The 71,425-nt window shown below is 46.1% G+C and overlaps 2 protein-coding genes across 9 annotated transcripts in view; both read right to left on the reverse strand.

Annotated features, from left to right (window-relative positions):
- Positions 1 to 407: 407 nt before the first annotated feature.
- On the reverse strand, positions 408 to 41,840 carry RGS10 (regulator of G protein signaling 10). Of its 2 annotated transcripts, XM_042907861.1 has the most exons (6): positions 41,721 to 41,796; positions 35,719 to 35,909; positions 29,108 to 29,226; positions 27,785 to 27,871; positions 15,866 to 16,009; positions 408 to 755 (listed from the first exon to the last, which is right to left on the reverse strand). In XM_042907861.1, the coding sequence occupies exons 2-6, from the start codon at positions 35,723 to 35,725 to the stop codon at positions 609 to 611; spliced, it is 504 nt and encodes a 167-aa protein (XP_042763795.1). In that variant the 5' UTR covers positions 35,726 to 35,909; positions 41,721 to 41,796; the 3' UTR covers positions 408 to 608. The 2 variants fall into 2 exon arrangements, with proteins under 2 accessions (XP_042763795.1, XP_042763794.1); XM_042907860.1 differs by lacking the exon at positions 35,719 to 35,909 and having other exon boundaries at positions 41,721 to 41,840.
- Positions 41,841 to 61,504: 19,664 nt separating this feature from the next.
- The window catches only part of TIAL1 (TIA1 cytotoxic granule associated RNA binding protein like 1), a 21,884-nt gene continuing 11,963 nt past the window's right edge, over positions 61,505 to 71,425 (reverse strand). For 4 of the 7 annotated variants that reach the window (XM_042907874.1, XM_042907873.1, XM_042907877.1 and 1 more), the window contains 10 exons: positions 70,346 to 70,495; positions 70,061 to 70,115; positions 69,820 to 69,907; positions 67,850 to 67,925; positions 66,576 to 66,684; positions 66,167 to 66,262; positions 65,982 to 66,066; positions 65,626 to 65,749; positions 65,144 to 65,283; positions 61,505 to 64,314 (listed from right to left, as the gene is read on the reverse strand). In XM_042907874.1, the coding sequence (XP_042763808.1) occupies positions 64,188 to 64,314; positions 65,144 to 65,283; positions 65,626 to 65,749; positions 65,982 to 66,066; positions 66,167 to 66,262; positions 66,576 to 66,684; positions 67,850 to 67,925; positions 69,820 to 69,907; positions 70,061 to 70,115; positions 70,346 to 70,495 (1,050 nt within the window). In that variant the 3' untranslated portion in view covers positions 61,505 to 64,187. Of the gene's footprint in view, positions 64,315 to 65,143; positions 65,284 to 65,625; positions 65,750 to 65,981; positions 66,067 to 66,166; positions 66,263 to 66,575; positions 66,685 to 67,849; positions 67,926 to 68,386; positions 68,455 to 68,693; positions 68,763 to 69,819; positions 69,908 to 70,060; positions 70,116 to 70,345; positions 70,496 to 71,425 lie in introns of those variants that run through there. The other 3 variants (XM_042907875.1, XM_042907878.1, XM_042907879.1) reach the window with 3 other exon arrangements.

Below are 71,425 nucleotides of genomic sequence, written 5' to 3' on the forward strand. Positions count from 1 at the left end.
ACGGATTATAGGCAAAACCGGGACAAATCCCCACACAAGGAGCAAGAACCCTCTGAGGATGCTCACATACAGCTCCCCAAATCTGTACAGGCTGTCAGTGATGAATTTTCTTTTCCCAGCACTGAACTCATTCCCGAGAAGTATTTAACCACAAAGGTACTTGACCACCAGCACCCCCGGGGGCCTGAGTTTGTCAGATCAATTCTTTCTTGAGCTGATTTGCCCAAGTGAATCTGTGGACTTGCATGACCCTTCCCACAGAGGCCGGGCAATGACTTAAAATGTAAGAGGTGGCTCTAAGTTCACCTGGTGGCCTCGCAGGACATTTAATCAAGATGCTCAAGGTGTCCAGTGTTTAAGGATTCTTCTGCGCGTGTGTGTGTGTGTGTGTGTATGTGAACTAAAACTTCAAAGCTATTTGTTTTTTTATGTAAGATTAGCCATCATGCAAAACTTACTGGTCAAGCAGTTAATAAAATACACATATCCCACGGAGGGGTTTTGCACATTTCAGTCCTTACAGATAACAAAGCAATTATAAACCCTGCATGGTCCTGAGAGCAAGTTCCTTCGCTTCTGAAAGCCAGTCCTGCCAGCTCTTTGGGGACTCATGTGTTATAAATTCTCGAAGCCCTTTTAGCTGCAGTTTGGGCATCGGGCGGATCTTCTTCCTCTTCCTCGGTTCGCTTGTGTTTTAAAAACAAGTCAGACTTCAAGAAGCGGCTGTAGCTGTCATACTTCATGAGGTTGAAGATCTAAGGGGAAAATGAAAAAGAGTCTAAAGGAGGAGGCTAATCGGGCCGCGAATCATCCTATCAAGTGTTTATTTCGTACCTATCGGGTGCCAAAGAAGACACATTCGTACAAGACGCACAAAGCAAGTAAGTCGTGTCCTAGACCAGGAGGATTTCCAGGGTGGTTTCGGTCATTTTCAAATAGTCTCAATGGACATTTAAATAACCACACGAACAAATCTACCCTTATTTTCCACGGAAGTGTAAATGCACACAGCATTGACTCACACCCTTGTAGCAGGAGGTCCGTTAAGAACTTCCACTTTATTTGGATAGGTAACACAGGGATGCCTTTTTCCAGAAAACTGAGATGGCAGAGCACAAACCGTTTCTGTAGAGATGGTCATATTGTAAAGGCCGCTTTTGGTCATTGTCAGATGATGCCAATATGGCAAGACCCCCAGAAGTCTGGAATCCAGGATCTCAAACAAACCTATTATTGTGCCAAGAAGCAAAATGGGGCTTGTTTAATGCAAGCAGGGGAGTGAAACCACAGCCCTAGCAAGGAGAGGCTCTGGGAACAGGCTCTAATTTTAAAAAGCAACAGCTGTCTGCAGCCTGCGGCCACCTGCACACTCACATAGGCCCAGGAGCCTGTCTCTGGGAAAGAAACAACTCTCAGGACCCCTGATAGAGCCTAAGTCCTCGGATTAGAGTGCTGCCTCCTGCACCACAGGGCAGAAAGTTGCCCCCTCTTCTTAGCCACGGCCCCTACTCCTGGTATCCCCTCTCCTATCCTCCCACCTGATCTTTCCCCATCCTCCACTCTTGCCCTACAAAAAACGGTGGGGAAGAGAGAAGCAAACACAAAAGCATTTTCTGGCTGTCGAGGAGTACAGTCTCTTCAGAAATCTCCCTCATCATCTCTCTCTCAAACCTTTCAACCGAATTTTCAGGACACTCTGCCGATGAAAAATCCACACCACGTACCCTGGTGTCTTCACTGACTGCACTACCATGGGCTCAACAAGTGGAAAGTTCCAGAGGCATCTAGAATGTCGCTCACTGCCAGGCGGGGTTATAAAGTGGGTGGTAAAACCCTGACATCTTTTAAATTCAACCTCCCCCAACACACACACACACATGCACACACACACACACACACACACACACACACACACACACGAACTATTTTGAAAACTAAATGTCTAATGGAGTCTCAGGACTCAGAACATCTGCTTGGGGATGGGAGAACTGGACCCTTCCACCTTTACACGTTCATTTTCCCAAGATGGCTTCGCTCACAGGAGAAGCGCCTAAATCATTTTTGCTATCCTCAGAGGCCACGACTCGGGCAAGATTTAGGGCTTTGTGTTTTCCCGAAACTCTTACACTATTGCCTGCCCTTCCCTGGGTGTCCCCTCTGGTCTTGCCTCAGATCTGCAGCTGTTGAGGAAGAGCACGCCTCCCGTAGGTCCCCACGTGGTGCCTCTCCATAGCCGTCACCTATTTTAGAGCAATCTTGCAACCCTGGACTGATTTTGCCAAGGTTTGGAGAAATTACTCGTTCTAAAACAACAACGACAACAAAATAGCTCCCAGAAAACAACATAAAAATCATAGCCAAGGGCAAGGCAGGGGATGAGGAATGCCGCTATCTATTCGTGGCCTCTGCCAAGCAGGTGTTACCATCCCTCACCACCTGCATTATTCAGCTTTTCCAGGCACGGAGCTCCCAGAGGGAACCCTGTCATGCCCACCTTGCTGGAATTCTGGAATGAGGCTCAGAGTGACTAGCGAGAACCCCTTCGTGAGTACCCCTCCTGGCACCCAGCCCTGCACCCCCTCCCACACCAGGTCCGCGGCAGATGGGACCCACCACTGCCAGCAGGATGCGGTTCGACCCAAGTGTCTCGTCTGAAGTCTCTGCGTGTGGGAGGGGAGCATCCTGTTTGCCTGTCGTGCCTCTGAGGCTCACACTTCAAAGAAGAGAAGAAAAAAGGCCAAGGCTGGAGGCACCCAGGGATGGAGGAGGCGGGGGCAGAGGGCAGGAGGTCGCTGCAGCTGAGGGGAGTGCTCAGGGGCTGGCAGGACTCAGCCTCCAGGAGAGGCCTCGGGCTCCTGGCACTCCACCAGTGCCCACAAGCTCGAGGGGAGGGGAGGCCACAAACTATTTAACAGGAGCATAATGGCCACTCCCTGACATGGGCAGGTGTGAAATGCCCCTGAAGGCTTTCGGGTGAGGGCTTCCTCTGCCAAGAGCCTCCGCCTGCCTCCTGGTGCAGCTCCTGGTGCCATAAAGTCACCAGGTGGCGGCTGCAGCCATCAGACCCTGGACAGGTTTGAAAAAGGAAAGGGACGTCGCTCCCAATGACAACATTTTCCGGGCATGTGAGCTGCCTAATGGTTCATCACTGCCACCGGCAAATGGGTCCCCTGGGCACTGGCCTAGGAGCGCATGGCAACAGGCTGCTCCCATCACAGGGCCCCCCATGGGAGGTGCTCAGTGAAAATAGCTTGGAGGATAGAGCAAGCACCTAAAAATCCCTTCCAGGGGCACCTGGGTGGCTCAGTCAGTGGAGCGTCTCTTGGTTTCATCTCAGGTCATGATCTCAAGGTCTTTGAGATCGAGCCCCACGTCGGGCTCCGCGTGGCACACAGAGCCTGCTTGGGACTCTCTCTGTCTCTCCCTCTGCCCCTCCCCTGCTCACACTCTCTCTGTCTCTCTCAAAATAAATAAATAAACGTTAAAAAAAAAATCCTTCCCAAGAAAGTAGCCAAAAACAGTGTGCTCAGCTGCTGACCACAGGCCACAGCCTCATTTATCACAGGGCAAATGGCCACGACCGGGGTCCAGTAAATATTCGCCCCGTGCATGGACAGAAAGCACCCAACGTGCAACCACAGAGGGCGGGCAAATTCGACCAGGGCGGTACCAACTCTGCCTGGAGCACCTTCCAACAAGCCCCAGGGAGCACGCAGAGTATTCTCTCATTTACTCCTCACGAGCCCCTAAGAGGACCTGACTGTAGAGAGAAGGAAAGAGGCCTCAGAGGTTCGGGGCTTTGCCCCAGCGGTCAGGGTACCCATCTGCCGGGGCTGTGATGCAGACTGCGGGGCTGAAACAACAGAACTTTCTCTCCTCACGGTTCTGGAGGCCAGGAGTTTAGACGACTTCTCTAGATGGCCTCAACTTAATGATTTTTTGACTTCACACGCTGGGCAGTGGCCATCACAGCTTGCAGTCATGCCCGGGACCACGAGAGCCGACAGCTCCTATGCCGACAACCGTCCTACAGCCGTGCAGCTGTCCTGTTTTCACTTTCGGCACAGTCTTCGATGCACAACATGTGATAATCTAACACCGCATTGTAAAACAGGCTTTGTGTTCCATGATTTTGCCCAGCTGTCGGCTCCTGTAAGTGTTCAGAGCACGTTCAAGGGAGGCTGGGCCAAGCTACGAGGTTCGGCACGTTAGATGTGCTAAATGCCATCTTCAACTTGCAATATTTTCAACTTACTGTCAGAAGGTACCTCCATATCGAGTCGAGGAAGATCTGTACATGGCCGTCTCTCCCCTGTGTCCCCACACAGCCTTCTCTCTGTGTGTGGCTGTGTCCTCGTCACCTCTTCTTAGAAGGACACCGGTCATATTGGATTAGGGCCCACCCCAATGACCTCATTTCACATTAATTGCCTCCCCATCGTTAAACACAGTCACATTCTGAGGCACTGGGGCTTAGGACTCCAACGTCGGATTCTGGAGGGGGCCGTAGCCCTTCACAGCCCAAGACAGACGTGGGGGATGCAAACGCTGACCACCTCGATCTCCAGCCCGCACTCCTAACCACTAGACTGTCCCGCCACTCACCTGGCAGACCAATAGGACAGTCACTGAAAATGAAGTCTGTAAAGAGTTAAACATGAAAAAAATGTAACAATATGTGAATGTTATGTGACTGAACACTGAATTTTAAAAATTCAATAAAACAAAACACAATGACCCCAAATATGTTCTTCAAGAGTGAATTTGTGGGGGAGTGGGAGGCACATGGGTGGCTCTGTCAGTTAAGCATCCAACCTTGGCTCAGGTCACGGTCTCACGGCACGTGAGTTCAAACCCCACGTCAGGCTCTCCGTCCTCAGCACAAAGCCCACTTCAGATCCTCTGTCTCCCTCTCTCTCTGCCTATCCCCAGCTCGTGCTCTCTCTCTGTCTCTGTCAAAAAATAAATAAACATTTTTTAAAAAAGAGTATTTGTGGGGGCACCTGACTGGCTCAGTCAGAAGAGCATGTGACTCTTAATCTCAGGGTTATGAGCCCAAGCCCTATGCTGGGTGTAGAGATTACTTTTAAAAAATTAAAAATGTTTAAAAAAAGACATGTACTTGTGTATATAAATGGGAAACAAATATCCCTAAAAGTCAGTGCGGTGGGTTGAATGGTGTACCCCCAAAGTGTACCTCCACCTGGAACCTCAGAATGTGACCTTATTTGGAATAAGGTTAGTTGAGGATCTCGAGATGACATCATCATTCAAGGAGTGGTATCTTCATGAGAAGGAAGGACACCACGGAGGGACACAGAGGGAAGAGACCATAGGTCTGAAGACAGAAGCATAGATCTGAGTGATGCTGCTATAAGCCAGGAACACCAAGGAATGCTAGCCCCCGCCAGGAGGAGGCAGGAAAAGATTCCTCCGTAGAACCTTCCAGAGGGGCACAGCCTTGCCGACACCTTGATTTTGGATTTCTGTCCTCCTGAACTTAGAAAATAGATTTCTGTTGTTTTAAGTGACTCAGTTCGAGATAGCTTGTTAGGATGGCCCTTGGAAACTAACAGTTGGCTTACTGATTTCAGCTCACTCCTACTTGAGCACGGAAAAGGAGATGGCCCTAGGTGTTCCAGAAGGTTCTACAAAACAAGGACTCTCAGATGGAGAGAACCGGCCTCACCGGGCCTGAACTGACAGCACACCTCAACTTGTCTGCAGGGAAGAGAAAGGAAGAAGGTGGAGACAAATCGAGCAGGGGGGGTGAGGAGGGCTCCAGGTAGGCAGACGGCATCAGAGCAGAGCTGGACAGCAGACAGACGGTCCTTCTCAGAGACAGGCGGCCGATGAAGCAGAAAACTTGAGTTGGCAGCTAAACTGCATTCCGTACTTTTTTTTTTTTTGGCCAAGGCAGCTGTGGCTCAGCAGGTTTCAGGTTTTGGCTGCCCCACATCTGTAAGTGGCATGCCTGGACTGTAAACTATTTAGCGTCGTCGTCTTGGGATCCATTCCTGCAGGCGACTGGAGGTGGAACTCTAGGTGACAAAGGCAAGGGAGCCTTCCCACCCGTGGGCATCCTTGCACAAGGTCCCATTACACAGCCACGGCACCCCCCCCCCCCCCCCCCCAGATCCCAGGGCGATGATTGATTAGGATTTGCCTTTCTGCAAGGGAAAATATCCACGCGGTGCTCCAACTGGAGGTTGTGCCGAATCTGCGGCTCCAGGAAAGGACACGCTCCCCGAGGCACCCTCATCTGTGCAGAAAATGGGACGCTTAACTAGGCTTGAGGGCTTCTCGGTGAAGATTACGTCCCTGTGTCGATTAAGTGGGTTTCAAGCCTAATCTTTTAACGCTTCTCAGACGATAGGAACATTAAAAGACCAAAACAAGCATCCTCCCTCCTTTTCAAACCTCTCTGCTGTGTTATTTCAACTGGGTCCTTCAATGCAGCAGAGAGTTTTAGTAATGAGTTTTCATGTTTGCTTCAGGAGCTGGGTTCAAGAAGGTGGCCAGTGCTACGGTCTCTGAGCAGCACTTCTAGAATGTGCTGTCTCCCCCCACACCCAGACCCCAGACATGCCTTCATACCTACACGTACAAAGTGTGAAAAAAGCAAGCCCCCTCCCTCCAGCCCTCAAGCCACGAAACGATGCAGAATCAGCTGGGCGTTGCAGATGCTGTTGGGCAGGGCACACGCAGGGATGTCCCACCCCCCAAGTTCAAGACCATCTCCCCATCTTCTGAGTGGGAATGGGGTGAAATCAAGAGAAGGTCTGAGGGCAGCCTGCAGACAGCAGCTGAGGTCAGCCCTCGTCCCAACGTGCCCGGCTGGGCCATGGGAGTTTCTTGTCACCCTGGACAGTGCTTCCTGGACAGGCTGCCAAAGACGGATGCCATGCTGGGTGGGATCAGAACTCCAGAAAGAGGGTGGACATGGACGGAAAAGGAGGGAGGCCTGCCCTCACAGGCCCACGGGGCTGTGCTGTCTCACTGAGCAGGGGACAATTGGTCAAATGCTCAAATCCCAGGCCCAAATGACATGCTTTCCACATGAGGTGAAAGTATTTCACTTTTGCCTTTTGCCATAAAGAAGAGAGTTAAAAGCTATTCTAGCACCCACCCACCTTCTTCCCCTAAATACCTTTTTAGAGTTACTAAAAAAAAAATTTTTTTTAAATCTCAAAGTATTTAAATACTACCCTTCCTGCCCCTGCCCCGCCCCTCATAAGGCAAACGGCTGTGGTGGACGCAGGGAGCCAACTTTTCTTCCATTTGAATGAAAACCCACGACCTGCCCTCTCTGGCTTTGCACACTGGAAAATGCCGACTTCGGGAGTGGACAACTCTGAATCTTTGGGGGCAGAGGTCAGCTGGCACCCACAAGACGGAGGCGCCCAGAATCCCCGCTCCAGCCACCACCGCAGACTTGGGTGGGGGAGGGAGCGGACCCCCTATGACCCCGGAGGCATGGGTCCCCACCAGCCGGTCCACCCCTTCTTCTTGATGTCTAAAAAGGAAGTGTTTCTCTCTACTTGGGTTCTGGGGAAACTCAAAGAAACGACACTGCTAAAAAGGCGCCAGACGCACACGGTTCCTTTCTCTGTCAAGGATGTGGCTGGGAGCACTGACATCTCGATGAAGTCTTTTCTACATTGTTTTTAAACATCAGAGGCTGAGGGCTTCCTTTTCCGTGGAGGAGGCTGCCTCCACTGTGCCTTCCCCAGACAGACTTAGCACCAAGCCTGGGCGAGATTTAAGGAAGAAGAATGAGCAGCCTGGCTCCACCCCCCCTCCCCCCCAACCTCCTTCATGGTCCAAGAAAGCCATGGTCTCAAGTTGCCATGTGCAATGACCTTGGCCCTTCCATCGTCTCCAGTCATGCTCTTCTGTGGAATTCAAACAAGAGGCTTCAGAGCAAGACAGGTATATAAACAAGATGGTGCTGAGAAACTTACAGGAGCAGAGTTTTGTTTTAAATCACCGACATGGTCGGGGCGCCTGGGTGGCTCAGTCGGTTAAGCGGCCGACTTCGGCTCGGGTCATGATCTCACGGTCTGGGTGACCGTGGGGTTCGAGCCCCACGTCGGGCTCTGTGCTGACAGCTCAGAGCCTGGAGCCTGTTTCGGATTCTGTGTCTCCCTCTCTCTCTGCCCCTCCCCTGTTCATGCTCTGTCTCTCTCTGTCTCAAAAATAAATAAATGTTAAAAAAAAAATTAAAAAAAAAAATCACTGACATGGCACAATCTCAAGTCACTGAGCAGATTTCAAAGCGTTCCATTCTTACACGTTCGGGGAAGGGTCTGGAAGGATCCGAAACATACGAGAGTTCCCACCAGGGAGTGAGAGGGAAGGCACGCCCTGGGGGGTTTTAGCTTCTTACTTCAGACCCTCTGGGTTATGTGAATTTTCTTTTCTTCTCAGCAATGAACATGCAGTTATTTAACAGTTAAAAATAATTTTTAAAATTAACCTGCTCAGCATCGTGAGTGACACGGTAACAGGGTATGCTCACGGATAGTGCTGGCTCACTGGGCCCCTGGGCCGGCCTTGTTCCCTGGAGTTCCTAGCCCTGCAGGCGAGCAGGACACATGGGTCCAGCCCACTGAGCTGACAAGACCAGCACAGACGGACGTTGTCATTTCTTGTACAGAGATACGCTTGCCAGGCTGCTGTGACCGGTTTGATCCCTTCATGTTGTAACTGGCTCTCGGTACCTGAGTAACTGACAGGGAGGTTCTAGAATCAGCCAGGCTGGAGGTGCAAAAGAGCACAACTGAGCCAGGGAGACGAAGTGGGAATGGAGAAGGTGAGAGCCCTGGCAGGTCTTTCAATGCCAAAGGCAGTGTCGCTGTAAAGCAAGTGTGAAAGGAAAATGGCGGCCCAGACCAGGAGGAGCTAAGAACAAATACCACTGCTTTGCGCAAGGCGCGTTCCCGTGGGGTGATGGGGTGATGGGGAGGTGGGAAGAGTCCGGCTGTGCCAGAAGCCCTGAGCCCAAGCTGTTGCCCCCTCTCCCAGCACTGTGACCTCAGGCTAGTCAACATCACCTTCCCAGGGAGCAAACTCTCTCACTGGTAAACTGAGGTGCCGGGTGCCACCTTCCCCAAGACTCCTCCAGAGTCAAATGAGAGGTACCCACGAAAGCACTGTGTAAACTGTGTAAACTTAATGTTTTCCCAGAATTCCAGTGTGGAAACCAGACATATACATTCTTTGCTGCTTTTTAGTTGGGGACCCGAGGCACGTGAGGGGAAGGTTGCGTGAACTCTGCTATGGTTCTGGAAGTCCATTTATATCAGGATTTCTCCACCTCAGCACCACTGATACCTTGGGCCAGAGAACTCTGTGTCCCGTGTGGGGCTGTCCTGTCACCATATTCAGCAGCATCCTGGCCTCTACCCGCTAGGTGCCAATGGAGCCCCCACCCCAGCTGTGACAGCCAGAAAGGTCTCCACACACTCCCCAGTATCATCCCCAGTTAAGAACGACTGCACGAAATCAGAGGCGCCTGGGTGGCTCAGTCGGGTAAGTGTCCAGCTCTTGCTTTCGGCCCAGGTCACGATCTCACGGTTTGTGAGTTTGAGCCCCACGTCGGGCTCCGTGCTGTGTGGAGCCTGCTTGGGATTCTCCCTCCCTCTCTCTGTTGCTCCCATGCGCGCGCACTCTCTCTCTCTCTAAATAAATAAATAAACTTAAAAAAAAAGAAAAAGAACTACTGCCTGAAATTAAAGTTATCTTCACGTGACGTTCCGAAGGACACACGCAGTTAATACTTACGGAGTAAGTAAGCACTAAGTAAGCACTTCACGGATGCGACTGCGTTTCACCCTCACAACTGCCTTATCGTAACCTCTGTTTCAAAACAAATGAGGACACTGAGGCATACAGAGGGATTGCATCTTGCCCAGTGTTTCACAGCTACTAAATTCTAAAGTCGAAGAAAAGGCGGACAAAATCAGGTCTAAGGAAATCAGGTGGTGGCTAGCAGGCAGCCACTTTTTAACGTCAGGTTAAAAAGGTTTATGGACGTTGAAGGTTTGTAGACTGCTTCACTGTGCAGCTCCGAGAGGGAACAGAGCTTGCCAAAACCCCATGTTACAGATGAGGACACAGAGGCCACACTAAGAAACGGACTCACCGGGGGCCAGAGGGAGGCCAGACTGGAACATGAGCTCCCCCTTCCCCATCCTGGCTAACCCAACATACAGTGACAATGACAGTAAATCTGAGCTCAGCACCCAGGAAGCGATGGGCAGTGGGGGAGGGGAAGACGGCAGGTGTCAGGCCATCGGGGTACAGATGATGAGCCTCGGTGAGGAGGCTGCAGGTTCACAGCTGGTAGAGATGGCCCTGCACCGAGGTACCATCCCTCTCTTGCACGGGCTGGTGAGGGACGGGTACAGCTGGAGCCGGGGATCACAGCCAAGGTGCCCAGCTTTTAAGAGGCCCAAATCTTATTAGCCTAACTGGCACAGTCTATAAATAGTGACCGTTCAAGAGGCAGCTTGAATGGTTGGCTCGGTCGGTTAAGCCTTCAACTTCGGTTCAGTTCATGATCTCACGGTTTGTGGGTTCGAGCCCCATGTCAGGCTCTGTACTGATGGCTAAGAGCCTGGAGCCTGCTTCGGACTCTGTGTCTCCCTCTCCCTCTTCCCCTCCCTGGGCTCATGCTCTGTCTGTCTGTCTGTCTGCCTCTCTCTCTCAAAAATAAATAAACATAAAAATTTTTTTTTTTGAGGGGTGCCTGGGTGGCTCAGTCAGTTAAGCATCCGATCAGCTCAGGTCATGATCTCACAGTTTGTGGGTTCGAGTCCTGCATCGGGCTCTGTGCTAACAGCTCGGAGCCTGGAGCCTGCTTCACATTCTGTGTCTCCCTCTCCCTCTCTGCCCCTCCCCTGCTCATACTCTGTCTCTCTCTCTCTCTCCAAAAATGATTAAACTTAAAAAATTTTGTAAATAATTTTTTTAAATAAATAAATAAATAAATAAATAAATAAATAAATAGTTACCATTCAAAATCCTTGGGAGTAAACTGGTTACCGCAGCCTCGGGGCCTAACCCCTGCCAGTCGCTCCTGACTTACTTCCAGCCACACTGACCTCCTCCAACACACCTAGTGGATCCCCACCCCAGGGCCTTTGTACTTGCTGTTGCCTCTCCTTGGAAGGTCCTGCCGCCTTTGCACCTGTCTTCCCCTGACCACTCAGGTCTCAGTCACCTCTTCAGGGAGCCCTCCCTGACCACTAGCTCCAAAGTAGGCCCCTCCCAGTCTCTCTTAGCCCATCACCTGTAGTCTTTCCTTCATAGCACCTGTTCTCCTCCGTCTTCACGGTCAGACGGATGCCGATTTCCCTGCTGCGCACACAGTTCCTAACACGGTGCCCGGCACATAGCGGGGCTCTCCCTCAATATTGCAGCATAAGGGAGTGAAGGAAAGAACAAATAACCAGCAAACCAACCACAACTGAAATAGACCTGCTAGTAAGTGCATTTTTAAGAGAAAAAAAAAAAAAAGACACTGCAGGAAATAGCACTTCATTGAAAAAAACCAACTCTTTGTAAGGTCGCCTCCTCCTTCCTGCTTCCCACAACTTAAATTTGTCCAACAGCAGCCTTTGATTCTAGGCTGAGGTTCCAAGGAAACAGCCACAGAACTACCCCCATCTCTCCTGGCCTTACCAGCATGTGCTGAGTACACGACTGGGCCATGTTTGCAGAACCGAGTTAAATCAGAGAAGGAGGGGCACCTGGGTGGCTCAGGAGGTTTAATGTCCGACTCCTGGTTCCGGCTCAGGCCATGATCTCACAGTCTGTGAGTTCGAGCCCCATGTCAGGCTCCTCGCTGACGGCATGGAGTCTGCTTGGGATTTCTCTCTCCCTCTGCCCCTCCCTGGTTTGCTCTCTCTCTCAAAAACTAAATTAATAAACATTGAAAATAAATAAAATAAATCAGAGAAGGATCTCTCCACTTCCATAGGTTTTCAAAGTAATTGTTTAAAGTTTAATTATTTGAGAAAGAGAGAGAGAGCACATTCACGAGCAAGTGGGGGAGGGTAGAGAAAAAGACAGAGGGAGAGAATCCCAAGCAGGCTCTGCAGTGCCAGCGCGGAGCACGATGTGGGGCTCGAAACCACAAATCTCGAGATCATGACCTAAGCCGAAGCTGGACATTCAACTGCTTGAGCCACCCAGACGCCCCTCAGAGTAACAGAGTTTTATGCCCCAAACTTCTCTTAAGATCTCAAACTTAAGACATTAAAATGTCTAACCCGTTCTTCACAGAATACGCTGACCGCAATTTAAGTTTTGCCTGACGCTCTGGGGTATCAGGATCACTCATGGTGTCACCATCCCGCAGCACAGGGATGCCCCCGGGGCGGTGCGTGGGGCTGAGGGCCCCCGTGCTTGGTGGCTCCAGATATCGCTGTGCTGCGGTTTTATGCTGACTTTCGCTTTTCTGTCTCCTCCCTGCCCGTCAGCTGTCGCCTCTTGCTGTCCAATCCGCCGTGACCTGAGGACCAGAGCCCGCTAGAACTGTGTGTAAACCAAGAGTAAATAGGACTTGAATGAAGACCCGAGAAGATGCACGGATGTCAGGTCTGCTCAGGGAGGATTTGTCCCCCTTCCAGGTTCCAGCTGCACCCTAAAGCCCACGCTGCCCTATCAGCACCTCCAGGGCTGGAGTGCTGCTGCCATGACAAGGGGCTGAGGTTCCCTGGAGTCTTCCTGGTGAACGGGGTGTCCGGGAGCACGAGGCAGGCTGCTCAGACGGCATTGCAATGAAGCCAACAGCATGGAAGGAAGCCAGAGCCGCTGAGGGGAGGGGGGGCTTAAGTTAGGTGAAATCTTGTGGTTCCGAATGCGCTCCTCCCAGCTTCCAACTCCTTCACTCGGAAAAACAGGGCCTTCCTGGGGGCCTTCTAGGAGCAGAGAACCACAGGCCATGCTGAGCACACATGTTGATGGTTACCAGCAAGGCCCCTGAGAGGCAGTTTTCTGAAGCGAAACAGAACCCAAAGCCCTTCCCAGGGACTCACTGTGGAATCAGCTCAGAGTCCAAATACTTTGTTTTCACCCCGTTGTACCTTTGGAAGATAGTTAATGCCTCTTTCTCCCTCTCAAATAAATAAAATTTTTTAATGTTTATTTTTGAGAGAGAGAGAGAGAGAGAGAGAGAGCGCGCGAGTGAGCATGAGTGGGGGAGGGGCAGAGAGAGAGGGAGACACAGAATCCAAAGCAGGATTCAGGCTCTGAGCCGTCAGCACGGAGCCCGACGCGGGGCTCGAACTCACAGACTGAGAGATCATGACCTGAGCCGAAGTGGGACGCTTAACCAACTGAGCCATCCAGACGCCCCTCAAATAAATGAATTTTAACAACAGCGTACAAAAATACTTTCTTTACATTAAGAACTCTGAACTGCATTGTGGCACAACAGTTACATGCACGTGCATGTGTGTACTTATAGGAAAGAAAAGGAGGGGAAAATCTAGAGATCAGATGTTATTTGTGGGTTTTTTTCCAGGTATGGAATTATGAATTTTTTTCATCTTTATATTTTGATTTCCCAAGCTTCTTTGGTTAAGCATGTATGCCTTTTATAGTTAAGTAAATAAAAGTAACCTTAAAACATATTTTTGTCACTTAAAAACAAAAAAAATCTGCCTCTGTCCCTTGTGGTTCCTCCCAACATATGCCCGGTTCGCAGAGGCCCAGCCCCATTTCGAGACGTGCTGCAGACCTAACTGTAGCAGGTCTGGGTCCTTGGGAGCCCGAGGTCCCACCGTGTGGAGGGACGTCAGCCTGGTGCATTCCTCACTGCTACCTTGGCTCCTGCAGTCCCAGGAAATGGGACTGTCTATTCACACAGCCTCCAATCTGTCTGCATCAGTTGGTCTGTTGGGGCTTTGAGGAGCTGGGAGAGCCCTCCAGGCTGTGAGCCTGCCACAGAGAGTGCGGTCTTTGAAGGCAGGTGGACCAGAATGAATCTGGCCTCCAGCACTTCCTGCTACCTGCATGACTTTGGAATAACAAACCACTCAGTCTCCCTGAACCTCGCGTTTCGCATCATCAAAATGGGAATAATAATAATACTCACTGGAGATTAACGAGAGAATACATGCCAAGTGGGCATCAGGCACTGACAGGCACCCCTGAACAGCAGATACTGTTAGTACTGACAATACCTAGAACATGGGGCGTTCAGCACAGGTTCTCAACCCTGGCTGTGCTTTAAGGTTTATTTATTTATTTTGAGAGAGAGAGAAAGAAAGTGCGGGCAGGGGCAGGGCAGAGAGAGAGAGGGTGAGAGAGTGAATACCAAGCAGGCTCTGTAAGCACGGAGCCCAATTCGAGACTTGAACTCATCAACCGTGAGATCATGACCCGAGCCAAAAGCAAGAGTCGGGTGCTCAACTGACTGAGCCACCCAGGCGCCCCTTTAGCTGTACTTTAAAGTACCCTAGGGAGCTTTAAAAGACTCTGAGGTCCAGGTAGGATAGATATCCTTAGACGGCTACAGCCACAAATTGCCTTTTCACTATATACTCTGCTTCCTTTCCCTCCATAAATCCATGTCCGTGGCATCCTTCCCATTGGTTCCAAACCACCACCTCCAGGAAGCCCTCAGCACGGCTCCCACACTCACTGGACTTCCTTCAATGCCAAAATTTCATTCAGGATTCACGCGGAATTTGCACCTGCCACTGTGTCGGTTGGAAAACACTGCCAAACCACTTGTCATATTTGTATTTTCTACCTGTGTACTTGTTTCCTAATCTGATGCTGAGGAAAGATGGGGCGTCCTGGGTGCTGGGACATGCTCTGGGCTTGTGCACCCTCCAGGCGATCAAAAAAGGGCCAACCAATGCATTGCACGGTTCTTAGATTGCAGTCCCAGGACCTGGAGCATCAGAGACCTTGTTAGGAAGGCAAAGTCTCAGGCCACCTGGGAACCACGAAAGTTGAAGATTACCTCTGGGGGTGGGGCCCAGGTCTGTTTTAGCAAGCCCTCCAGATGGGCTTGCTCACCTTTGAGGGCTGCTGAATTAAGCTAAAAGCTAATTTCCAACTGTGTGCCAAGGAAGGCCTTCGCCCCCCTCAGTAAGGCTAGGGTCAGCAGAAGTTGGATGTTCGTCTGCGTTCCATCACCTACAAGTGTGCAGATAACATTTTATAAGAACGGAGCACCCTCTGAATAGTCACATCTGCAAATTCCCGTCTAAGAAATCTCTGGAGTGTATTTTCATCCCTTTTCCTATTACCACTGGCATATCTCATAAAAAAAGCTTGCCAGAAAACTAATTTAGCCCTCAGAGGTCCATTTTTTAAACTCAATTTTTCCTGCTTTAAATGGAATAACGTGCCAAACATTAACCTTTTCATTGTAACTCAGGAGCCTCATTATGAACTAGCTTATGGTCTTGGGCCACCAGAAATAGGCGGCAATGTGTAGATATTTGCATAAAAACAGCCTCAGGTCCCCTACCGCTTTGAGTGTTGCTTTCTAGATTTTTCCGTCTGTTCCTACCTTCAGCAGTTACATGCTGCTTCCTCAGTGTGGGCTCCTCAGATAGCTCCACCTCCCTTTTAATCTGGGTTGAGAAGGCAGATAACCCTGTTGGTTCAAACTGTGTGTAGACCAAAAGTAAGCAGGCCTGAGGGAGGTTCCTATGGATCAGATTCTGAGCCTGGCATTCTAGTCTCCTCTTGTTCACTGACCATGGCCCTTCAGCGTGCCTCAGTTTACCCAGCTGGAGGGGGCAGCTTCTGGGGTGTCTAACATTTAGTTTTAACTGAACTCTTCCAGCCTGGGAATAAATGTCAAATCAAGATGCAGGTAGGAAAGTTAGGTTACCTGGTCCTGGAGTTTCTGGAACATCAGTGGGTGTGGTTCTTCCAGTATCTTCTCATTGAGCCGGGACTGCCCCTCCACGTTGACTTGCGATGAGGCCTTACTGGACAGAAAGGTCATGTAGATCTCTTTTGCCTTTTCCTGCATCTGGAGGAGACACAGGGAGCCTGTTATCTGAGAGCCCAGCCCTTCCCACCCGAGCCGGGTTCTCTACTCTGGCCAGGCCCAGAACTTGCCGTTGCTGCAAGAGAAGCAGCTTCGTAGCCCCTGGGGGCTCTGGCTGCTGCCTCGGAGCTAAGCTCTACCTGGGAGGGCTCATGCTTGGCCTAGCCCCTTCCCTCCCTCCTTCCATGCATCTGTACCCACACCTCCAGTCTGGAAATTGCTACACTATCCATTCGGAAATGAAGACAGAAAGAATCCTGGCCCAGAGTGAATGACAATTCTACACCATTCAGGACAGTCCTGTGAAGTCTCCAAATTAAGGACTCAATCATTCATATATTGTTCAATCATAAAAAGAAATGAAGTTCTGATACAGGATACAGCACGGAATAACCTTGGAAACATTATGCCGAGTGAAAGAAGCCAGTGACTAAAGGCCATATACTACACGGTTCCATGTGTATTAAATAGCCAGAACAGGCAAATCCATAGGGACAGAAAGATGAGTGGTTGTCCAGGGCTGGGGGAAGGGGGAGATGGAAAGTGACTGCAAATGGGTAAGAGGTTTCTCTTTAGGGTGATAAAAAAGTTCTGGAACTGGATGGTGGTGATGGCTCTACCACATTGAGAATGTACTTAATGCTGCTGAATGGTGTACTTTAAGATGATTAAAACAGCAAAAACGAGAGCCCTAAAAAGCGATTAAGTGGTAAGATTTATGCTGTGTGTATTTTACCACAATTTAAAAGCAAGTAAAACCATGCACACAGATCCCAATCGGTTATCTAGCACCTACTATGCCCCAGACACATGCTAGGGGTTTTACAGCCCTGAGCATCCAGCAGAGTGTCACTTCCTGTTGGAGCCACTTCCGTGATGAGGACACAGAGGAGAGGTTATGTGGCTTATTTGAGGAGACTGCAGGGAGACTGGGGGCTATTTGGCTCCAAAGCCTTGCATCCCCCCAATTCCACGCCTGGTGAGATACATCACCCCCTCCAGGTATACAGTCTGTCACATTCCAGGACACGGATTCTTTGGTACTGGGATGTGGGCATAAGCAAAGGGGAGAATGTTCGCTGCTCACACTGAGAGCAGTCCCGCTGGAAAGCATCAGTCCTAAGTAGATGCAGGCCCTTAAAAGGCTTGTGAGCACAGCTGGACGAGGGGCACCCATCGGCACTCACGTTGCAATGAAAACCTACGTGGCTGGAGCAAACAAAAACACTCACGGTAAGTGCTCTGTCTTGAAAACAGCAGGGCGTCCCCGGAGGGTTCTATTTTCTCCCAAAGAAAGGAGGCACCTCGCTGGCAGCAAAGATGGGGGTTGGTTCTCTGAACATTACAGCCTGACTAGTACTTCACCCCCCAGAGCTGGAAACAAATGCTTCGGACATGCAGCCACGGAGCCATGATGGGGGCGGGGGAGGAGGGGCCACGGGGGCTTCGTGGGGCCTAAAAAACTGCCATTCTCTCCAGAGAGCCCATCTGGGATCCCACATAGGCTGCAGAGCTTGGCTCAGAAAGCCCAGGCTCTGGAAACCTTTGGCCTTATAGAAACCACCAGAAGGCTTCACTGCCTGGTGCTTGAAAGGAGGGAGAAGGCAGTTCTGTAACCTATTTTGGTTCCAGGCACTTGTTGACAAAAGACGCCATGGGGCCGAGGCCTGACCATCGGGTCCTCCAGAAAGTCTGGGCTGTATATGCAGGAAGACTACCTATGTGGGGGCCAACGCCCAAGGCCATGGTGTCATTTCTCGATCAACTATTACTGTGAACAATTAATTGATGCCAAACTCAATGACGCAGCTTAAGTTAACCATGGCTATTCCGAGGGACAGGCCTGGAGATGATCAGAGACCCAGATAGGGCAGAACTTTGGAGTTGCTTGCCTTTCAAAGACCCCCACTCCACAAAGTCGTGAGCCTCACTCCCACCCCACACTCCGTCAGGGAGGAACATTCTTGGAAAACCACTTCCTGCTTGAACAATACTTTGCGAAAGTACACGAAATTTCAGCTAGTCTGGTGAACTCCATGCAGAGCTCTGGAAATAGAAATCTCTTTGGGTCTCCCCTCCCCCTTGAACATTCACACACATACACACACACGTTTTCCAGATGAGTCCAGGCTATCCTGGGTCTTCTGCAAAGGAGAAGTGCAATGAGTAGCCTGAGGCTTGGAGGGGCGGGGGGCGGGAGAGGTGGTGGAATTGGGAGAGGAGGCGGGTTGGGGGGCCTGTAGGTATCCAAGCTCTGGGTGGCTCAGCACCACCCAGAGGTCCCCAGCCACCGCTCCTGAGTCTGTCTGGGAACGGTGTGGGGTCCCCGAGGCACCCAGCCCAGGGCTGACCCGGCCCATGGCTGCCCCCACCTCCGACTGAACACATATAGGGGACCGGCTGCAGTAGCAGAGCTTATCTGGGCCAGGATAGGAAGCGTGACTGAAAAGGGAAACCCTCAGACTGCAGACCACAAGCCAGTCACGGGAAGGCCTGGTGTCCATGCTGAGAATCTTAACAAAAAAGAAGAACCAGGTCTCTCGAGTTATTCTGGTAGATGTTCCATAGCTTTGTTAACCCTATCCTAGCTCCTGTTGGAACAGGAACAGAACATCCACCCCTGGGGAGCTGCCAGGGCCTACGGCTCTGGTTGTGATGGCCAGCTTCTCTTCTCCAGCCTTTACGGCCTCCGCCACAGCACCTGCCCTGCAGACAGCACCCCTGCCCAGCATCTGGCCCTGCCCCACCTGGGCCCCTCTGACGACTCCTGACATCAACCTGAGGACTGCCTGTGGGCACATCTACACTCACAGGAGCTTCTCCCAGCCACCCCGAGAGTCTGGGGCCCTTCTTCTTGCCTGGCAATGCATCAGCCATAACAGTGCTCGGGCAGAAGTCAGCAGTCAAACGCCACTCCCCACAAATGCATGGTTAGGAGAAGCAAGTTCGCTTTAACGTCAGCCCCAGAAATCTACCCAGAAGAAGGACAAGGCAGCAGCACTGTGAAGCTCAGAAGATTGTTGCTTCGTATGGTCTGGCTCCTCGTCCTCATCCATTAAGTGAGCTGAAACTTTTTCCATTGGGAAAATAAAACAAAACCTCCTTCTACTCCACGTGCCCCTGGAGTCGATGACTTCCCCACTCATGACTTCTGGTTGAAACATCTCCAAGGAAGAGCGTGCATTTTGTGTCTCCATTTTCTCTGTGCCGCCCCTCCCTCCTCAACCCACTCAGCCTGGCTTCCTCCCACCTGCCAGCTGGGCCTCCCAGCAGCTCACTGATGGGCACCGGTGCCTAAGCCCCTCAGACCTTCTTCTGGTTCGCTCTCTGGCCGCTGGCCACCCTCTCGGGATCCTCTAACACCTTCCTGTTTCTATCTGTCTCCTTTGTAGGCTCCTGTCTCTCTGTTCCCCCATAAATTCCAGGGTTCCCGGACTTCTGCCCTAGGAAGACTGCTTTCCTAACCACATGCTCTCCCAAGATTTCAGCCCACCCTCTCCCCTCAACCTACTGACCATATAGAGCCAACTGATCTCTAGAAACGTGGGGCTGGATGTCCCGCAGACACCTCCAGCTTAACAGCAAGGAATGAAGTGGCCCATCCTGGCCAGCGGGTCCTGTAATCTCTATTCCCAGAAGCTGGGACCCACGGTCCCCAACACCTGTCACCAAGATCTATTCACTCTGCCTCACGCACATATCCACCTGGCCCGTTCTCCACTCCCGCTGCTCTGCCAGAGATGCAGACAACGGGAGAGGCCACACGAGAGAAATAAAGGGTCGAGCCACTACCTTCAGTCATATCAGCTTCAGACAAAGAATGAGGCAAAGAAAATATCAAGCAGATGATTCGAGAATATTTCCGAGAACTGGCTCAGGAAATGGAAAGCAGTTGGAGGGACAGCAGATGACTCTGCAGAAAGCAACAAGAACAAACCTTTACCTGCAGGCGTGGGGAGGGAGTGCCGGCAAGGAAGGTCTGAAAATGGCAGGAACTCGGGGCATCAGGTAACCCAGACGGGAGGGATAAGGAGGACAGCAGAAAGAAGCCGCTAGACTCCCAAGTCTCTGAGCCCCCAACCCTGAGCTGTTATCCCCGTCCCTTCTCCATGGGAGGCTAGACTTTTCTCCTCTACAGAAATTGACTCAGGGTGGGTGGGGGTTGGGGGGGGGGGTTGCCTGTGTGGCTCAGTCAGTTGAGTGTCTGACTCTTGATATCAGCTCAGGTCTTGATCTCAGGGTTGTGAGTTCAAGCCCCCTCCACTGGGCTCCACATCCAGCATGGAACCTACTGAAAAGAAGGAAGGAAGGAAGGAAGGAAGGAAGGAAGGAAGGAAGGAAGGAAGGAAGGAAGGAAAGAAGAAAGGAAGGAAGGAAAGAAGAAAGGAAGGAAGGGAAGGAGGAAGGAAGAAAGGAAGAAAGAAAAATATTGACTCAGGAAAGCTGCAGAACAGAGGCATGAAGAGGACAAAGATGAGACACCAAACAGTTAAATGGAATTCTACCATAGGCCTACCAGCAAAATCGTCCGAACCCAATGCATTGGAGATACGTATGGTTTGTAAGCATATCAGGCTTGTGGCCACCAGGAAGATACTACGGGGGGCCCCAGTCTAGAGAAAATAAAAGCAGAAAAAAATTCTACAGAAGGATGTGGAAATGAAGTTGAAATCTCCAAAAGAGAAGTAGGAACTAACAGCCAAAGAGATTAAAAAAAAAAAAAAAAAAAAAAAAATAGGAGGGGGAAAAAAGATAAAATGAAGGGCTCAGTCCAGGCTGGGGAGAACCATCATTGGGAAAGAGGCCAGAGAAAGTGGAGGGAAAGGAGTCAAAAAGGTAACGATAAACATAATAACACAGCATTCCCCAGAACTGCACACTGCCACATTGAAAGGCTCCACCAGGGGCGCCTGGGTGGCGCAGTCGGTTAAGCGTCCGACTTCAGCCAGGTCACGATCTCGCGGTCCGTGAGTTCGAGCCCCGCGTCAGGCTCTGGGCTGATGGCTCGGAGCCTGGAGCCTGTTTCCGATTCTGTGTCTCCCTCTCTCTCTGCCCCTCCCCCGTTCATGCTCTGTCTCTCTCTGTCCCAAAAATAAATAAAAAAAAAACGTTGAAAAAAAAAAAAAATTAAAAAAAAAAAAAAAAAAAAGAAAGGCTCCACCAAGTACCCACACGGTAAAGGAACCCCACCCCACCCCCAAGCCTCTGACTGTACAGTTTTAGAATATTGGTGACGGGAGTGCCTGACTGGCTCAGTTGGTGGAGCACGTGACTCTTGATTTCAGGGTTCTGAGTTTGAGCCCCATGTTGGTTGTGGAGATTACTTAACAATAAAATATTAAAAAAAAAAAAAAAAAAAAGAATATCAGTGATGAAAAGAACCTATACTATTCCCGAGGAGAGAAAAGCAAAAGAAACCAAACAGGTTACATATAAAATTCTAACTCCTGACAAAAACGGAAGACAAAGGGACAGTGTTTTCGAAGTTCTGAGGGACTTTCAACCTAGAATTCAATGCTGTGTTCTATCACATTATCAGTGAATGGGGAAAGTAGAAAAAAATTCACTCAACCGGATCTATAAATGTCCACCTGTCACGTCCCCTGTCTCAAGAAGCTACTGCTGGCCGTGCTGCACCAGAATGAGGGAGTGACTCAGGATGGAGGAGGGTCTGGGTCCCCGAAGCAGCCGAGGGGCCAGGGGATGCTGGTGGCGGCTGAGGAAGACCCGGGGATGCCTGGGTGGGAGCTGTGGTCAGAAGAGGATGGCCCTGGGTGAACTCCAGCTGCAGAGATAAACCAAGAGGCCCGAGCCCATGCAACACTGTTGAGAAGCGTTTCAGAGGGCTACTGGAGATTATGATGTTTTTCACGTTTATTTATTTTTGAGAGAGAGAGAGAGAGAGCATGAACAGGGGAGGGGCAGAGAGGGGAGGGACAGAACCCGAAGCAGGCTCCAGGCTCTAGGCTCTGAGTTGTCAGCACAGAGCCCCACGCAGGGCTCAAACCCACGAACCGTGAGATCATGACCTGAGCCCTTCGGCTCAGCAGCAGACAAGAAAGAATAGTCTTAACCGTGAAAATACAGTCAACAGCGATGTGAGTGAAAGCTTAGCTATAGCAAGAGGAAGCTGGTAGATAGCATCCAAAAGTGCTGAGTTAGCTCAGAAGGAACAGGGGCACAGGGCAGGCCAATGCCAGACCTCAACCACACCGGGAGCAGCTGAGCTCCGGTCAGACCAGCCCGGACCCAGCCAAGTTCATGCTGAAAGGCACAGCCCGAACCACAGGGAGAATGAAATCTGGGGGGATGCTGTGGGGTAGAGGGAATCAGCCCATCTTACTCCTGAAGGAACATGGGTCACTTTTGAATTTTTATTTAGTTTTTTTTTTTTTAAGTCTGTTTATTTATTTTGAGAGAGAGAGAGCAAGCAAGAGCAGGGGAGGGGAGAGAGAGAGAGGGAGAAAGAGAATCCCAGGCAGGCTCCGTGCTGTCAGCTCGGAGCCCAACTTGGGGCTTGATCCCATCAATCATGAGACCATGACCTGAGCTGAAACCAAGAGCTGGATGCTCAACCGCCCGAGCCAGCCAGGCGTCCCCACTTTTGGATTTTTAAATATTTTTTTTAAATTTTTTTAATGTTTATTTATTTTTGAGAGAAAGAGAGAGACAGAGCATGAACAGGGGAGGGGCAGAGAGAGAGGGAGATACAGAATCTGAAGCAGGCTCCGGGCTCTGAACTGTCAGCACAGAGCCCGATGCGGGGCTCAAGCTCACGAGCCGTGAGATCATGCCCTGAGCCGAAGTCGGACGCCCAACCGACGGAGCCACCCAGGCGCCCCCAATAATTTCTTTTTTAATAAAGAATATGGCATTTAGCCTTTTAGAAAAACCTTCACTGGTACTTTAAATAAGAAGCTCAAACACTCTGAATCCTGGATCAAATTTTAGTGTTAAATAATATACGATAAAAATCATAAATACCATAGACCCCTTTCCCCATAACCCTGTAATTCTAAAACACTGTAAAAATGCAAGGTATCATTATACTTAATTGCCAGTGCAAGTTCCTCTTGGAGCAATGGCTTTTGCAAATCTGTACAAACCGCCATATCCATCTCAATCTCTGTCACACAGTGAACAAGCCCAGTGTGCACATGCTGCCAGATGAATGAATGAGTGAAGGAATGAATGAAGGAAGGAAGGAATCCAGGGATACCCAAAGAATGAACACTTGGTTGCAGCTTTTCCTGAAGTTTTATAACTCATAAATGCTCCCTGTTTTTTTTTTAAATTTCTTTTTAATGTTCATTTATTTTTGAGAGAGAGAGAGAAAGACACAGTGTGAGCAGGGGAGGGGCAGAAAGAGGGAGACACAGAACATGAAGCAGGCTCCAGGCTCTGAGCTGTCAGCACAGAGCCCGACGTGGGGCTCAAACTCACAAACTGCAAGATCATGACCCGAGCCAAAATCGGACGCTTAACCGACTGAGCCACCCAGGCGCCCCAGTGCTGCTTGGTTTTAGAAGACAGACCCATCTCTCATGATAATGCACGGGGAAGAGGCACTTGATAGAAAAATTTCAAGCCATAAAGACATTGGGAAGGGAGAGAAGAGCTTTAAACGCTGCCTGAGTATGAACACCCCAAAAGGTACAACCACCCCAGGAATCCCAAGGAGGGCAGAGGTGTGGGGCGTCACCCTCCCAACTTCCTAAAGCCCAGCATCCCTGCCACACATGCACAGTGTCAAGACCGTCCCGATCTAAGGGGCCTGCCAGGAGGCGAAGCACAGGCCAGGGAAGACAGCGGGAGCACAGCACTGTTCCACTGTTTGGAGTTCTGAGAATACATGTCCGTCCCTAAGGCTGTAACTGCAGTGTGAGGGGAGGGGGAGGGGGGTGGGCTCCCATCCCTAGTGGGTCCTCAGGTGCCAGCTGACCTGAGTGGGGAGAACCAGAAGTCCACACTGCACCAGGCTGCTCTGGGTACTTGGAGACAGTGGGGAGAAAACAGACAACCATCTCAGACCCACAGAGCCTGCATGATAGAGGGACGAGAAGACAGTATCGAAAGGAAATAAAGAAATTATACACACAAGATGCCAAAAAAGTTGGTAAGTGCTCTGGAGAGTTCTAGCTGGATAATCCTAGTAAAAGCATGAAAAAACAAGCCAGCACGGGTCCTATTTAAAATAATGGGGCAGGGGCACCTGGGCGGCTCAGTCACTTGGACGTCCGATTCTTGATTTCGGCTCAGGTCACGATCCTAGGGGCATGAGATCAAGCCCCACATTGGGCTGAACGTGGAGCCTGCTTGGGATTCTCCCTCCCTCTCTTTCTCTCTCCTCCTGCCCCTCACCCCAACTTGTGCTCTCTCTTTCAAAATAAATACACATTAAAAAAAATACATAAAAAGAGGCAAAGTAAGATTCGCATCCATCCTGCCACCACCTTGGCTCACTGTAGAGTTACCCCCTCCACAGACTCCCCGCTGGACCAGACGTGACAAGTCTTGTGAAATTCGCTTGGGCCCACTTCCCACCCTCCACTTTTTAAAATTAGTGATTTAGAGTTTATTCCTGGTTTTACTTCCCCTGTAGCCAGACGCACTAGAGAATACCCAAGCCCTGCAGTCGGAGACCTGGGTCTGCACCAAGCTGGGCAGCCTCGGCAACTTCTGTGTAACCTCCCAAACCACAGCCCACACATCTGGAAGGATGGGGCCAGTCATGAGGCTCAGTGTGATAACCCAGACTGACGACTGAGCCACACGGGCCTCACTGATGCTTCCTCTCTCCCTCCCTCCCTCCCTCCCTCCCTCCCTCCCTTCCTTCCTTCCTCCCTTCCTTCCCAACACCATCTGCATTCACTGCCCCAGACCAATCTCCAGGCACGTTCCAGGCTTAAGGACACTAAACCTCCAAGGGGTTTTAGGCTGGGCACCGGGAGAAGGAGTGTGGCGAGGGGCTCCCAGATTCTGGAAGCTCTGTCTGTAGGGTGTGGATGTGCAACCCGACACTGGGGGCTTTCCAGTGTCCACCTTGGCCCCAGGCTCTCCAGGTGTGGGCTCCCCTCCCTCCCCAGCCTCACACACAGCAGAACCACCCTGCCCCTCAAGCACCACTGTCCCGCCACCCATTCTTCCTTCGCCCTTCTCGCCAGGCCTTCCTCCTCACATGCTGGCCCCTCTTCCAGGAACACTACCCCGACCCCCAAAGTCCACTTTGGTGTTACCTTCCCCACCGACCCCCACCTGTGCTCCCACAGAACCCACACTTCCCATTTCTCTGCTCAGCACACTTGGCAAGGCTTATTTAACAAGTTGCTTTGCCAATCGATGCCTGTTCCCTAAAGTAGCTCATCTGTCTTGTCCCTGGCTGTCTCTTCACAAGGCCTGGCCCTGAGCGGGCATTCCACAAAGATCAGGTCAACTCGGCTGAACCAAAGGACAGACCAGCCCGGTGTGCAGGGAGAGCAGCTTGGGGGACCTCAGAACGCTGGTCCAAGTCCCAGCTCAGCCACAGGGGGATCTCAGCCTCCTGATGAGGACAACGTGGCAGGGGGGCCAGGGGAGAGGGCTGGCTGATCTGTAGGCCCCCCTCACCCTCAACACACAAAGAATACGGCAGAAAAATGAACATCATCTGTTTGCCTGCTTGACTGTCAGCCCGGGTTTTAGACTGAGGCTGGGCAAATCAATTACACAGTGCAGCATTTATGAACAGTGGTCCCTGGGCCCTGTCCTGGATATGGGGCCAAAGGGAAACTGAGTGCTTCCGGCTCCAGGGTGGCATCTTAGCTTTCCAAGGCAGGCCAGACCATCTGCTCCCTTTTCCCCAGAGGCCATTCACCACCCAGGAGGCTCAGACAAAGTCATCCAAGGAGGAGAAGAAGCCTGAAAGAAGCAAATGCCAAGAGTCCTGCCTGGGAAGGCTTTCTAGGCTGACCTAAGAAATGTGAGCTAAAGAGAACAAATCTTAGCATCCGTCCTTGCCCCCACTGAGAGGAAAGCAGCGGAAAGAAGGCCCCTTTGCTCCATCTTTGGAGAAGTGTGTCTGAGTCAGGAAAAGGCTTTGAATAAACCAGTGATGAACACTTTCCAAGTTGTCGTCTACAAACACATAACGGCTGCCGGCCTCGTGGAGTCCGGCTTTTGGAGACAGAGGCTCAAGACCGGCAGCCCACAGGCTGCATCTGCCCAGGGATGTGTTTCGTTTGGCAGGCAAGGTTTTCCATCTTTTGAAAATCAGTTCCAACATTTATAGAATCGAGTGGTTCCATAAGAATCTGAACGCCCGATTTCTCTGGAAAACCAGGCAGTACCGGGCTGAAGAAGGTAGAAGGGGCCTCAGGAAGAAAGGCCCGCCCCTCAGGGTTCTGGGGGCAAGGGTGGGCAAGTGAAGACGTAGGTGGGCAGAACTCGAAGCATGGGGAAGCCCAGAGAGCCACAGGCCCCCAAGTGCTCACTGCCAAAGTCAGCTACACTCAGCCGCAGCCGCTGGAGGCAATGCTGGCTGCCCACAGTGGCCCCAGTCCCCACTACTCCCTATAGCCTCACACCAAAAGCCTTGCGGATTCATGTTCCTCACCAGCCCCTGTAGGCATTTAGCTGGGAGCCTCTGAGACATACACAGGCACAGGCTTCACGAACACACCCGATCCACAGGCCTCCTTCCCCATAATCTCCTCCACCTCCCCTCGCACTCAACCTTCAAGGACAGGAAATCCACTGACGTCAGAATTAAAGGCGACCTCCTGCAGAGAGCACACACATACCCAGGAGAACAGTCAGAAACTCTCTCTGCGGGACCCCTGCCAACGGCAGGATGTTTTGTAAAGATACGTTGAATAATTGACAATCTATCTGATTCGAGTACCACTTTTATTGCCACACATCTGCTTAGCGTTTTACTACATCCGTACAAAATGCCAACACGTCCAACTCTGGGAAGCATCCTCGTAACTTATTCATGAAGAAAAAAACCGTGTGCGATGATGAACTTGAAACGACATAAATTGTCATTTTTGCTTTAAATATTTGTCCGTCTGAACTGCTCCATTCAAAAATTAACACACTTTTTAAAACGATTAATATTTGATCCACCCAAGAGACCTAATCTGAAGCTTCAGTCTTTCCCCAAATCCAGTATGGATCTGATTTCTTTAGGCAATTTCTTTTCTTCTTAAACAATTTTTTAATGTTTATTATTTTTGAGAGAGAGAGCATGTTGTGCGCGCATGTGTGTGCTCGAGTGGGGGAGGGGCAGAGAGAGAGGCAGAATCCGAAGCCGACTCCAGGCTCCGAGCTCTGAGCTGTCAGCACAGAGCCCAACACGGGGCTGGAACTCACGAACCATTAAGATCGTGACCTGAGCTGAAGTCGGACACTTAACCGACTGAGCCACCCAGGCAGGCACCCCTCTTTAGGCAATTTCAAAGTCTATTGGAAAGGCAGCTGAACTATTTTTTTTTAATTCTTTTTTAACGTTTATTCATTTTTGAGAGACAGAGGGAAACAGAGCGCAGGCAGGGGAGGGGCAGACAGAGAGTGAGACACAGAATCTGAAGCAGACTCCAGGCTCTGAACTATCAGCACAGAGCCCGACGCACGGTTTGAACCCACGAACCGTGAGATCATGACCTGAGCCAAAGTCGGATGCTTAACTGACTGAGCCCCCCAGGCACCCCAAGGCAGCTGAACTTTATAAGGAGAGAAAAAATTATCAAGAATGTGATTACAGACTGGAAGAAATACCTGCTTCTTATCCTGTGTTTTCTTAAAATCTTCACACGCTAGCCAAAATAAAACATTTTCTTCACTGAATTCCTTTTTTAAAAATTCCTGTGGATAAAAAGAAGAAACAACATCAAGCAGTATTTCACTTTAACAACAAACAAACAAACAAACAAACAAATAATGTGTTTCTCTCCAAGGACTGGTTTGGCAAAATTCAACAAATGAGTATGGTGCAGTCACCCTGCGAAAAACTCCATCCTGAAAAACAAAGTGCATGTTTAATGTTAAAGCTAGAATTTCATACGCATTTGAACTTAATGACTTTGACATTGTGAGGAAGAGTAAAAATGAAGCAAGAATCTACTCACTAAGGCTAAGCTGGCAATAAATTACCAAAGAGTAAATTAAAGTGGGAGATATATTAGTTCCTTCCAGACAGTGTTTAGACAAAGTACATTCCTCTAAAATCAGCCCCATTTATTTAAACAAAAGAAAAGAAAACCTATTAAGCATGTCTGAAAATGCCACGATGAAAACGATTTTAAGTTGGAGGTGAGTTTTCATTTGGCAGACGCTGGGGAGTTAGCAGTACACCCTGTTATCCCGCTGTGTGCAGGAAAGCGTCCTCCGTGAGATCCAGACAGGGCTCGCAATGGCCTGGTGTCCGGGAATGGCAGTAGACCAGCCCGTCACCCCTCCCTCGGCACCAAAACAGGGACCGACAGCATCAGGGCTTGCCCTGACGTGGCCCAAGACTTAAAAACAGGAGTTGGTGGGACTCAGGCAGATACCGGGCATTCTCAGAAGTCACACGCGGGTCTTCTGACACCTGGGGTTTCTGCGAGCCAGAGCAGTTCTTTGCCGGCAGGACTGACACTTCCCATCCATCCACCCTTCTCTCTGGGTTCAACCTCACTTTTCTAGCTGTTGTCCACCCCTCTCACTCTATTAATAATGAGTCCTGGGAATCCCCAATGCACAAGGGAACAAACCTTCACATCAGAGAGACCCAGACCGCCCCCTCCCAGGTGTCACAGAGCTGGAAATTCTTTGTAGATTCTGCCAGCGAGCACGGTACCTCGTCCCCATCACCCCTACCCGCTCCCATCCAGCCAGATGAAAACCAGAAACAGTCTGTGTATGCCCCTCAGTTCTGGTCCATGGCCATCCAGGAAAGCCATCTCGGCCATGACAACTGAGAAGTCCTTATTCTCAGTGTTAAACAGTGTTTAACATTTTCAGTGTTAAAAAAAAAAAAAAAAACATCCTGTGTTTCCCCCACAGACATCTAAACTTCTTCGTGGGTTGCATCAATCCCGGTCAACAATGAAAAAGGCAAACCCTAAATCTTTTCACGCCTTCTGGGTCTTCAAGCAGATTCTCCAGAGAGGCTGCCCATTTGGCTGTGCTCTTGGGGTTCTGGTGGCTGCTGCTGGGACTCCCATCACTGCTGTGGATGTCTGCAAAGCAAAGTTCAGGATGTGTTTGTGGCTCAAAGATACTTTCATTTTAAAATATCTGCATATAATGGTCATCAAATTCATCATCATCAACAACATCATCATCATCATCAAATATATATTATGTGCCAGGATAATTATATTCTAGGCACTTAACCCAGGGAAATCATTCCAGTCCTGATAATGACTTTATGAAGTAGGCACTGCCATTTTCTCCATGTTACAGGTTAGGGAAACTGAGGCTCAGAGCAATGACAAAAGGGCCTTGCCATTTTCTACCACTCTCCATCCATCCTTCCTCCATCCACATGACCACTGGCCAACCCTCAGGCAGCCCTCAAGTCTCATTCAAGCCATCTTCCCAGGGACCCCAACTCAATGGCTACTCCTTCCCCATCACACTTTGTGCACAGTCTTATAATTATCGTGCTGTGTTGTGATTATTTGTACGACTGACTCAATCGTCTGAAAGCTTCTGTAGATCTTTACCTTGAATCTGCAACATGTGGCTCATTGCCTGGCACATAAATAAAAGTATGTACCAGGGCTGGGATGGAGTGGGAAAAGGGAGCACTGGCTGCAGGTGCAAAATTTCAGGGGGTTGCCCCCCACCAAAAAAAAAAAAAAAAACCTCAGGCATGAACATAAATGGTATTTTCATGCATGATTTTGAAAAATCAAAATTAATGGAAAGAATTCCATCATGAGCAAAATATCAAAATTTTAAATAAAGACAGGATGGGTATTACTGATTTTTCGTTTTGCCTCAGGCTCCAATATGGCTCAGCATCACACTGTTCCTCTGTGTGTAGACTGAATGAATGAATGACTGTCTGCACCTGCACATCTGATGCATTCTCTTCCTCAAGACACCTGCAAAGTCCCTTGACTGAAGGAAAGGGGACAGGGGACCTCCAGCTAACACACTGTGGCTACTCGCCTGAGAGGAAGTGACAGCACAAACATGCCTCGTTCTCCAGAATTTGGCCCCTTCCTGGAGTCAAGGAAAAACCATGGAATGCCACTTCGGGTGGGCCCAGGTTCTAAACCCAGTTCGGCCAATTCAAACTGTGTGGTAAGGGGCAACATTCTGTGTGGAAGGTAAAGATAATCCTCCTATCTCTCCCATTATCCAAGGACTAAAAGAGGAAGCACACCAGCCATCTAGAAGCTCACACTGCACTCTCAACAAACGTTAGTTCCTCTCTCCTCTTCCCTAAAATAATGATCTATCAAGTGAACTATTTTTATACCTAATATTTTTTTCTCCATTGCCTTTTTGTTTTCAAAGTAGAAACATGTTTCTATAAAGAAAAGTTTGAACGTAGGAGAAAATAAGCTTTTAACTAAAAAATCGGCAAAGCAAACCATTCGAAAAGGATAAATGAAAAAAAGTCTTATGAATATTAATTGCTGCAAATAGCCAGGATGCCATACAGTTTAAAATGTTTTTGCTTTTGTTGTTGTTGTTTTTTTTTTAATGTTTATTTATTTATTTTGAGAAAGAGAGAGACAGAGAGCGCACAAGCAGGGGAGGGACAGAGAGGGAGACACATCTGAAGCAGGCCCCAGGTTCCAAGTTGTCAGCACAGAGCCTGAGGCGGGGCTCGAACTCACGGAGCTGTGAAATCATGACCTGAACAGAAGCTGGATGCTTAACCAACTGAGCCACCCAGGTGCCCCTCAAATGTTTTTGGAGGGAAGTCATATCATGATACATTGTACTTAATAGTAACTCAGCTCCCATGATCTTTCATGTTCTATTGGGGATCAACACACGTGTTAATTTCTCAAGCAGCTGAGACCATCTCCCAGCATCTGGGAAAACTACCTGGATTTATTTTATTTATTTATTTTTAAAGTTTATTTTTATTTATTTTAAGAGAGAGAGAGCAAACAGGGGAAGGGGGGTGGGGGGGACAGACCCCAAGCAGGCTTCTCACTGTCGGTGCAGAGCCTGATGCAGGGCTTGAACTCACAAACTGTGAGATCATAACCTGAGCCGAAATCAAGAGTCAGATGCTTAACGACTAAGCCACCCAGGCGCCCAACCACCTGGATTTTAGACATTCACTGGCTGACTCCGGCTGAACAAAACAGAAGCCAGAAACCCCAGCTGGGCGCTGTGTTTCAATACGCATTGGTGATGGAGCACATAAGAGAATTATTTGGGACAAATCTACTCCTCTAATCGCGAAGCAAACTCACTCGAACACATCACAAATGGACCCGACGCTTCTCTAAAGTGAATCTTCAGTTCGTGGATATTAAATTAGTCCCCCGCTCTCTTTGCAAATGCTAGAATGGCAAGCATCTAAACACCGAGCTTCTTCCCCACAAAGTATAAATCAAGTTAAAAGGTCATTATTATAAGAAAGTTCTGCAAGAGGGTTCATTCTGCCAAGCATTTCACCAATTTACGGTGCTGTCCTTGAATACAGCTTGACAATTTACTCCATTTCCTCAGCAGACCTTCTCTTAAGTAAATAAATGCAGAGACACAAGTGGGCTATTCCGGGAACAGTCTTAGGCAGCCACAAATTCCTCTCCGTGTCGCAGAACACCTACTTTGCCCATAAGTTTTCAACCTAGGTCTGAAAGGATTCCAAGACTCCTGGCATTCTTTTCAATAATAAACCAAACCACCCTTGGGCTTTCGCTGCCACGCTGTCTTGAAAATAAATACACTTGGTGCATTCTCATGTAGCCAAAAGAGTTAACCAGATTGTCTGGTTAACTGAGAGATAGGATATCTGGCCCCACCATGAGATAATTGTACCTCCCCTACCCTTTATTTCATACTCTAATCGTTTGGCATGTTAGGCTTCTGTGCCAGCTTTCACTCGAACAAAAAGTCTTAGAATTCAATGCCTACTAGTCTGGTCTAGTCCCCTTATTTTCCTTACTGGGAAATAAAGGTTCAGGGGGTAAAATGAACTAGAACTCCTTGATGGAACCAGTATTGGGACTTACGTGTGAAGGCGACTGTCCCTATAAGGACCACCTCCACAGAACCCCAGACTGCTCCAGAACCCGGGGACTTTGCAAAATAAGTGGCCCTTCCTCTCAGTTCTCTGTGGGGCTACCACTTCCTTGCCACCAAGAGTAAAGGAATACGTCTCCCACGACACTGTTACAGAAGGGCACGGAATTTCCAGAGCTGGCTCAGAAAGGACACCAAGATATAGCTCACTACTCTCCTTGGCCGTGGTTACTAGTGTCTGGGTTTGCTGCCCTGGACAGAGACAAAATCCGGGGCACCCGGGGAGCTCAGTCAGTTAAGTGTCAGACTTCAGCTCAGGTCATGATCTCAAGATTCGTGGGTTTGAGCCCCTCATGGGCTCTGTGCTGACAGCTCGGAGCCTGGAGCCTGCTTCGGATTCTGTGCGTCTCCCTCTCTCTCTCTCTGCCCCTCTCCAACTCGTGCTGTCTCTCTCTCTGTCTCTCTCTCAAAAATAAACACACACTATGAAAACCAATTTGACAATAAATTATATTTTTAAAAAACAACAAAAAAGAAAAAAATAATAAACATGCATTAAAAAACAAACAAACAAACAAGTTCCTTCTTGCCTTTCTGCCCACCTTCTGCCCCAACCATCCTGACCATAGGAATCTTCTACCCACACTCTGTCTGCCATGTTTTCTCACTTTCCCCAGAAATATTGGTTTGAATTTTTCCAAGACTTCCTGATTGTCTTTCAAAAGCCTGATGAAGGCTTCTGGCTACGCCTGTTTTTCTTAATCCTTCTTGATTGGTAGCAACATGCATAGATAGCTCTGGAGAGAGCAGCATTTGCACACTCCATTCATTTAATGATGTATCTCTTTTCCAAGTCATTATCCTGACCTCCAGCGAGACTGAGCAGAGGCCCGCCCCATTTGGTACTACTCTAGACATTGCCCCTTAACTCAGGGTATTTCTACTCAGGGTCCCCTGCTCAGGAGACTTTCACTACTTACCAATGCACATATGTAAAGGCGTCCTAAGACAAGTTCACCTTCAATGTAACAATCAGTCCAATAATTATAAGAAAAAGAAATAACCTCTCTCCATAGCAAGCAGGTTTACATCTGAACTTAAGAATAAAACAAAATCAAGAGTTCCCAGCTTCTCAGCTCCCGGCACTTGGAGCCATAAAGGTGTAATATTCCCCTTTGCTTTTTCATTGACAAAAGTTGCCGGTTGGGGTGGATTACACAAGAAAGCAAGCTTGGAATGCACAGGTGGGAAAAAACAGTCAAACATATTTTTCTAGCAGCTTTAAGATCACTCAAGCTAGTAACGAATTACCGCTGATAACATTTGTTTGTTTCAATTTTGTCCAGATCTGTTTATCTTTTCTTATTGTTTTTAGTTCACCTATAAAACATTTTCGCAATGGAAAAAAATTTTTTTAAATTTTTTAAGCTTATTTATTTTTAGAAAGAGAGACAGAGAGCAAGAAGGGGAGGGACAGAGAGAGGGAGAGAGAGAGAATCCCAAGTAGGCTCCAGGCCGTCAGTGTGGGGCTTGAACTCACAAACCGTGAGATCATGACCTGAGCTGAAATCAAGGGTCAGACACTTTACCGACTGGGCCACCCAGGCACCCCTGGAAAAAAATTTTTTTAATCTCCTGGGCTCTTTAAAGCATTTCAGATCGGGGCGCCTGGGCGGTTCAGTCAGTTGAGCATCCGGCTTCCGCTCAGGTCACGATCTCACAGTTCGTGGGTTCAAGCCCTGCATCAGGCTCTTTGCTGACAGCTCAGAGCCTGGAGCCTGCTTCGGATTCTGTATCTCCCTCTCTCTCTGCCCCTCCCCTGCTCGCTCTCTGTCTCTTAAAAAAAAAAAAAAAAAAAAAAAAAGTTAAAGCATTTAAAATCAAATTTTTGTAGGCATAATACTTATTTGTCAATACATTGATCTTCACACTAATCCATCATCAGCTAATAACAACAGTGAACACTTATAAATTGCTTATAGTGCGCTGGGTACTGTTCCAAGCTTTTTCTGTGAGTTAAATCATCCACTTCTCACAAGGACCCTGTGGTGTGATTGATATTACCCCACTTCACAGATGAGGAAACACAGATGAAGCATGGTAACTTGCAAGGGTCACCCAGCTAGGAAAGGGGCGGGGGGTGGGGGTGTCAGGGTCCAAGCACGACCTTCACCATGAGACTCGAGTGCCATTTTTAGTTTTGACATCTGCCGGTCCTCACACTCACCAAGGCCAGAACATAGCAGCCTTGAAGAGAAAGATACCATCTGCACCGCGGGGAAAGCCTGAGAAAACTGAGAAGGAATTCTACGTAGACAAAAACCCACACGAGACCGGGCCAGCATCATCTAACACTCAAACACAGTGTCCATACACTCTCCATTTACATTTATGCGGTTCTATGTGGTTTCTGGCTTCAGTAAAAGCCAGTATTTCAAAGATACAGATGGCGGAGGCTGGTTGCTTGCCGCGTATTTCGTAATGCATTATTTATAGATGCTATGATGCCATATCTATCGGGGGCTTTCGCCAGACATTAACTCCTTGGAAATCCATACTCAAAAGGCATCCGTAACACTCATCGAAACTGAATGCTTGCAGCCTGGATTCCTGCTATTAGTCTGCAGGAAGGTCTGGGTAATTATCCTGCCTAGACAGTTTTCCCAGTCAAATAATGTTCTAATAAAATCTCAATACCAACTTCCTCAAAGCAGAGTCAACGTCCAAAATCAAAGAGTCTCTCCTAAGTACCCCCCAAAACTTACAGCATCATTAAGGAAACAAGCCAAATATTCAAGCCTAGGAAGAGGCAGAAACGTTCACTCCAAAATTCTAAAGTGGTTTGGTACAACACACACACACACACACACACACACACACTCACACTCACACGCCATACTCCCATAAATATTCAAGGAAAGTGCACCCCCAAGAAGCTTATTTAAAACTTCATATCAACTATGCCACATCAAACATATTACATTTAAAAAAAAAAAAAAAAGACTTTTTCTTTTTTCCAAACTTAGAAGCAGAGAATCAGTTTGTTACAACTGGTGATCTATGTAAGGCTCCAGAGAAACTGGGTCATGGAAACACTCTATCTAAATATTACTTAAGTGTTTTTCGGCTCCAGTATCTAACTTCTGAGAATAACTATCCTTCAAGCATGCAATTCCCTTGGTGCAGAGGTCTGCATGAATGGCAATTAGCAGAATATAATAACAAAAATGAAAAAGCTTAAAAATAATCCTACTAATAGCAAGCATCAAAGACCAGAGAGGGTGACAGGGCTGCAGAGGGTTGGCTGGGCTCAGAAAAGGCATCATGGCGTTTTTCACGTGAAGCCAGAGACCTCAGAGAAAGCTGACTGCTCAGGCAGTGCCTCCAAAGGTCACCTGTGCACCTGTGCCTGCACTCCTCGCTCCCCCCAGCCCCTGCCCTGCCCCGCTGTCACCCGGGCAACACACAAGCTGAGGTCATCGCCAAAGGAGGTGGGGGTCACTCCTTACATTCCATGCTCCAGGGTCCACTTGAGGAGCTTCACACAGCCCAAAAACCCACTGCCTTCTCAGAGACGCTTCGTGGGAGACAGGCCAGGGGGCTGCGGGTCTCCTGAACACCCTTGGGTCTGGAGGAAAAACAAGCCTCCACATCCTCTTTTGAGTGGACTAAACAACAGATGGCCACTGGTTTCCAGTTTCTACCAGAGGGAAGGAAATAAGAACGCCAGACTGTTATTTGTAGACTCCCTAGAATCTTCACTTTCTAGGCAAAGACCCAGAAAAAATAAAATTACCCGGGAGCCCTATCCTGGGGGTGAAAATGAAGACCCTGTCATTATTTTCTTCACTTCCCAGAAGCCCCTGTGCTTCCCCTGGGGGCCTGACAGTCATGCATAAATGTGCCCTCACTCCCCCCCCCCGCCCCCTCCCCCGCCCCCGCTGCCCCTGGCCCCTATCGAGAGGCAAGTAAATGACATCCCCCCCTCCAGGATCAGAGAGACTGTGCATTTCTTGAGTAAGAGCTGCGTCGTCCTCAGGGTCAGCAGTGCCTGGCGCTCATGGTCATGTTTACATTGATGAACGTTTTCTGATAGATTGGGGGCGAGACAGTGAGGATGACAGCTGTAAAAATAGCTGCTTGACTGAGCACTTACTATATCCTGTCTCAACTTCCCAGTGACCCGTAGAAGTCGGGCTCATCTTTGGCCCATTTTACAGAGAAGGAAACAGAGGCACAACGAGGTTCAATAAACCGGCTCCAAGGAGCAAGCGAAGAAGGAGACGAGGTAGGATTCAACCCCAAGTTGGCATCAGAGCCTAGAAAGGGAAGGGCCGTGACAGACGCAAGAAGTGAAAGGCGGGGCCCTCTTTCTCACGGAACTTAAAATTAATTGAGAAGGTGAGACCAGGAGTTCCCAGATGGCCGTCTGCCCACAATGCCACAGGCTGGCACGGAGTTTATTTCACTGGTTCGTGAAGAAATGAGAATAAGGATAAGGAAATATTTACCAAGTGAGCTGTCTTGATGCAGTAAGGACAGCCCTGGGTTATTCTTAGGAAAGAGATCATTATTTACATAGTACAAAATTCAAGAGGCCGAAGAGGGAGCACAGTAGAACAGGGCTTCCTCTCAGCTCTGTCCCTTGCCTACCCAGGGCCTCTCCCTAGATGCAACAACTTCTAGAAGATTCCTGAGTATCAGGACATTTCTTTTTAAAGTTTATTTATGTATGTAAGTATGCATGTATGTATATATGTATGTATGTATGTATTATGAGAGAGACAAAGAGAGTGTGAGCAGGGGAGGGGCAGAGAGAGAGAGGAGATGGAGAATCCCAAGCAGGCCCCATGCAATCAGTGCACACAGCCCAACGCAGGGCTCGAACCTATGAACCGTGAGATCATGACCTGAACCGAAATCAAGAGTCGGATGCTCACCGGACTGAGTCACCCAGGCGTCCCCAGGACATTTCTTTACACAAGATTATATCTTTACTATTCAGGGTGTTAAAATGCCCTTTTGTTCAGGGGATGATAAAGATGGCTGATGATGGCTTTGTTTATAATGTCCTGACTGGAGAAAGGAAGAAGGGAGACAGGAAAGAAAATTTAGCAGCTCCCCATTACATATATATACATATATATATATATATATATATATATATATATATATACACACACATATTTCAGCTCTAAATATATATTTTTTAATGTTTACTTATTTTTGAGAGACAGAGTGTGAGCAGGTGAGGGGTAGAGAGAGGGAGACACAGGATCCGAAGCAGGCTCCAGGCTTCAAACTGTCAGCACAGAGCCCGATGCAGGGCTCGAACTCATGAACTATAAGATCATGACCTGAGCCCGAGTCGGATGCTTAACCGACGGAGCCACCCAGGCGCCCCACCCCAAATATATTTGAACAAAACGACCAAGTGGATCCTGAGCGAGGCCATGCAGATAGCTCTGGACTTGGGTCAGGGAGCTGAGTTCTCTGGTCTGTCCCCTCCTAAATGGGCTGCTCCTGTCAAGTCCCTGCCCCTTGGTGGCCTCTGCAGCTGTCCAGGAAAAGACAAAGTGGACAGGCTGCATTTCGGGGGCAGAGAGGGAGGGAGGCATGAGGCTGGAGAGAGCGGCAGGGAGCAGGGAGACCCAGCTTTGGGAGAAGACTTAGGACAGAGGACACCCTCGGGAAGCAAAGGGGCAGAAGTGGGAATGCCCAGCCGCCCAAGGGCACAGCAAGAACGGGGAAACGGGGCCAGGAGAGAAGGCGGGCCAGATGAGGGGTCCCTGAGCACCGCGCAGAGGGGGCAGCACAGCTGACCCAAGGGCACTCGGCGAGGCCTGGAGGGATGCGAACTGGCTTAGAAGGGAAATGAGTCCCCGGGAGCCTGCGTGGGGCTGTTTCCTCCCAGTGGACGCCTCCTGACAGCTCTTATCAGGGAGCTGCTGCTGTCGCCTGCCCAGGCCCCCTCCGCCCCCACCGTCCCTCCTGGGGCCTGCTGCAGTGGAGAGCTATCTGAGGGAAGCAGAAGATACCAAGGAGAGTAAATTTAGTACAATTTAAACAGCAAGCTTCCGAGCCCAGCGCCTGAGGCGGAGGGCATTACTCAAGCCCAGCGGGGGAAGTGGCTCAGTTCATCCAGGAAGTCCCAGGAAATGGCCCCCCCAGGCACCTGCTTAGGTTCCCCAAATGCCTAACAGTGACAAAAGGAGACATCCGTCCCACACAAAGTCAATGAAGGCATAAAAAAAAAAAAAAAAAAAAAAAAAAAAAAAAAGAGCATCATTAGCACCTGACCCCCACCGTCTACAGGCTGCTCTTCGCAGCATTCAGAGCTGGCGCTGACCACGTGGCTGACCACACTGGTTTAAATCAACACCCCTTCCGTGGCCCAGCCCCGCCACTCTGTCCTTGCGTTGCTCTCCCTGAACCCACAGTCCTGGGCCAGTGATGTTCTGCAGGGAAAGTTTCCCTGGGGGGCCAAGACTGCCCGGCTGCTGGGTTGTTAAAACAAAGACATTAAATTGCGATGCTGACTGTCACCTCTAAGTGAAAACTTAAGCCCAGCAATAAATCTGAAACTGGTCCCAAGGGTTTAATGGGATCATGTACAACAGGCCCCCTGCCCTGGGGAGGGCCATGGTCTGCCCGGCAGGGTGGGGATTCCCTCAACGGGTCACCCCTCAATCTGCTGGCCGACGGAAGGCTGTGGCTTTGGCTTTGCTTTTCAGGTGAGTAGCGTCAGTTACCATCAACAGCGTAAGTGGTTGTGAGGGGCAAAGGGTGGTCACAGTCCCTCAAGGGGTCCTTGCACTTCAGTGGCATCAGAATCACTGGGGGCACTTGTTGAAAATGCAGCCTCCTCTCCCTCCCACCTTGGGTCCCCAAGACTGAACCAGTGGGCCCAGGGTGTGGCCTGGGAAGCTGCATTTTATCGATGCCCTCCCCACCCCCAGGTGGCTCACGAACACACTTTGAGAAATCTCAGAAAGCAGAATAAGGAACAGCATTTTGAGCCTCGGAATTAGGGGTTAGGAACTCCAAATCCTCAGCTTGAAGAGCCTGTCTCCAATGCGGTTTTGCTGAAAAGCAGGAAAAGTCTACAGTAGAAGGTTCTGGGAGGCAGGAGTGTAGCCGGGTCCATATTAGGGGTCTGCAGGAGTGGATCCAGCACTTGTGGGGCTGGAAGCTTATACAATTTGGAGAGCCACTTTAGAAAAACAATTCAAAATGACCAAATAAAAATGTTGCACAGGGTCTCATGGATCACTCGGCTGGCTTCCGGGTACCTCCACCCCAGGCCCACAGTCCCCCCTTCTCACTTGACTCCTTCTTTTCTCACTGCTGGATGGTGATGCCCAAATGGCAGGGCCTCATTTGCCCTTTCCCATCAGTGGGGCATACTTTCAACCTAAAAATCCTAAGGACATTGGGCTCTCAGATCAGGCATCAAATACCCATCCATGATGCTTAGCTACTAATCTTTGTATTTGTGGCCGAACCCTATTTCATAAGGCTGAAAAGTTGCCGCCCTAAAAGAGGTACACTCCACTGGTATCCCTAAAACCGCCCCAGTCTTTCTGGAGTGAACCTACACACATACAACACCCTCTCCCCAAAACCATGTATGCCCCCAAATGAGAGCAAAGCAATGAATAACTCAGGCAGAGAAGTCCAGAGCAGCTCTGTTTATCATAGGAAAGGGGGAAGCTAACCATTATTATTCATTTATTACGTGCCAGGCAATGCACTGGGGACTTCATATGTTTTAGTGTGTTTGATCCCACAACTCTATGAAACCCACTTTACAGGCGGGAAAACAGACACAGAGGTGTGCTAGTAAACCAGCTCTCCTGCGGGGGGAGGGGAAGCTTGATTTTTAACATTTGTCGATTTCCATGGTATAAATACCCACCAACAGCCAATTTCAAGCTATCCATGACTTAGCAGCCAGTTCTCAGATTTCCCGATAATTTAGCAATTGGCTCAGAGGTCAAGTAACTTGCCCAAGATCGCTAAATGATAGAGTCAGGGCGGGAACCAGGAGTTTAACTCCAGAGTCCAGGCTCTGACTACCACTCCCCAGGCCTATGAATACTCAACAACAGGGATCGGCTGAAATGAACCCCCACAAAGGAATCCTTTGACCCTCAGACAACACGGCAAGATTTACGTGACCACTAACACTAATACAAGCTCTTTACCATGACCCTACGAAGTCCTACTTTATAAGGATTGTCCTATTAACGCAATGATTTGCATAATGGACGGGAAACCAGCTCCATGTAAGCGCTCAAAGAGGGATAGCTATTTTATTCCCATTTTGCAGATCCTTATCTGCACAGACACAAAGTTTCCACAGCAGTGGAGGTGGGATTTGGTCCCAGCCTGTCTGGTCCCAGTTCATCCTCTTAACTGCAATGTCCCTCATAAAATATGATAGTCAGTGAGAAGAGGACACGGACCAACCAGCACAGACCCTTAGCACCATGAAGTCAGTTTGGGAGCGGAACACTGCAGAAAAGCCTCCCAACTCCAGAATCAGGCAAACCTGGGTTTCAGCTTCTCCATCGCCTCCTAAGTGTGGCTTGGGGCGAGTTACCTAACGACTCTTGGCTTCCGTTCCCTCCTCTGGAACGTGGCCAATACCAGGAGACAGTACCTGTCTCATGAGGTCGTCCTACGGGTGGAGAGACAACACAGAACTGGGTGAACAGAGACCCGGGCCCACATGACGAGCTCAGAGGGGCACAGCTATTATTCTGCACAAAAACGGTAAGATGGTTGGAATCAAAGGCATGGTCCCGTCTCCCCCGTGGATTCTTTGTCCTATCAAATTGCTCCGAATTGTGGCTCAGGCTGGTCCGTTGGGACAGCCAAGCCCAGTGCACGGTAATGTCAGCGCTCCCCGGCGCCAACTACAGATGTGCATTCTCCACCCTGCTGTTCACCCTCCTCGGCGCGCCCACATTTGGGCTCCGCAGCGCAGAACTGAAGGCGCCGGGCAGCCCAGGCCCCGCTGCCAGTCCGGTGCCCCGGGGTCCGGTCGTGCCTCCTCTGGGCGCCGCGCGGGCATCATTCGCAACGACGCCCGCAGCGGACAGAGAGGCAGAGAGCTCCAGGGGAGAAGGGCCCCGCGCGACGTTCTGCTTTCGGATCTAGAGCCCACACTCCCTCCAAAGTTTCGGGTGTTTGGGATCTCCTTTCTCCTCGCAGACCATCACTAAAAAGAAAACTGCTGTTGTTCCCCCTTTTGTCCAAACTTCCTCCCCGCAGCGCCTCTCGGGGGGGTGTGGGGGGGGGGGGGGACTTTGCGCTCCCGCAGCGGCGGCGGCCGCAGGGACGCTGGAAGGAGCGAGGAGAAGTGGCGCGGTCCGCGGCGACTGTCGTCGGGTGGCATCGCCAAGCCGCGCCCGAACACAGGAGGGAGGGAAGGATGCCCGGGACCCCGGGCGGGCAGCTCCTCGGAGGCCCCGAACCCCAGCCCGCCGGCCCGGGAGCCGCTTACCTGACGGCGGCCGCTTCCTGCTGAGCCGGCTCACGGCGCGGTTAAACATCGCCGCGGTCGCCCGGGGAGGAAGGAGGAGCGGCCGGGCGGCGCGGCGGCTGAGCCTGAGGACGGAGGGGAGGTGGAGGCCGAGGAGGAGGAGGAGCCGGCTCGGCACCGCCCCGGCGCGCCCGCCCCCGCCCCGCCGCCCTCCTCCCAGCCAGGCGCCGCGTGGCGCGCTCGGTGCGCCCTGCCCGCCCGCCCCGGTGGGGGCCCCGCGGTCCCGCCTCGGGGTCCCGGGCGGGCCAGGGCGGCCCCCGGGCGATCAAACGCCGGGACCCGACCCCGTGCCCGGGTGGGGCTCACTGCCCCGGAGGGAGCCCGCGCCGCCCGTGGCTTAGGAGCTCTCTCCTGGCGCCCGTGCGCCCCGGGGCCCCCCGCCGCCCAGCGGAGCTCGCCGAAGAGGTCGCCCCGGGCCCCGCCCCGCCCGCCTCGCGACTCCGCGTCCAAACCGGTCTCCCGCCCTCTTCCTGCAGCCGCGGGAAACGGGCACGGCGCCGCCGGCGCACAGCGCTCCGCGGCTCCGCGCGCCTTGGCCGGGCGGTAGTCGGGGGTCCCCTCTCGCTACACGGACCCGGAAGCCTCGGCTTCACGGTTCTGCAAAACCCGGGCGCGGCCCACGGCCTTCGCCTTCTCGCCCCCGGGATCCAGGTTCCCCGAGGGCCCGGGCCTGCCCGCCCCGCGACTCCGCGGGTGCCGGGCCCTCCCACGGCCGCGAAGCCGGTGGCGCGTCGCCAGGGTCCCGGCCGCCGGGCCGCGCGCGCAGCGAGCCCAGCCGAGCTGCGCGGCGCGGGCGCCGGAACTTGGGCGCCTTCTGCCCGTGGCCTGGAGGTTCCAGGAGCGGGCCTCGGCGGAATTCTGCAGGAACCCTCCGGGTTCCAGCGCCGCGTGATGCCTCTGCCCCCAAGCGCGGCCGGCCGGGGACACATCTCTAACTTTGGGGACACGTGCTGCAGCTTCCGGCAGGGCCTTTCGCTCAGCGTTCGGGATCACTCCGGTCCACGCTGCGCTCCGGTTCCGATTTCTCCTCTCCCACCACCAATCACCTGCTCAGCACCACCACCCCCCCGCCCCCCGCTCTATCTATTGTCTCCTTCCCCTGCAAAACAGCCCCAAAGGGAGTGTCGTTAGCCTCATTTTCTTGAGCGTTCCGTTTGCGAAGCACTGTCTTTCTGGCGAGTCTTATTTTCCTCCTTGTGTATCTGGCTTTGTCTCCAAATTGGTCTTTATTTTTAGCTGTGCTAATTGCTATTTTTCTAAACCGCTCCCCAGTCGCCGGGCCCTGCCACCCGTCCGTTTGCAGTGTTTTCACTAGCTGGCACTTTTCTTTTGTATCTTCTATTCTGAGCTGCCCGGTGCGCTCATTTTTCCTCCCGCCTTCTACCCACCCGTTCGGTCCCAGTTCTACCCCATCCCGGGCCTCCTGTGGTTGTTTTCTCATGTCTGTCCTCACTCTAGAAGCCTCTCAAAGCCACTTTCCTCGGAGTGTTTCTGAGCACCCCCTGTCCCCGGCTGCCAGGAGAGATCGTGAAGACGACCTGGGTTTTGAGCTGCGCTGGAGGATGGAGGAGATTATGGTGACCAGGAACCAGCTCAGAACCAGCAGAAGAGCTTATTATAAAAACCCGCCTCCTCCTGTTGTTGGCCTCCTCTGGGGCTGCCCTCCCCGCAGGCTTCCAGACCCTGGTAACATACTTCAAGCCCAGGGACGCTTGGGGGTGCTCAGTGGGTTCCGTGGGATCATGATCTCATGGTCTGTGAGTTCCAGCCCCGAGTGGGGCTCTGTGCTCACCGCTGGGATCCTGGAGCCTGCTTCGGATTCTGTGTCTCCCTCTCTCTCTGCCCCTCCCCCGTTCAGGCTCTCTCTCTCTGTCTCAAAAATAAGTAAACATTTAAAAAAAAAAACAAAAAACAAAAAACAAAAAACATACTTCAAGCCCAGGCAGCCACTTCCCTCTTTGTAAGAGCAGGACTTTTGAACTCTGGCAGAATCCTGGATCTGAACGAGGCGGCTGTATTCTCACAGCAGTGACAAGGGCATTTGTGCAGCACATGTCCCCCAGAAAACTGCTCTGGAGGCCAAATTACAGGTAACATAACAGATCATTGTAACACAGGAAATACGGAGACGGGCACAATGGGTGAGCATAGCTAAATATGCCAGGTGCCAGGCCCAGCCCCACAGTGTCCTGAAATGCCCTGGTGTGGCGTAGGACATGCCCATGAATGCCTCCTGAGCTACGAGGGCAGCCAGGCCTTCCTGAGATAAGGGGAAAATAGCACAGCTTCAAATCTCTTTCCCTGTCCTGTTGGTGAATCAAATGATGAGTACAAAAATAAAGACCACGGGACCATGGGGGTGCCTGGGTGGCCGAGTCGGTTAAGGCACAGACTCTTGGTTTCAGCTTAGGTCATGATCTCATAGTTTGTGAGATCGAGCCCTATGTGGCACTGTGCGTCAGCACGGAGCCCTATTGGGATGCTCTCTTTCTCCCTCTCTCTCTGTCCCTCCCCCCTCTCATGCTCACTTGTTCTCTGTCTCAAAATAAATAAATAAACTTAAAAAAAAAAAAAAAAAGACCATGGTCAAGGTTTAATGTACACAGTTTAAAACTTCTGTTTGGGGACATGAAAAGACTGTCTTAGTGAAGTTGCTTTAAATATCTGTTTTAAGTGTCTAAAGATCCAAAAGCCAGTTTTCAAGGTGCACATACTATATAGAAGACCAAGAATACAAGTATAGAGCCTCATGATTCCTAAAGCTTACCAAAAGAAAACACACACACACACACACACACACACACACACACACACACACGATGAAGTTCTGCCCACGGTCTGCATGTGGGCTGAAGGGGCCCACCATCCAGACAGCATCACTCACTGTCTGTAGCTCATCTCAAGGCTTCTCAAATCTGGCCAAGAAGAGGACAAGAGGTTTGGCCCCTCCCTACCCCCCACTGGTCCCACCTTTGGTTGAATCCTCATTTGGCCAGGCACGGAGAAGAGCCTAGGATGTCAGAGTGATCATTGACTTCAGAGTTCAATGCGATTTCTTGTTCTACTGAGAAACTTAAAAAAAGTAGTAAGCTGTGAGTGTATTGTAGCATCTCGTCTATTTTACTAGACAGATTATATTTTAGAGTCTCTCATAAAGAGTATACACTAGGCCATATGAGGCAGGTGAGGTACATAGTATGATAAATAGATAAGTACCCCACTTGGAGTCAAGAGACCTGGGTACCAGTCCTGGGCATGTTGCCAACCAGCTGTGTGTCTTCAAACACGGCTTCATGGGATTGGACAAGGGAAGGATGCCACCTACATTCTAAGGGTGTGGCGTTCGCTAGCAATAAACAAGAAAGCACCTGGCAAAGTGCCCAGCGCATGTAGGCACAAGAATTTACTGGAATCTGAATTACTCTTGCTCCCCCTTACAGTGCTGCTTTAGTAAACTTTAGCCTGTACACAGTGAAAAGTGGCATTTTCTAAAGAAATTATGGGGAATCCGCGGGGTTAGTAACAGTGTCATGCAACTGACAGGCACAGAGAATGGAGGAAAGTAAATTGTTACAACCTCTCTGGAAGGCAAGAGAGGCAGATGTGTTAAGATGCATATTTGGCAACATGTACAAAAGCTTTCAAAATGTTTATGCCCACGGGACCAGTGAATAATTCTACAACTGATAGTTTATGCCAAAGAAAGACTAAGAGGTGCAAAGATTATGTGTACAGTTGAACATCCTAACTCTTTTTATTTTTTTATCAATGCTATTTGTAGTGCCCTAAATGCTCATTAACAGAGTGACCAAGTTACAGTACATTCATACATTCCTATGATGGGATATTTAACAGTTGTAAGTACTGGTTTTTTGGCTTTTGGGTTTTTTGTTTTTTTTTTTTTTCATTGAAAAAAATCAGGATACAAATATAGAGAAAATTTTCAGCAGGGAAGAGGAGGAAATACAGTCCAGTTATGGATAGAAAGCTTGCAGAAAACTATGCCAAAATGTTACTAGCATTTAAAAAAAATTTGTTTTAATGGTTATATTTATTTTTGAGACAGAGAGAGACAGAGCATGAGCAGCGGAGGGGCAGAGAGAGAGAGGGAGACACAGAATCAGAAGCAGGCTCCAGGCCCTGAGCCGTCAGCACAGACCCAACTCGGGGCTCAAACTCATCAACCGCGAGATCATGACCTGACCCGAACTTGGACGCTCAACCAACTGAGCCACCCAGGCACCCCGAAAATGTTACTAGCATTTATCTCTAGATAGGCTAAGTGGTGGTTTTAATTTCCACGTTACATTTTCTAGTTTTGCAAAATTTCTGCAGTGTATATGCTTTCAAATCAGGGAGAAAAATCAGCAGTTGGAAACTGGTCCAAATCTCTACGGGGTTGAATCTGCCAGTGTTTAAACCCACATTTTTACAGTGTCAGTGTTGCTGTCTTTAAACTCTGCATTCCCCACGGAGGAGCAAGCAGACGCCAACGGCCTTTCCCATGTTTGATCTCCCTTGCATTTCAAGTCGCACGTTCATGGCATATCACAGCCAGAGGGATCCTTGGAGGTCAGGGTATTTACCCTGCAGATCAGGAAACTGAGGCCCAGAGAGCCTCAGCGAGGATGTGGTGCTACGTCTCCTGAGAGATTGGAGCCTGTTCCCCCCTACGCCCCTCTTGGGCCACTCTCCTGGTTTTCCTTCTGCCACATTTGCTGCTCCCACGGCCCCCTCCCCTCCTTCTTACAAGTGGGCACCATACCCTTAGTCTTTGGAGCTCTTCTCTTGCACACTTACTCTCTTGATTATCTCACCGAGTCTCATGGCTTTTGATACCATTTTTGTTTTAAACAGACTTTTTTTAAGAGTAGTTTTAGGTTGACAGCAAAACTGAACAGGACATACAGAAGAGTTCCCATATATGTCTTGACCCTCCATGTGCACGGCCCCCCTTTATCAACCTCCCCCTACCAGAGTGATACATCTGTCACCACTGATGAACCTACGCAACGCATCATAATCACCCAAGTCCATAGGAAATTCCATTTTCTAAAAAGTTTATTTAATCTCTATATCCAACATGGGACTCAAACTCATGACCCGAGGTCAAGAGTTGCATGCTCTTCTGACTGAGCCAGCCAGGCACCCCAAATCCCATTTTTATACCACAGAACTCCCACACTGGCCGGGACTTGCCTGCGTGGCATCTTCCCCTGGATGCCTAGTGAGACCTCTCGAACTGAGTGTCTCCAGAATGGATCCTCCTCTTCCGGCCCACACCTGCTCCACCCCACAGCCTTCTCATCTCAATTCAGGGCAACGTCATCCTTCCAGTTACTCAGACCCACTATGTGGGAGTCATGTCTGATTCTATCTCCCAAAGACACCGGGAAGTCTATGCTTCCACCCTTTCCATCTCCATGGAAGCGCCTTGTCCGGGGCAGGACCGCTGCAGGATCGGAGCAGCGGCTGCCACAGGGCTCCCTGCCTCCGCCTCCCTGTCTGTTATAAACCCAGCAACCAGAGGGATCACTGAAACAAAGGAAGTCTCACCACGTTGACCCTCTGCTCAAACTGCACTGGGGCCCCTCCTGTTGCCCCAAGAGAAAGCCCAAGACCTTATTAAGACCGACACGGCCCCACGTGACCAAGACATCCATTCCTTCCTGACCTCCTTTCCAGGTCTCCCTGGCTGCCTCCCGACTCCTCTGCTCCCACCTAACCTCCTCCGTATCCTTCAAAGGCCTCCGCATACTCCCACCGCATGACCTTTGCATTGGCTGTTTCCTTCTGTCTGGAATACACCGCCCTGGGTATGTGCGTGGCACACACCCCCTCAGTTTCCTCATGTCCAGATGTTGCCTCATCAGTGTTTAAAATGGCAACTCCACCCCCTGTACTTCCACACCCCCTTTCCTCCATCCCTGCCATGGGTTTCTGCAAGGTGTGTATCACCTTCTAGCATACCACGGGTTTTTTTTTTTTGAAGGCAGAGTTTTATTTTTTATTTTTATTTTATTCTATTGTATTGGGGGGGAGGGGCAAGGGGAGGGGGAGAGAGAGAGAGAATCTGAAGCAGGGTCCACACTCGGCACAGAGCCCAACACAGGGCTCAATCCCATGACCCTGGGATCACGGACTGAGCTGAAATCACGAGTCGGACGCTCAACCGACTGAGCCACCCAGGTGCCCCTGGTGTACTACGTTTTACTTATTATGTTTGCTGTCTGTTTCTCTGTACAGCACACAATAAGCCTTTCACACGATAAGCACTCAACGAAACATGTTAATGAACCAAGAGAATCCTGATCTCCTCCCTCCCAAAATTCCACTAAGGTGACAGAAAAGCCATTGAAAACAGGAAGCTATATTTTTATAGTAAGGTATAAACTCACCTGGACAAGGTGCATGGGAAAGGAGGCAATAAGGGAAGAGAGATTTCGGTCAATCTGATACCAGATGGAAATGCAGAAACTGTTAACTCAGAAATTCCACTTCTTAAGCATCTGCCCAAGAGAAATGGAAACAAATGTCCACACGAAAACTTGTGTATGAATGTTCATAGCAACACTATTGATAACAGCCCCAAAGTGGAAGCAACCCAAATGTGCATCGACTGACAAATGCACAAGCAAAGGTACTTCGGCTCAGGTCACAATCTCGCAGTCCGTGAGTTCGAGCCCCGTGGTGGGCTCTGTGCTGACAGCTCAGAGCCTGGAGCCTGCTTTGGACTCTGTGTCTCCCTCTCTCTCTCTGCTCCTCCCCAGCTCACACTCTGTCTCTCTCTCCCTCAAAAATAAATATTAAAAAAATAAATAAATAAAAAGGGAATGATGTCCTGATGCATGCTACAACATGGATGAAACTTGAGAATGTTACGTTGGGTGAAAGAACCATCAAAGAATAGCACACATTTCATAAATCCTAAGTGGGTACGATCCCATTTATATAAAGTCCAAAATAGGCAAATCAGTGCAGACAGAAAGCAGATTAGTGATTACCTAAACCCAAGGCAAGGAGAGAGTAGGCGGGGACTGTTGATAAGTACAAGCTTGCTTTTGGGGATGATGAGTGTGAGCTGGGGAGGAGCAGAGAGAGAGGGAGACACAGAATCCAAAGCAGGCTCCAGGCTCTGAGCTGTCAGCACAGAGCCTGATGCGGGGCTTGAACCCACGAACCGGGAGATCATGACCTGAGCTGAAGGCGGATGCTTTACCGACTGAGCCACCCAGGCGCCTCTTAAGTATATGTTTAAATAGGTGAACTCTGTGGTATACAAATTATATTTCAATAAAATGTTTAATCTTTTTTTAATTTACGAAGACAAAAAGAAGGGTCACATACAACGGTTCAGAACTCAAACTACCACTGGCCTTCTTGGAAAGCTACTGGAAGATGTGTTGCAACAAAAATGGGTAAATGCAGAAACAGAGGAAAACAGGCTCCTGGGATCAAGGGACCCAACATGAGAGAATGGCAAAATCCCCGTTGGTGTATTGGGTATGCAGCAGAGCAAGGCAACCAATCTAGATGGAAGCATCACAGTGAAGACTCCAGGAGCCTCATTTGACGAGTTTGAATGTTTAGAAATAGTATTGAGATGCATATGGTAAACCTGCTGCTGGATTTGGTTAAAATTAGTGACAAGTATATTGAAAACTTAGCAAAGAAACATCAGGCAATTATTAACTCCAGAGAAAAAAACCAAAAAGCACAAAAGAGAAAAATCAATAAACACTATTCTCTGAAGACTTTTATATATTTGGGGGAGGGAAATGAAGAGAATAAAAAGTAAGATGGCTAAATCCTCATCTACCCCAAGGGGAAGTCAGTAGAATATTCTAAGGTTTTTGTATTAAAAAACAGCATCACTGTATATTGTTCATACCTCATATTGTATATGGAGGTAAAGTATCACAAGAAACCATTCAAGAAAAGGGTAGCCTCTGAGGACTAAGCCTGGGAAGGGATGATGAAGGGGAGTGCTATTTTTCATTGGCTGTTAGTACCATTTGACTTTTTAAACTCATACATATACATCATTTTAATGAAAATAAAATCAGCTTTAAAAAGTTCTAGCAATCACCACCTACCTCATACATAAGGAAAGAGGTAAGGCTTGGTGATATCAGGGTGCCTGAGTGGCTCAGTCAGTTAAGCATCTGACTCTTGATTTCAGATCAGGTCATGATCTCATGGTTCATGAGTTTGAGCCCCACATCAGGCTCCACACTGACAGTGCAGAGCCTGCTTGGGATTCTCTCTCTCTCTCTCTCTCTCTCTCTCTCTCTCTCTCTCACACACACACACACACACACACACACACACTGTCTCAAAATTAACAAATAAAAAAATATAAAGACTTGGTGATATCACTAATAATGGTAACAGCTAGATTTCACTGAGCACTTACTATGTGCTCAGCACCATTCTAAGTGCTGTTTGAAATACTGCTTTCATTTAATGACCCCTTGGAGGGGTCTTAATTCTAGACTGCCTCTAAGGGTGGTTAGATCACCAACTGCAAGTACAAGTGTGGCTCTTTGTGGATAAAAAGTACACATATTTTCATTTGATAATGTTAACACATATTTTCATTCGATCTTCACTAACATGGTGATATGGGAGCTTATAGATGTAGAAACCATCTCTGAGAGGTCTGGAGAACTGCTCAATGTCACAGGTACAAGTGAAAAAGCAGGGCTAGACTTCATGTCTCTTGGCTCCCGGTACTCTTCATGACTGCCTCCCATCCCCCAAAAAATGATTTTATTTTATTTTATTTTTTTTAATTTTTTTTAACGTTTATTTATTTTTGAGACAGGGAGAGACGCATGAACGGGGGAGGGTCAGAGAGAGAGGGAGACACAGAATCAGAAACAGGCTCCAGACTCTGAGCTGTCAGCACAGAGCCTGATGCGGGGCTCGAACTCACGGACCGCGAGATCATGACCTGAGCTGAAGTCGGATGCTTAACCGACTGAGCCACCCAGGCGCCCCAAAAAATGATTTTAAAAGATCCCTGTTCCAGGTGTCCACTTTGTAACACTGTGCCCTCCTGTTATTTTTAAATATTAAAGGGAAAAAGAGTTTGGCATTTCCAAAATTCTTAACCTGGACCTTCAAATCTAGATTCAAAAAACGTCCTCTGAGGGGCACCTGGGTGGCTCAGTCAGTTAAGCCTCCGACTTCTGCTCCGGTCATGATCTTGAGATTTGTGGGGTTGAGCCCCGCGTCGGGCTCTGTGCTGACAGCTCGGAGCCTGGAGCCTGCTTCGGATTCTGGGTCTCCCTCTCTCTGCCCCTCCACCCACCCTCTCTCTCTCAAAAATAAACATTAAAAAACAAAAACAAAAATAAAACATCCTCTGAAAAGCAAAACAACAACCCCCCCCCCCCCGCCAGAAGCGCATGGGTACACACACACTCACACATACATATAAGGCATGACCGTACGTAATACTATTCTGGGGTTTCCTGAACAATCGCACTGCAACACACATCTATGGAGGCAACTGGGTCGCTGCCACTGTTGAGACCTTTCCAAAAACTTCCCCTTTGCAGTGTCACATTCTCCTGGATATAGTGAACAATAGCTTGTGGACCTAACTGGTTTGGGGAAACCGCCAAATGCTATTTGATGAAAATCAGAAGAACGCGGCGACTGATATGGCGGCGAGGTGTTAGCGTGGGGACAGAAGACACAGCTGTAGAATCGCTGGGCCAACTGACCGGTATGGCTTATAAACCAAGCCCAAGAGTGACTTCAAAAGAATCAGCATTTGGGAAGAGAATTACAGTTGATTCCTTTTATTTTTTATTTTTTTTTAATTTATTTTTTTAACGTTTATTTATTTTTGAGACAGAGAGAGAGCATGAACAGGGGAGGGTCAGAGAGAGGGAGACACAGAATCTGAAACAGGCTCCAGGCTCTGAGCTGTCAGCACAGAGCCCGATGCGGGGCTCGAACTCACGGACCACGAGATCATGACCTGAGCTGAAGTCGGCCGCTTAACCGACTGAGCCACGCAGGCGCCCCCAGTTGATTCCTTTTAAAGACAAAACCATATATTTCATATCTTGGATATATAAAATCAGGCATGGTTAAAGGAGAATGACTTTATAAAAGCAAAAAGTTACATTAGTAAAGTTTATGGCCATTATGTAATACACCCACAAATGTTCCTTATTGAACTTAATTTAAAAAATGGACACTTTATGAACTAATCAACCCCATAAGATAGAGTTCAGTAAAAATCATATTAAAAATCATTTTCAATCCAAGCCTAATTGATATGAAAAATGCAAAAGTTTTAATGATTTTTATTAAGTCTTCTGGTTATTCATTATGCTTATAAATTAATCTCTAAAACTCTTGAAAATGCTTTTTAAAATCATAAAACCCACCCGAGATACTGTTAGAAAGCAATCTAAAAGATGTTAAAATGTTTCCATTTGATTTCCAAGTACCTTTTGATCAGCCATCAAATTTCACCTAAAAGCTATTTTATGCCTGCTTTACATGTGATTGTAGAAAATATGTCAGAGAAGGTAGTAAACACATAAGAAAACTATCTGCCAAAAACGCAGGGACTGCAAATCTATGTCATTGTTTCATAAATTTTAGCCACATGGAAACTTCCCTGAATCACCTCTTCCTAGAAATATAGTGGCCAAGTTCTCTGGAAATATTGACCATGTTCTTAGGTGCACAAGTTTCGTATTTTTATCAGTGTTAAAGCACATTACATGTGAATTTTTGCACCCTAAAGAAAAAAAAAAGCTGAAATAATATACAAAGCCATAATTCAGATTTATTTATTTATTTATTTATTTTTTTTTTTATTTATTTTTGGGACAGAGAGAGACAGAGCATGAACGGGGGAGGGGCAGAGAGAGAGGGAGACACAGAATCGGAAACAGGCTCCAGGCTCCGAGCCATCAGCCCAGAGCCTGACGCGGGGCTCGAACTCACGGGCCGCGAGATCGTGACCTGGCTGAAGTCGGACGCTTAACCGACTGCGCCACCCAGGCGCCCCCATAATTCAGATTTAAAAAAAATTTTTTAAGTTTATTTATTTTGAGAGAGAGTTTGTGTGAGTGGGGGAGGGGCAGTGAGAGGGAGAGAGAGATTCCCAAGCAGGCTCTGTGCTGATAGCACAGAATCCAATGCAGGGCTCAATCTCAAGAACCATTAGATCATGACCTGATTTGAAACCAAGAGTAGGACGCTCAACCAACTGAGCCACCCAGGCGCCCCTATAACTCAGATTTTGAGAATATACTTAGGGTGGAAAAATACATGTGTGTATATGTGTATAGGTGTGTATACACAAATGAACACATATAGATACGTGTATATATATATGTATGTATATGCATGTATATATATATATGTATGTATATATATATATATATATATATATATATATATATATATATACATACTTAAATGAGGTTGTAGGCAAGCTGAAAAACAAGTTGGCACAGCAGCGAAATGCATTTTTTTAAGTTTATTTATTTTTTTAGTAATTTTTTTTTAGTAATTTTCCCACCCAAAGTGGGAATCAAACTCACAACCCTGAGGTCAAGAGTTGCATGCTCTTCTGACTGAGCCAGCCAGGCGCCCCACAGCTAAATGCATTTTAGAGACAACCTACACAGCTTACGTCTTTCAAGAGTAGGCATCAATTCCACACAGAGATCTGGCAATCGTCAGATCCAAAGTTTAAGCCCAAAGATCTTTCCATAAAAAGGAGTTACCTGTATAGGGAGGCAATACCACAAATTTCTGGTTATCAGTATCATTAGATGATCTCTATTGATAAAGACAGAAGATTCCATTAATGGTACTTAGTTTTATATGCTTCCAGTCACAGATACCAAAACACTTTCTTTAATAACTAAATCCCACACATTTACAAAACAGGCTATAAAGTGCCATTTTGGATCCAGTCCATATTTTGAAGAGATTTATAGATACAGGTAAAATTTGTTGCCAGGCACTACTTACAACCTTCAACAATCTTTTCCAGCTGAGGCCAAGTCTGTTCTCAGCCACCACTATCCTCAACCTTTTTTAGTCATGGTCACCAGAAAGTTTTATCACCCTTAGCATAAACAGTGGTAAAGCCTCCAAGTGCAAACATACCATTCTTGACTTTATAGGCTAAATGGAGACTGAGCAGTTGAGGAATAAAGGCCATTATCTGCTACATTTTTGCAGGCATTTAGAACTTTGTAGTATTGGATCCACCTTATTTCTTCATGTCTAATGTTTTTATGCATTTAGATTAAAAATACCAGTAGATTAAAAGTCAAGAGGATATCCACTCATAAGTTGGGAGACTAGCTGAGGTCTTGACTCTCCTAATGTCAAATACCTAAGTTCTGTCATATAAAATGGACACTTCACAAGGCAAAGATGTGGAAGAGTAGTGTTTTTCAAGAGGAAAGGGATCTAAGAACACTCACCTAACAAAAGGAAAGCTGAGTAAGTTTGCACGGGGATCCAGATTTGGAGAGCAGTGGACGAACCTGAAAAGTAAACAGTATCTAGACAGAAGCATCAATGGTTCTTCTACTTTATTAACTACTTTTAAATGTGATCTATAAAATCTAAAAATCGTATACTTTACCCTGGTGAAAATACACAACACAAAATTCACCATCGTGGCCATTTTTAAATGTACAGTTCAATATAGTTATTATTTACATTCACATTGTCGTGAAACAGATCTCCAGAACATCTTCATCCTGCAAATCGTTAACTATGCCTGTGAAACAATCTCCTTTCCCCCTTTGCTTCAGCCCCTGGTAACCACCATTCAATTTTGTTTCTATGAATTTGACTACCTGAGAAACTTCATATAAGTGGAATCATTCAGTTTTTTTTTGTTTGTTTTTTTGGTGATTGGCCTATTTCATTTAGCTAATGTCTTCAAGGTTCACCCAGGTTGTAGCAGGTGCCAGCATTTCCTTGCACTTAAGCCTGAATAATATTCCACTGTCTGTATATCCATTTTGTCTCTCCACTCCTCCACTGATGGGCATTTAAGTGGCTTTTACCTCTTGGCTGTCGTGAACAGTCCTGCTGTGAACATAGGTGTACAAATATCTCTTTGAAAATCTGCTTCCAATTCTTTTGGATATATACCCAGAAGTGGAATTGCTGGATCTTATGGGAATTCTATTTTTAATTTTTTGATGAAGTTCCATGCTATTTTTCACCGCGGCTGTACCATTTTACATCCCCACCAATGGTGCACGAGGGTTCTAATTTCTCTACAGCCGCACCAACACCTGTTAGGTTTTTCCCCCTTTAAATATATATAGACAGTTTTTACATCCATGGTAAAGTTTTCGATTTAAGTTACTGAATGTTGAAAAAAACTGGAAATAACTGTCTAAAACTTTTCAAGTATTTCAAAATGTATGTAGTTGTCTAACTCATTGCTCCCACATCTTTTAAACATTTTAACTTCAAGGTCTTTTTTCTTAATTTTAGATTTCTACTTATTCTTTCCTTAGAACACCCTGCCTCATTCTAGTCCATCGGGAAGATGAAGAAGGGCCATTCAATAGTGGCCCTGACAGTGACAGAGAAGGGGAGGAGAGGGCACCGGTGTGACAGAGGTGGAGGGGATGGATGAATCTGTACCCAGACTGGCCTCTCCTGGAGATTTCCTTTCCAACCACTGCCACAGCACCTTCAGGGACACCAGTAGGAGCTCTTAGGAAGCAGCGGACTTGCCTGTTCCCCAGAATCGCTCAGAACTGCGGCTCCTGTCCCCGGTGGTCACCACCCAGGCTGCTGGAGGAAGCTCCCAGGGGCCTACACTAGACTTCGGGACATATCCAAGAGACATGGTGGGAGGTGCAGGAACTGGGTCTTGGAAAACAGAATGGCCAGTACTGCTCCCTTTATCAATACATTTGCCTGATTCTAACAGATACAGTTAGACCACTGCTCCAAATTTGTACACAGGAATCTACTTCCCTTCTGTCCCAGGTCCTGCTTTATTACTTGCCATTAAGCCCTTTAAATAACAGTTTGCAAATTTGCCTCACATAAACCCATTTATTCACCCAACAACTGTTAATTAAGCACCTAACACCAGGCCACGAGTGCTAAACAAGAAACAAAATCCCTACCCCTGTGGAATTTATAATCTAGAATATCATTAAGCAAATAATCACATAAATACGTGCCTAGCGTCTCAAGGATCATAAAGAAAAATACAGAGATAATGAAAGCACAACTGAGGGACAGTTAAATTACACGTAGGTAGGTGCGTAGGGCGAGGCACCATCAGAGACTTCTGAGAACAATGACTGGCCGATGTAAACAGCCAGATAGGCAGTGGCAGAAGTGCCTTCTAGGTCAAGAAGGCATATGCAGGGGGCGCCTGGGTGGCTCAGTCGGTTAAGCGGCCGACTTCGGCTCAGGTCACGATCTCACGGTATGTGAGTTCGAGCCTCGCGTCGGGCTCTGGGCTGACGGCTCGGAGCCTGGAGCCTGTTTCAGATTCTGTGTCTCCCTCTCTCTGACCCTCCCCCATTCATGCTCTGTCTCCCTCTGTCTCAAAAATAAATAAACATTAAAAAAAAAAAAAGAAGAAGAAGAAGAAGGCATATGCAAGGGCCCTGAGTTGGGAAGGCTCAGCGAATAAAGGAAATGAAAGGTAGCAGGGGTGACTGGAGCTTGCTAACAGAGAGAGGGGGGTGGAGAGGTGCCTGGTTGTGCAGAGCTGTAAAGAGACTGCAAAGCTCTTGGGATTTTATGTTAAGTGCAATGGGAAGTTATTGAGGCATTTTCAGGCTACATGTTAGTAGGTGCTTTTTAAAAAATAATGCAACGGTTACAGAATAATCTCTAAGATTTTTTTGCAGTAAATAAAGAAAGGTGCGGTACAGGGTACTCAACATGCTATCGTTTCTAGGGAAAAGGAAGAATAAACGATATGTAAGTGCGTATCTCTGGGAAAATACAGGACACCAGGAACACTACGGGCGCCTCTTGAGATGGGAACTAGATGGCTAGGAGAGAGTGGGAGGAAGGGTTTTTACTGTGTATCTTTTTGCATCTTTGAATTATGTATCACACCTAAAAATTATCTACGGAGCAGTAAATTAAATTAAAAATTAAAGAAGTCACTCTGGCTATTGTGCCGAAAAGACTACAAGGGTTAAAACTTAGGAAAGATACCAGAACAGTTAAAAGGAAAAAGACTGATGCTATCTACCGTTGGCAACGAGAGGAGTAAGTGCAATTTTCACATGCTGCAACTGACTCAACCATTTCGGGAAACTGTGGGGCAGCACCTCCTGAAACTCGCCAGACACACACGGCAGAACGCCGAATTCCATCCCCAGGAATCTACTCAACAGAAACAAGCATGTGTGTCTCCCCAAGACAGGTATAAAAATTCATTACAGCACTAAACATTAATCCCAAATGGAAAGCCAAGTGTTTTAATGAAATGTAGAAGGGATAAATTGTGGCACAAACACTACAGCACTGAAAAACGCGGCTGCATGCAGCAGCTCACAGCATTAAGATCGAAATCAGATACAAAAGGATACATACTGCTTAGTTCCGTGCTTATATAGTTTGACAATAAGCAAAGTCATCTATGGTCACACAGACCAGGCTACCAGTTATGAGCGGGGGAGAGTGGAGCTAGCCAGAAGGGCAAGCAGGCTTCTTGGCTCCGGCAACGTCGTTGCCCAATTTCGGTGACGCTCGACTGTTCGCTTGGTGAGAGTTCGGAGCTCTCCGGTGGAATGTTCTGATACATACGTATGTCTAGGAGGTAGAAAGCTCCTGCAGACGAGCAGAGGGAAGACGGCAGCTGGGCTGGGGGAAGAACAGGGAGTGGGTGAAGAGAAGACCTATAAATGACAGGCTTTTGTTGTTTCCGCTTTTGCATTTTGTCACCGATCTAGTTAAGTCTAAAGAATCATCGGCAAATTCAATGTCAACACAAAGCATTTGCTTGAAAGAGGCAATAAATTGGAGTAAGGTTATAAATACCTGTGGGTAAACGCAAGCAATTTCCAGGTATGAGGACTTAAAACTTTTGACAGCACAGCTACATTCAGGGCACATTTAAGACCCAGCCAAAAACCAAGAACATAGAATATAAGGTCTTCGATAAACATTTACTCTTCAGGATAGAAGGGCAAGCCAAATTTTAAATAAAACGCTAGTTTAATCACGCACTCACACAGTGGACACCATGCCATCAAGGGCCAACGCTATTCAGATGGCTTCTGTTCCTGCACGAGTCTTTCATAACTTGTTTTCTCATCCTGTTTTTAAACGACTAAGAAATTGCCTCGTGCTCTAACCAGTTTGATCAGTCGGTCTGCGGCAGCACACCGGACTTTCGAAGTCTATGTGCTATATATATACTTGCCACTTTCAGAATCTCAACTGTGTCACTTCCTATGGTTATTTCCAGGTTGTCTGTTCTACCCAGATGCTGCCTGTCCAGGAACCCAATTCTGCCCTGCTGGTTGCCTCTCTTCCTAAAAGTAATCCTCCCTAAATTATCTGGCACCACGGCCCAGTTACCATTCTTGGAAGAGTGTTACGCTGGGGCAGCTATGGTTCCTGCCTGGTGCACCCAAGTACATTACCATCGGGAATACATCCTAATCACCTGGAAAGATGCTTGGCAAGCTATACTGGGTAGTGATTACAGAGATCACAGACTCCCAAAAAACTAGTTTTTCAGGAAAATACGTGACCATGGCCATTAGGGTTTTCTTCCCTAGACAAGAGTTAGAAGGGGAAAAAAGGAACCCATGCCAATTAACTTTCAGATTACATTCATCCACCACCGTGGAGCCGCAGAATCTGCATTTTGACAAGCTTCCAGTTGATTCCGATCAAGTTCTACTCCAGTGGAACACCAGCTGGTGTCTGGTTTTAAGAGGGAGACTAAAACACGTTTACCTCCACTTCCTCAATCGCACTCACGGCATTCCACACTGACTTAACATCTACCACTTGCCAAGCACTGTTTCGTAAGCCCCAGGGCTCGGGTAGTTATCAACAGAAAATCCCTGCCCCCATGGAGCTTACATTCTAATGGAGGACAACAGACAAGAACCAAAGATACAAAAATGGCAATCTGGAAATGGAAGTTACCCATTTTTAAAAATAAAAGATTCCCAGTTGTAATACTACGTGTGGGTTTTTAATGGTATCTTAGTCCCATTTTACTAAAAATGCTCAAAGGCAGTATTTCAACACCACAGCATGTGCCCAACATTCTAATAGACACGTAGATACATCAATAAATACACATGTATTTAGGGACCTGAAAAATGATCAGGACCCGTAAAATAAGACAAAGGTGTTGGTAATATTTTATTTTTGAAAACCTGGTAAGTCTCTTAAGTCTTCCTGGTAAAATGTGCATATGGTCTTAAACTATTTAAGTATCAACACTGAAGCCCTGATCACAATGGTTTGCTCCTGCCCAGGGCTGTCCATTCCCACGTCAATACTCTTCCCAATCAAGGACCTCTGCCCCCTTTATTATCCTAGTCACCACTCCAATCCTAGTCCCAGTCCAAATCCTCAGTAAATAGATAACCAAGTATGAGCCATGCCATATGCTAAAAATATGTGTGACCATATGCTAAAAATATAACCTAGCCAAAGGAAACTAATTGTTTTTACAAGTTTAGTCTGTTTCAAAAAGAAGCAAACTAAGATTAGACAGGCATTCTCAATTTTGTTTAGCTATGTGAAGATTTATGAATTAGCTTTATTTCTATGAGCAAAAGTAATCATATAAAGCCACATATGAAACAATTCAACTCACAACCCTTTAACCAGTAAAATGAACTGTGAAAATCTAAAATGTACACTGTTAGTATCAACTTTCAGAACAAGGTCAGCTGCATATGGCTACGTTATTTCATGCATTGTGTCCAGATGGTTTTGGACTTTTCTTCACTGGTATACCAAAACCCAAGGAAGGAAGATTGGAGAAACACACAGAGGAGGGAAAACCAAAACCAAAACCAAACAAAAACTCACAGCTGGGCAAGTTATGATATCAGCTGGCTGTTTATAGCAAAACCTGAGTTACCTCAAAATGCAATTTCCCGGGGCGCTTGGGTGGCTCAGTCAGTTAAGTGTCTGGCTCAGGTCATGATCTTGAGGTTCGTGAGTTCAAGCCCCATGTCAGGCTCTGTGCCGACAGCTTAGAACATGGAACCTGCTTCAGATTCTGTCTCCCTCTCTGTCCCTCCCCCATTCACTCTCTCTCTCTCTCTCTCTCAAAAATAAACAAACATTTAAAAAACAATAAAAGCAATTTCCCAGTATCACCTGATAACTAGGTTCTCTGCAAATACCGGCCAGTTCACCAGCACAAAGCAAAGTCGCAACAGGAGATGTGCAGGTGAGCGGAGCCCAGGTGCAGGGTCACGTGGACGGCTGTACCACATGCCATTACTTTCCAACAAGCAGCTACCCTGCCTTCCTCAAACAGCCAGCCCAGAGCACTCCAGTCACATTTGTCTGGCAGACTTTCCAAGCTGACTGCAAAATATTAGATGGATATCACTTTCCCAGAGGAACAACTCAGAGAAACAATGGTTAGTGAATTACAAGAATACAATTTGGAAAAGTTAAAATTCAGCATCTGCAGTAGAGCTGAGAACACTGAGGAAATCATTTCATACATACCTTTTGTCAGCCATTACCCTCATTGACATTGTTTAAAAACCAAACCGTGAATGCCATGTGGATTAAGCTCTCTTCCCTCGAATGAAATCCTTACCAGATCAAAAAGCCAATTCCCATTAGTGCCTCCACTCTTTTGCCCAAGATTACCAAAAAAACCCAACTACACATACTGCCCCCTTCATTTCCTAGATATAAATTGAACTTCCTTCGCATTTAGGCAATTCTAAAACCACTCATTCTTGCCCCAAATGAGATGTTTACACAAAGTACCTCGTGAATTATTTTCTAGCCTATCTGCATTAATTGTCAAAATAGACCCGATTTAAGTAGACTGGGGCCCGGGTTTCATACTAACCTGTACTAATTAACCACAATCTGGAATAACACATTTCTTTGAAGTCGTAATTATTCACATAATTTCCTTGTTTCAAAATAGAATAGATGGCAATCTAATTCATAGTAACCTATTTGGACACGGTAAGTAGGACGCTTCATTACTACACATAGAATTCGTTATTTAACAAAACCTGCTCGTTTGGGCCACTTAAGAGAAGGCTTATATAAGCTAAAGTCTAAATCATTTTTGCATCTTTCCAATGCATACTAAAAAGATGTAAAATGTATTCAGTGGAAGCCCAAATGCTGATTTTTAACTAAGAGGTAAGATTTAATTTGAGCATACTTGCTGGAAAAGTGTCTGTAGACATTTTTTTCTGTTTGTGGAGTGCAACCTTTACTCGTGGTAAAACAATGGTTTCCATTGTCTGGGGATTCTAAATTAATGGAACTTAATTAATATTCAGTAGAGCACACATTTTTAGAAAAATGCAAATTTCTATTACTCCATATCCAGAAATTAAATTTTAATTCAACAAAGCTAATGGGACTTTTGACACTTATACAGAACACAGAAATAGATCCTGAATATATGTGTATTCCATACACCTTACTAATAACTTGAGACAAAATTGCTTATTTCATGGCAGCCTGGAAGGAATGATTAAGTAATAAACGACAATAAGAAAAGCCACTTATCATAGAGTCTAGTCTTTATTGAAAGACTTACTTCAACTGTGGTTTACAGCTTTGGCTTATGTTGGCCAGTCATTTTAGCCTCTCACTGCCAGCGACATAAAAATCAAGTGGGAATGGCATGGGGGAAGTGCTAGGAGAGAGCTTATTAGAGCAAAGAAGATGGCAGTCAGAAACACATCACCAAAATAAATCTCAGAATCATCAAGAAATAAACATTTTCTTGCACGCCAAAGAATCTCTGCATTTTAATGAACATGGAAAAGGCAACGATTCTTAGGCTTAAACTGATCAAGATAGCACTGACTTCACTGTTATAAAATAGACTTGAGTCTGTGTTAGCTTGACAGTTGTTTTAAAATGGTGCGTTTCATTTGGATAAGTAGCTTTGTATTTTAAAAACCATTTAATATGAAATAACTTCCATTAAGTGAACTGATCATGAAATCTTTCTCTCTTTTGGATTGAGACGAAGGACACTTCAGTAATATGTTTACTATGGCGATATAACTAGTCTGGGTAATTTTATTAAATCAGAATATACAACCAGGAAACACTGCAGCTACATGGAGCTGATATTGCAAAAAAGGTATTTAATTTACTGGCAGACCAAAAAAGGCGAACTGAGAATATTGGTATATTAAAAAAAAGTCTTCAGTTGTTCAAGTTTCACATATATTCAAGAAATTTTAAACTAGGAAGCATAATTGATATAATGTGAGTGTTCTCCTTATAAAATATAAAGTAACTTTTCCGTAACATCCCCCAAGGACACTAGCCATAAACAAATAATAAGGGTAGATTTTATACAGAAGAGTGTCACAGGACTCCTGCGGTTAACACTAAAGTGCCGTAACAAATCTGGCCCAACGATGAGCTTCAGACCCTGCAAATATTCACGTTCAATACATTTGACTGTTCTCCTAAATGGGGGAAGAAGACAAATAATACCAAAAGTATTGTGGTCACCAATTTATAAAACCATTGTTATTTTAAAGCTAGTTGTAAGACTTCAAAAGTTTAAAAAATAGTCATTTGTGGGTATTAATTGCATCTTACCACGTAACTGGTAAGGGTTTTCTCATCTTGGTGCCCAGGCCTCAAAGCAGCATTTCAAACACACTGCCTAAACATTTGCACCCTCTAGCTGTCAGAAGTCAAATACATACGATTTTACCTTGGGATAGAACTTTGAGGCTGATTTTATCCACATAGCCTGAAAAACACCCCAGAAGCAAACTTCAGTCTTCCATATCTACCTAACTGGTTCGTTTACAAGCTCTGCACACATACAACTCAGCCTCTGCTCAGGCTTGTCATCCCATGCACACGACCCACAAGGAAAACAAGTTAAATAAAAATAAAAGTCACAACTCTGTGTACTACTTAAGCTGAATATCCAATTATAAATTGGTACATCAAACTGTCTAAATAAGATGTTTTAGCAATCTTGTTAAAAAAATTCTTGGGCAAAATATATCTAGTTTTAAAAAACACCCCAAGATTTTTTAAAAACACTTGTACTATACAACTTATAGGAACCTTGAAATAGGTTTACAAGGTTTTAATTAAGGTATTTACATACCAAGTGATGTAAAGAAAAAGAAAAAGAAAAAAAAAAAGAAATCTAATTTCCAATGACATTTTAAAATGTACTAATGCATCAAAGATCAAAGATTTGTATGAAATTAAAATTAAGGCCTTTTCTGTATAGTAATTTGTATAATTTTAATTTTACATAGTAGCCAACCTTGGAAGTGTCAGTCTTAAACATTCTTATCAATCCATTGCATTCAATGCAGTGGAGAGTGTGAAGTGTTACTTCAAATAATTACATTGCTGCTACTTCTATGTTGAAGCATGCTTTTTAAACACTGTAGTTATTCAAATATTTACAATGTATATCATTTTAACTTCATGTAAAAGCACAAGTATGACTGTCTGATTTTAATACAAACACCATACTTGGAATTTCCCCCCAAAATGAAATGTAATTTACTACAATTTTAATAATCAACACTTTTTAAAGTTTTAAAAATATGTCTTAAATGTGGACCACCAACATTTGCTCAAGTAACTCAGATAATGCTGTTCCTTATTTAGCTTGAAAATTTCTTTATCAGTCTGGCTTCGGTTTCTTTAGGCATAAAGTATTTCCTCCAAAGCGACTCCAAAATCATGCAATTTCTTCCAATATCACACTTTTTTCCTGCTGACTTCAAATGTGGTCCACCTCAAGGGAGGGGAGGGGAGTATCAAGGTTCAGGATGAACTTATGTGTGATTCCCAGTTTTTCACGATCCTCCCTTTTTTTGCTCTTTTAAAAACACAGTGAGTTAAAATACTGAACAGCAAGATAAAAATGGAATAGTATCTAAGAATCAAAACGTATTACCCATTTCTCCTATTATATCAAAATTTGTAGTCAGAATTGTCTTTATTGACTTTATTTTAGTTTTTGTACACAAAGAAAAATCATGTTCATATCCATCATGAACAAAAACTTAAAAAGGCAGAACTAGAAGACATGTGTCCTTCACCAAAGCAAAGCTGTGCTAAAGGTTCCAAACATTTCAATTTTTAAAATAAATATTTTCATTTTCCGATGTCTACTTTCATGTCTTCAGAGTGTCACAGGAAACTGAAGCTATCATGAATTACAATTTTGTTTAGAGTCCCAGCTCACTGTGTTTGGTAACTTGCCATACCATATCCAGCTTGGTTAGGAGGAGGTATTACAGGGGGAGGAGCTTGTCCTTGGGGAGGCTGAGCACCAAATCCACCCATCCAAGCAGCAGAAGGTGATTGACTTGGGGGAAACAAAAACAAAAACATCTTGAGCAAACAAAAGAAAAACTTATCTATACATTTATACAAAAGTCAAGCAGAGCCTAATCACAGAATAGACAACAGGAAATCAACACACCTACAACAAAGAGCAAAGAAAAAGTGATACGCATCCACGTATATAGAATACATATCCCAGGATTAGTCTTAAACTTTTGTTAAGATAATCACAACTTAACACAGTAACTTCTCTGAAGAATATCTCAAAACTCGTATTTATAAACTGACAGATCATCTACCTATCCTGTATTGCAAACATGGGACATCAATTTAAGAAATTTAAAAAACACAAGTTCATGTTGGAAAGAGAAGAAGGAACGAGTCAAAAAAAGATCTGGGCTGGCCTGGGAAAAGGTGCAAAGGACCGACCTACTCTATGAACAAACAGGGGACAAAAAGGAAGCTACTTTGTATCACATAAACCTCTTAAGACTTCTCACACAAGCCAACAGACATAAATCATTAAATTTCTGAACACATCTAGGCAAAGACCTTTTCCACGCAAAAATTAACAAGGAGATAAAATAGATTAGAAACGTCAGTGAAGTTCTACCAACTGCTGACAGAGATGATAGGACACACCAAATGTTACCCCAACCTTCCCTTTCACCTACATAATAAAAAGCAAATGTTTAGCACCATAATCACTACTTGTAAGGTTTCTATAAGGCTTATAACGTCAAACAGTCTGATGAATTTACTTTAAATAGATTCTCCCTAGAAAAAGACACTTTTTATCTCTTTTGTCAAAACCGGATCTGTTTCTACACTGGAAAAACCCAACTACTCACTCTACTCCGAATCCTTGCTGGTTCCATGGTTGCCCGTATACTCCGTAAGGCGGGACTTGCCACCCATTTGCCATATACTGTCCGTACTGCTGTGGGTTTCCATAAACCTGGCTCCACTGGCCCCACTGGCTATAGTCGACCTAGGAAAAAGCAGAGCACTGTTTCAGGGGCTAAGTAAGAAACACAGGATTTGAAGAAAGTGGGAGACAAGGAAGAGAAAAACTAAGTAAGCACCCTTATGTGAATAGGACTCTGTTATTTATCATTGTCTAAGTTTATTGGGGTGGTGACACCTGTGGAAAGAAAGTATTAAGATTCAGTTAATACCGCAAAATAATCACTTTTGAAAAAGCATTAATAAAATCAACTGAAAGCAGCTATAGGCTTTTACTTTCTGTTTGTTTATTTTACAGAGTTTCTAAAGCTTTTATGTAGATATGTAAGACGGAAACCTTAAAAAGTGCTGTGAAAAATCGAATTACCTGTTGGAAGTTTTTAGTCATATCAGGAGATTCTTTACCCCAATAGCATTTAACAACATGTCCTTCAATAGTAGTGCCATTCACCGAAACAATGGCATGGGCCGCACTTTCATGGGTTGAAAATCTAAAAGAGGAGGATATGAGGTTTTTGTCTTTTTTTTAAAGAACTTATTTAACACAGTAAATAATAGAAAGTCATTAGTTCCTATCTGTCAACACTTGGTGTAGACAGAACTTGAAATAAGTTCTACATTGCAAAGAAGTACTAAAGTAACAAACACTGACGCCTGAGGGGATCAAAGCATGTAACTGAAAGGAACAGGTCAAACAGGAGTACCCTGTAGGTAGGATTTTACCTGACAAACGAATAGCCTTTCTCTGGAAAAACTCTTATTTCCATAATTTGTCCAAATGGCGAAAAAGTCTGTCTCATAAGCTGATCTGAGAAACAAAAACACACAAATAAAATACTTAAGGCTCAGGACCCCGGTACGACGATGCAGCCCCGCAGAGAAGGGGAGGCGACAATCACACACTGTACCTGTTAACCCAGAGGCAATTCCCCCACAGTACACAGTACAATTTTTTGGACTTGACTGGTTTACTACATCTTCAAATCTCAACTGCTTAGTGTTATCTATATGCAGAAAGGAAACAAAAATGTTGATTGTACATGGAGTATAAAACGGATTACGACATACTGTTAAGATACGCCTCACTGGGCGAGAAAATACAATTTTTTTTCTTGACACTATGATTTGATCTATAAAATCAGCTGGTTCACTGCTCCAAATATACTAATTACCAAAGCCCAGTCACTATCAGAAAATTAAATTCAAGATGAAATGAGGCTTACAGTACTAATTTAAATTTTAAGAAATTAAGACCACGCTAATTCATGATTTTGTGACATATCCGTAATCTTAACATACATAGTAGACAAATCTTACTTTCTTGTGTACTTTTAGGTGCAGGTGGTTTACGTGTGGCCCAGTTGGTTCTGATCTGACGACCACCCAACCACTGACCTCCCATATGCACAATTGCATTTTCTGCATCCTACAGAGAAAGAACAGAAAGAAAGAGTAATTACAGACACAGAAAACTGTGGTATATAAGACTCAGTAAGATGAAATAAAATGCTGGCACTGCTGGATCCAATAAATCTTTTCAGTAAATGAATTCGCTAAGCACCCTAAGTATACAAACCTGAACTAATATCACAAAACAATGATCTGAACTTGGGTGAATACATAAAAACTATCTTTATTCACAGCTTTCAAATTACAGCATTTTTAAGCATTAAGGGAGCATAACTGAAGCATCGTAATTCAAATACATGAGGAAAAATCATAATCGCACGGACTACCAAAACAGGAGAAAGCAGGACTCCCACAACACAGAGCTGTTCACAAATATCTTAATTTAGTGGTTGATCTGAAATGTAACTTTTACCGAAGAATATACAGAAACTCTAATATTATGGTCTAAATTACCTACCCCCAAAAAATCTACATTCTAGTAGCAACAGATTATGGCTGTGACACAAGCCTGAAAACTCATCTTCAAACAGAAGATTTCTGCATTATGATTCAGAATGCTGCCAATAAAGCTGAGTTTAATTATCACAACTAATGTAAATATGAATCTAAGCAAAGAAAGAATGCAACTCCTATTCTCTGTCTTGCTGCTTCAGCCACTTTGATAAAACGTAGGTAATTTAAGTTGCTGAAACGTCTAAAATGTTAATACCAAAGCCTGCTTTATTATTTGATCTTACACTCAGTGCAAATGCTTAGATATTTTGGTAACTCTTTCTTAAAGAATTTAGTTTTCTTTTCCATAATCTGCTATAGTCATTAATATCCTAGCTACAAAAGGATGAATAATTTAAAAGTTAAAATGAAGATTTTCATGGTTCAGACTAAATATAATTTAACTTCCCTCCAAATTCTGAGATGAGCTCGTATGTCCTAGTCTTGAGCCTGACTTCCAACACGTCCTACCTTTACCAATGCATAAATGCAACTGCAGTAATACTCTTCCTTAAAATCAGTCTATCTTTTTCCAGTATTTATTTCCAAGAAAAAATTATTCTCTACTACTAAAACATACAAAATTACACCAAAAAAACCTATGGCAGTCAACATCTAAAAATATTCAAGATTCAGAATAATTAACGACTAAATTTTTTATTAAATTTACATTAAGTTGAAAAACATACCAGTTTGTTATAAAAAGATACAAAACCATAGCCTTTGGATTTTCCAGTTGCCATGTCTTTAACTACTCGGGCATCCCTGTGAAAAGAAGCACAGCTAAATGAGGGAAGTAAGAGTCATCCTCAAAATAAAAACTAAAAGGAACCACACACACTGTATTGTGAGCATTTTTTTAAATAAAATTCCAGTTAGCCCTAATTAACTACTGCCATTCCTGAACTCTCCCTAACGCTTCTTTACCTGTTAGAAAAAAGCAGTAAGACAAAAACATGTAATAAACATGCAACCTAATCAAATAGCCTGCACTTTCTAAACTAAATGCTCAAATTTGAAGATTAATAGGAACAATAGTTTCCTTTTCTAATATTCTATTGGCTAGTGTCCTCTAAGGTTTACTGGCTCTATAAATTACTGTAACAATGCTAACTACTTTACCATGCAATCTCTAAATAGTTAAATGTCTTCTGCCTAGTGATACAAAATATATGAAATATTAAAAAATTGAAAAAGAGGTAAAAATAGGAATTAAAAAGGCATACATGGCCTGTTAACAGATTTCTTTATTTTTCTTGGTCAATTCTCTATCATCATTTTGGAGTTTGGGCAGCTGTAAATTTTGAAAAATTGACATTTTCAGAAATTTAAGAAAGGAGAATAAAAAACTAACAACAATGCTAAGCACACCAGTACGAAAACAACAAATTTACACAGAAATTTTAGTGAGTAAGTTAAAATGATTGGAAATATAGAACTCCACTGAATATAGAATGTTAAAATGTAAATACTAAAATATGTATATATAAATAATGTATAATAAGAATAAATAGAAATGAGAAAAAAATCTACAACTGAGTTCCAGTGTGCACAGTTCCTTGCAGTTAGCCTTCAAGATCCTGTCCATTCTTATGAGCAATTCTGCAAAATAACCAGAATGCTATTACTTTTAATTGTGACTTGGACTTTAGAAAAACTGCAGGTCTCAGGTATAAATAAAGATTGAAAAACAGCAACCTGTATTATTTTTTATATTGATTTTTAAAACAGTACTACTTACCACATTTAAAGATTAAAAAGCAAAGCAAATATCAAAATAGAAAATTAAGAATTAAATCTTTCTTTCAAATAAATCTATAGAACAACAAATTGTATACAGAAAAGTATTGTTGTTCTGAGTTGAAACACATTCCTGTAAAGTAGTACTACAACGTTTAATTTAAATCTACAGGAAGTACATAAACATTACACGAATTTTAATCAGAAAGATAAATTGTGATAAACATTTTATAAAACTTATAAAACCACTTTTAATTTTCCAATATATTTGATCATGTAACACATAGTGAAATTTGAGCATTAACTTTGCTAAAAATCAAACCACATTTGGGCCCTAACTAGCAGAATCAAATACCACTAACAAAGAAACATCTACTAATTAATCCCACATTTATGGCTCAGACAATGAAACATTTTAATATTGTAACAGTACTACTTTTGAGTTAAAATATTAAAACACATTTATCATTATAATTAAACATGTACATTTCCAATTCAACCACAATATACCCAAGGATTTACCTACTTTTCCCAATTTATAATTCCTTCTATAAAAATTTAATACACAGCATACATCACATTCACTTTTGGTTAACCACCAAACTTTAAAAACATTTGACAGAAAGTTGGACTTTATAATAGGCTTTACCACCCAAACATCTGCTTCAAAGATAACAAACAGAATCACTTAAAAATTTTTAACATATTATACACAGGATTAGATGAAAACAAGACCCCAAAACACTGAAATGACATTAACATTTTCAACAACATCTACTAATCAAAAAAACAAAACAAATCAACCAACAAACAAAAAAAATCACACTAACTAGGGAAAGAAAATCTTAGTTCTGGTACAAGTTAATCATATACAATTGTGCCTATCACTACTGAATATAGTATTGATTGTGATACTTACGATATTTTACCAAAGGGGGCAAATGCTGATTTGATATCTTCTGTTGTAATTTCTGGACTCAAATCCCCAACAAACACGTGGAAGTGATCTGAAATCAAAGCATTTGGTAATCAAATACTTAAAGTCAGCTCCTAAGCCTTTTTCAGGTAACACTAAGGGAAGAGAAACCCTATTTAAGCTGGTAGCGCTGCCGGGATAATTTGAGAACTCTTCCACAGTGAAATGCAGCAGAAGTACTTACTGGAAGTATCTTTTTTCTGGCTACTTGGTGTTGTTGCCCAGTTTACTTTGACCTCCTAAAAATAAAGATTATATTTAATACAATTATTAGGCACGTCATTATGAATTATAACACTTACCACTTATTAAATCACTGATAATTTTTGTAAAAACACTAGGCTGAATAAAGCAAAACCATCACTCAGCACAGCTGAATATTTGTTTAAAAACTCGCTAAAAAAGAATACAAGCTAATTCGCCATGCAAATATACACACTTGTGAGGTGCCATCATTCTGTTATCTTACCTTTCCCAAAATTTTTCTCCCATTCATAGCAGCTAATGCAGCAGCTGCATCTCTGTGTTCATAAAATTCCACAAAGCAATATGGGTCATTGCTTGTATGCTGCAAAACAGAAAATCCAACAGAAGAGTTGACCCTTCTGCTATCGGGTTGCTGAGAAGAAAATCCAGGAAAAAACATTACTGACAGCTAGGAATGTACAAGGTGAGATTGCATCAGCTTATGAAAGCCTAACACTTATAAAAATAAGATTTATAGCTACACCTGACTTTGCACCTCAGAATACTGTTGTACGCAAATAGAACCAACTGAGCGCTATAGAATCAGGATTATCTCTGTTAAATCAAAATACAGAATGCTGGTGAAATACGTTCAATATAAAACAGAAGTTTATATTAGACCAAACAAAACCTTAAGTTTAGATCTGAGATAAGGACCACTCCTTACCACTGCTCTTCTCTCTCCCAACATTATTCCCAAAAGGATGAATTCTATTTATGTATCATAATCCTTCCTAAACTATATCCATGCCAAAAAAATATATATATATATATGTGTATATATATATATATATATATATATATATATATATATATATATATATATATATAAATGAACCAACTTTACAAACTTTATTCCTGATTGAAACTAGGATTTGTAGTACTACACACGAGGAGATGAGATTATGTATTTCTTTTCTGGATAAGGAATGAGAATAAAAATGGAAAAATTTCACATTTATAACCAGCTATTGAAATGAACTCCCCATCTTTCAAAATATCCTAACGAACAGGAGACTCTATTTAGTCTTCAAAGACCAGAAAAATATACTAGTAATCAAGAAAAGAATTTCTGAAAGTATGTCTTAATAAGATATGCCAAGACAAAGCTACAATTTTTAATCACAGAAAATAAGAAATCTTTATTAAATATGTTCTACAACATTATGCTTGAAAGTAGTTGGCAAATAGACATTTATAAAGACAATGAGAAAGTATTACCTAAGTTATAGCAACTTTATAATCTAACAGCCAAAATGGAAATGAATTTTATAAAACTGCAACCTACACTGAAGAGCCGCAA

The sequence above is a fragment of the Panthera leo genome, chromosome D2, assembly GCF_018350215.1.
Source record: "Panthera leo isolate Ple1 chromosome D2, P.leo_Ple1_pat1.1, whole genome shotgun sequence".
NCBI classification, from domain to species: domain Eukaryota; kingdom Metazoa; phylum Chordata; class Mammalia; order Carnivora; family Felidae; genus Panthera; species Panthera leo.

Excerpts from the sequence above, each read along its gene's own strand:
- RGS10 (XM_042907860.1), bottom strand. The coding sequence starts at position 41,769 with ATGTTTAACCGCGCCGTGAGCCGGCTCAGCAGGAAGCGGCCGCCGTCA. Across the intron at positions 27,872-29,107 it reads AAGGCGTGAAAAGATTTAGG|GAATTTTTAAAAAAGGAATT; the intron begins GTTTGCCTTTTT and ends TTTTATCCACAG. Across the intron at positions 16,010-27,784 it reads AAACACAGGATAAGAAGCAG|ATGCAGGAAAAGGCAAAAGA; the intron begins GTATTTCTTCCA and ends TGTCTCCTCCAG.